Source organism: Pinus tabuliformis, chromosome X (assembly GCF_031772625.1).
Source record: "Pinus tabuliformis cultivar Carrire ecotype Pingquan chromosome X, CPIR1, whole genome shotgun sequence".
Classification (NCBI taxonomy): domain Eukaryota; kingdom Viridiplantae; phylum Streptophyta; class Pinopsida; order Pinales; family Pinaceae; genus Pinus; species Pinus tabuliformis.
Window position 1 is genome coordinate 1318129325 of NC_142308.1, and position 72089 is coordinate 1318201413.

Sequence of the window (72089 nt, forward strand, 5' to 3'; positions counted from 1 at the left end):
CGAATATTATCCTATCTGATATCAATGTGGTGCCTAGTACCCATTTTCCAGTCGAGAAACAAAAGGAAATAGTGGCTAACTTATGTAAAGCTGAGCCAAATAGCAGAGCCTATTTTATTGCCAATACACCCCCCTCGCAGCCAAACTGGGAAATCATGATCATTCAAGTATTTGTGTCTAATAATCATACCCCAGGTGTCTTCCCCAAATATCCCTCTCCATATTGATTTAAGTAATAATGCATAGCCAAATCTTCTCAGATTCAAAATGCCCCAGCCACCTAGGCAGGAGATGGAACTTATTCTTGTTTTTCATACTAGACCAAATGAATTTTGCAATGATCCCATTGAGTTTTTTAATCATGGTGATAGGCAGATGGAATACGTGTGCCCAATACACTTCCATCTGCATGATCATAACTTGTATCAATGTGAGACGACCCCCCATGGAAAGGCATCTGTATTCCTAGCCTGATATTTTCTTATAAAATATATCTACAAGCCACAACTAGTCATGAACCCTATAACTACATGGTTCGATATGAAAACCGAGGTATTTCATACCCCCAGTCAATATCTCAGAAGCCACACCAAACAACGATCGGATGTAATCAATAACCTCACTATCACATTGGTCATGTACAATAGTAGATTTCAATTGATTCATAAGTAAATGAGATACATTCCCAAACTTAGTGAGAATATGAAAGAGGTGTAACAAATCAATCCTATTGAGGATCCCCGTGATGAGCACGTCGTCAACGAAGATGCTATGTGAGATATGTATATTCTTGTCTATGTGAAGAGCAAGAAAATGGCCCTTGGCTGCAACATTTTTGATGTGGAGGCCTAACCCATCCATAGTTAGAATAAATAATAGTGGGGATAATAAGAAACCTTGCCAAAAACCCCTCCCAACCTTGAAGAATGTTGTGCGGTATCCATTAATAATTACAACATATTGTACATGAGAAACATAGACCATAATCCACTCGACGACACTAGTTTGTATACCAAGTTTGTGGAGAACCAATCTGAAATAGCTCCAATCCAAACAGTCAAAAGCTTTTATTAGGTCCACTTTCATGATAGCCGCATTTAAATTTTTTGCCTTAACAATGTGCAAACATTCCTGGGAAATCACCACATCATCGTGTCTGTCAATTTTTTAGGAAATCGAACTGTTGTGGTGAGATAATAATGTGCAAACGTTCCTGGGAAATCACCACATCATCGTGTATCTGTCAATTTTTTAGGAAATCGAACTGTTGTGGGGAGATAAACTTAGAGAGGGAGTGTCTCATTCGGTTTGCAATAGATTTAGATACACAAGATTACAGAGAGAGAGAAATCAAACAGGAATACGAAAAAGTGTGAAAATGTGGCTTCTTCCAAATCCGTGTTATGTATGTGGAATTAAATGAGGATGAATATAACCCTGACCCGTGGTTCCTCGACCATATCAACAAAATCCTGCTTTGGAAGAGCAAATAAATGAGTGAAAAATTCCACGGTCCAACAGTTGCGGCTTAAGTATTTGATATTATTAATGGATAAAAATTTATTAATGTCATTGAAGTCACTTGAATTCAAAAATTAAAGAGTTACATTTTGTTTTTTTTGGTTTTTTAAAACCTCATGTAATTATAGCGGGTAGGGGCTCACTCACAAATGAATAAGATGTGTATAGTGAATATTACTGTGGATGTATATAATTAACAAAATAAATAATAATTCATGTTATTTATATTAATTTTTTATTTATGTTTTTTTCTATAAATTTTATTTGACATCATATAAATTTATTATGGAAAGGTACAATGTATATATATAATTACCAAAATAAATAATAATGCATATTATTTATATAAACTTTTTTGTCACATAATATAAATTTATTTGACATAATATGATACTGACAGTGGTGGGGTTTGTTGAGACCAAATTTTGGTCAATCAGACTTAAAAATACAAATTATTTAGTTTGATTTTCCAAACACACTATAATTTTGACATAACCGCAATTATATAACTGAACAATAGATTTAAACAAAAGCATAACATAATTTTTTATTGTTTATCACATAAAATAAAATCATATCACCCGTTAACCCGACTTGTGCGCTCAACTAAAAATATTTTCTAATGTTAGAAGAAACTTGATTTTATCCAAAACAATAAAATGTTATTGTTTATTCGGGTTGGTTTTAATTGTAGGATTTTAAAAAATATAATATATTTAAAATATGGTTATCTTTAATAGAATTTTCCTAAATTAAAATTATAATAGTAGATTTACGGTTACACATGTATATATAATTGTGAAAATTTATAGTTAATAATTAAAACAAATTATGTACTTTATAAATTTTATCTATTTAACCATTTATATCATAATTATTTCATTTTAAAATTATCATTTTTTATAGAACATATATAAAATTTTATATATTATTAGAATGGCTTTATGGTAAAGATAAATAAATTAAAACTTATTTTTATTTTTCAAATTTACTTGACTAAATTTTTTCATATTATCACAAGCAAAATTATTAATAAATTTAATTAAATGGTTTTTTCAAAGTTTTACTTAAACATCATAGAGTCGAAACCTGCTCTAACACGATATGCAACAATCAAAAATTTAAGTATACAACTAATTACATAAATTACGCGATTTATAATCAACACAACTATTTAACTAATTAACATAGAATTTCTAAAAACACGAGTAGAAACGACTTACTTGTACTGACGATATGACGGTATTTCTTACTTGTGACTTGGGAGTTGAATATTATTTGAATCCTACTAACTGCAACAGATTTTTTGGGGATTAATCTCCAACCAATCGCAGGCTTAGCTACACATAATATTTCTACAAGTAGTCACCCTCGATCCCTCAATTAATAGACCACTAACATAGAATTCTTTGTCTCATAACACTTTTTTCCCAAAAAAATGAATGAAGCAATGGATGAATCTCATCCTCATCATCATCCAATAAACAAAATAAAAAATGGGAAGGGGTTTGCATGCACGCATTCCATGTGTCAACATGCAACTTTTATTTATTTATTTTAAGTTTTATTTGATTTAATATTTCTCTTAATTTAACTCTTTCTTATTTTATTCATTTTTATTTTTTCTTAACATTAATTATTAGAATTATTTTTATAGTTTACTTTTATATATAGTTATTTATAACTCCATTTATTATTATTTTATTCAATATTTATTATTTATTTACTATTATTATCATTTCTTAATTGTTGATTATTTATTTACTTATATTTTAATATTATATTATATTATTTATTTATTATCATCTATTATTCTTATTATTATTAGAGGCATTACACTGAGCCTACTTCTTGGAAACTCTCCCTCCTTGTGGATCCCTGAGCTACAATGGGTGTACAATGGAGGAAGTGCATTAGCTAATATAAGTGAACACTTATTGGCTCAATACTCCTCTCTCTAGATCCCTCTTACACTCTAAACTCAACTATGTCTCATAGCCACTCAAAATCACATAATCTCATCCATGCAGCAATAGGGTAAACAAAAGAACTTTTCTCCCATGGCTTGCCTCTTCTTTTATAGGAGGCTTCATAACCATGGTTGAGGGTGAAGGCTATGATCTGATCTTTTCAAAAGGAAAGGATTTCCTTTGACATATAAACACAAGTCAAGTAAAGAAGATAATGATTCATGTTCAGAATCTCTATAAGATAGAGATACACAATTGTGCTGCTTTGAGTTCAAAAGAAAAAAAAATGTTGAGGCAAGATGTCGGCAAGTTGTGGCACAAACGATTGGGCCACTTGCATCATGGGGCTTTAAAAATATTGTAGCAAATCTCTACTGGTCTTCCCAAAGGTATGCCTGAGCAAGTTGATACATGCAAGGGTTGTAGTTTGGGTTAATGCACCAAGTCTTCCTTTGGAGATAAAGACAATGGAGTAGAGTCTAAACTGGAGAGAGACCATTCAGATGTGTGTGGACCATTCTCGATAGTATCCACTTCCAAGCACATGTATTATGTTATATTTGTATATTACTATTTTTGTAAATGCTGGATATTTTTCATGCAGAGAAATGATCATACATTCACAAAGTTTTGTGAATTCAAAGCATTGGTTGAGAAAGAGTCAGGCAAGAAGGTTAAATCTTTACGTAGTGATAACAGTGGACAATATGTCTCCAATGAGTTTAAGAACTTCTGTGCAGCAGAAGGGATTAAACGAGAGTTGACGAAACCTCATAACCCTCAAAAGAATGGGGTTGCCAAGAGGAAGAACATGAGAATAGTAGGGGAAGCAAGGGTGATGTTGCATGATCAAGGCCTACCACTACACTTGTGGGATGAGGCATGCAGCACAATGATTTATTTTCAGAACCGTAGTCCACATCAGATACTTTAGAGTAAAAAACGAGAGGAATCTTGCTTTGGTAAGAGGTCAGATGTTGGTCAATTCAGAATTTTTGTGTTATAGATTTATTGCCATGTGACCAAAAATGCACGGAAGAATATTGAGCCCAAAATAGAGTTAGGGATCTTTACGGGGTACACTGATACTCTCCACAACTATGGGTGTACATCCAAACCAGTCAGAGGGCAGTGGTTTGCAAGGATATCAAGTTTGATGAAGAGAAGGTCATGTGAGTATCCCTTGAGAGGGAGCTTGAACTACATGTGGAGGAGGAACTTTTACTTCCTAAGGTTGAGGATCCTCAGATTGACATGGAGTAGCCACATGCAGAGGTTTCGAGAGTGGAGACATCCACTCAAGCAGAGTCTTCTAAAGAGGGAAGAAAGTGCATTGGAGAGGCTGACAGATTGTTGAATGATGCATGGGAGAATGTGGTATCACCCTCTTATTAGTGCAGATAGAGGAGTTCACTAAAGATGTACACTGGATACATGGAACTTATGGGTGCATCTTTTGTGACAGATCCATCTTCCTTTTAGGAGCTAGTGCAATAACTAGTTTCGATTGATGCGATGGTGGACGACTATGACTCCATAGTTCGAAACAATGTTTTGGATGTGGTCCCCAGGCTGGAGGACAGGTCAGTTGTGAGCTCTCGTTGGATTTACAAGGTAAAGAAAGATGCAGATGGTAGTTTGAAGAAGCATAAGGCTAGATTTGTGGCCCGTTGTTTTTCATAGGTAGAAGGGATTAACTATGATGAGACCTTTTCTCTTGTTGCAAGGTACTCATGTATTAGATCTATTTTGGCACTATCTGCATAGATGGGTTGGAGTATCCATCAGATGGATGTGAAGATTGCCTTCGTTAATGGCATGATTGAGGAAGAGGTGTACATAGAGGAGCACGACGGTTTTGAAACATTGGACCGTGAGTCGCATGAGTGCCGACTCAAGAGAACATTGTATGGGCTGAAGCAAGCACCTCGTGCTTGGTACACCAGGATAGATAGCTACTTTACTGCGTTGGACTTCTTGAAGAGTGAAGAAAATATGAAATTATATCACATAGTGGTGGAAGGTAAGCTTTGATCATTATACTTTATGTAGATGATCTCATACTAACAAGTGATGAGAAGCTTATCAAATCTTTCAGGGAGGACCTTGCAAGAGTGTTTGAGATGAAGGACATGGGGCTCATGCATAACTTTCTAAACATGGAGGTATGGCAGGGAGATGTGGAGTTGTTTGCTTCTCAATGAAAGTATTACAATGAGATACTCAAGAGATTCTGCATGGAGAGCAGTAAACCCATGCAAACTTCTCTAGCTGGTAACTATAGAAAGGAGGATGGTACTTCAAGAGAAGTAGTGGACACTACTGTTTGCAGGCAGCTTGTGGGTTCACTCATGTATTTGGTGAACAAATTACCAAATATGTGTTAGGCAGTTAACCATCTTAGTTAAGTGATGGTTAGGCCTACCAAGCTATATTGGAAGGCAAAAAAACATGTATTGAGATACCTTAGAGGCACTACTCAGTTTGGGTTGTGGTACAGACGGATAGAGGGAGTGAAGCTTCAAGGCTTCACCAATACAGATTGGGCGGGGAATCTATTTGATAGGAGAGGACATCATGATGGATCTTTAGTATTAGGTTAGTTGCATTTTCTTGATACAACGAGAAACAAAGATCGATTGCACTCAGTTCACCAGAGGTAGAGAACATGGCTGCAAGTCAAGCAACATGTGAAGCTATCTAGATGAGGGAGATCTTGGTTGGTTTGTTTGGTTAGCAGATGGATCCAAAAGTGATTTATTGTGATAACCAGAGTTGTATCAAACTCTCTGAAAATCCAATTTTTCGTGATCAGTCCAAGCATATAGATATCCAGTATCATCATCTCAGAGATTATGTATTGAGGCAAATCATGTTGTTAGTTTACATTCCCATGGAGGAGCAAGATGCTCACATCTTAACAAAGGCATTGCGAAGATGTGAATTCAAGTTTCACAGAGATAGGATTGGGGTAGTAGGTAATCCATTTTTTGTTGATAGGGAGTGTTGAGAAATGGCAGCAAGAAATTCTAGTTTACTTTGTCTTTCAATTAGACTATGAATTAAAATAAAATTCTTTTCTCATAAAAAAATGAAAATAATTAATTAAGTTTAATTGACTTAATTAATTTAGGAAATTCAAATTGGAAGTCTTTTAGAATACATGTATATGTTCTCCCTAACTTATAGGAGTTAAGGATGAGTTGTAATTAGTTAACTGAGTTTATTCAATTAAGTCCAGTTAAATTAGTTCCAATCAATTTCAGGAACTAATAGCGAGTAAACAGTCAGTTGGGACACTAGTGACCTAATTAGTGTTACTTTAGTTAACTGAAGATTCCACCATTAGAAACTCATGCATGTTGATTCTGAGAAAGACCCAGTTGACACCAAAGTGTAATGACAATGTACTATTTCTTTTAGGTTTCAGTGCATGCAATCAAGAACTGATCCTTGAGGGATTGCACTATTTTTAGAAGCTTTATTTCCCTTTAAATACGAGTTATTCTTCATAGGAAGTAAACATTGGAATAAAGACTTGGAGAGCTTATGAAGAGGCTAAGCTTTGGCCTTGAGCTCGCTTATTAGTTGGAGATTGAATTTGTTGTAACTGGGATTGTTCTAGAAAGAACACGCATTGTAATTTCATCTTGACTTTCCAGATTAATACCAAACATATAGAGTTGTGGCTTTCCACAGATATTTAATGTGTTATGTGCCTTTGATTCTCTTCCTCTATTGATTATTGTTTGGTCGATGTTTATGGGCTTCGGGTAAAAAGTAAAAGTAAATTATTGTCTCTTGTTTCAATAGATTACACGAGCTTGTAAATCTACATTTCCAAATGTGCAAAGCATTCATTTGTTCAAAGTTAAAAATTCAGAAACTACAATATGTTGTGATTGGGTTAATATTTTATTATTTTTCTTATCGGAGGAAAATATTGTAGTATTTAATGGACAAGAAGTAGTGAGTTAATTATTGATTTACTACAAAGTATTTAATATTTGCCTAACTTTATTGATTAATTTTAATATCTGTTCGAGAATTTAAACAATTTAATATTTCTCAAATTTTGGTTAAGTAATTTTGATGTCTGTTTGAGAATTTAGACCGGGTATATTAGTTTTCACTTTTGAATTTATCCTACAATCAATTAAGTTACCATCATCATCATGTGAGTTGTAGATTTGGAAATATTTTTAAAATTATATAAAAATCAAGTAAAACAAATTATTTAATTATATTCATTATATTTCCAAAATATATCAAAATCTACAACCAAATAGCACTCAAAATTTCCATTCATAAGTTTCAGTTTTAAAACACCACATTACTCTGTCAATCCTCTGTGTAATCGTAGTGCAGATTCTTTCGAATAAAATTATCCATCACCAAACATTCGACTCTCTCCTAATCGTAAAGGAAAATAAATAAACTAAAAAGTCATTGTGAAATTAGTATCCCTTATCAGTGAGCTTAAGTTGACTGCAGATTCACGGAATATTCCGATATCTAACAGACATGCAATCGATTTAGGATGGCCATCTCTTATTATTAGGTTCTTACGCTGAGTCAATGCAAAAGTTGATTATTTATGAATACATGCCTAACAAAAATCTTCGACAGGTTACTGTTATGCTGAGTTCTTGCCAAATACATGTGATCGTTACCTATACATTTCTCTTATTAGAGTCTAACATAGCCTATTTTTTCCTAAGAGTATAACATAGCATATATTTGTGTGATAAGGAGAAATTAGATCGAGAAAGATGTAGTGCATTTGTACAGAGAGCTGGAATTGAGCGAAATATTCTTCCGCATATTTTATTTCGAAATTTGACTATGAGAGTTTTAAATTTTCCCATATAAATTTATCACTATCAAAAATGTCTATATACCAAGAAAAAAAAAACAAAACAAAAACAAAGGCAATTAAAACTAAACAACCGTAGTCTAAATTTCCAAAAATTTTGACTAGCAAAATTTCTATTATTTTATATTTAAGAATGAATTGTAGCCTATTTAAACTACACGGAATAGCATAATAGCACTTAGTACTAAGTTTGGTGCATGTCATACTGTGATACCCCAGAACATTGTAAATATTCTATTGTAACTATTTTATTTAGCGTATTCGATTACAAACCAAAGAATGATGGTTATTTGAATTAAAGAATACTTTTCTTTGTTATTGACCATGAAAATATTTCTTTCGGTTTAAAAAAAAAAAAAAAGGAAAAAGAAAAAGAAGCTGGAAACTTCCGAGGAGGGAAGTTGGGCAAACAGGCATTTGCTGAAAAGCGACCCTAACTGCCTCCCCTAACTGAAAACACCTCGAGGAAAAGGAGGCGGGGGGAGGAAAAACTGTGCTAAAGGTCAGACAGTAAGACGAGGATGCTATGTCTGGTAATGACCAGATAGCATGCACTTGGTGTGCAGCATACTTGTAGACGTTAGTGACCTTGCAAGAGAGATCGGGGGGAGATACAGTTGAGGAGGACGTATCTCATGGTTGGGCAGACAACAAGCAGATAATAACGAATACAATCCTTGCAAGGTGCACAGATTTGTTTCTAGCAGGAGACAGGCAAGTGTCTATCCTGGAGTTATTTAAGTTGTTGATGAAAGGAAAAGTTTGATGTGTTCGTATCAGTTAAAGAATTGTAGCTTCATTTGGTTATTATCTTTGGAAACTGCGGTAAGAAAGAAAAAGAATCATGAATATATATATAAGAAAAGAAACAGACAGGTACCTATGGGGTTAGGTAGACATTTAGAACTATAAACTCTATCTAGAGGAAGGTTGTAATGTTTAATTGATTTCAAATACCAGGGGAAAGTCTGAGGCACGGGGGTGAAGCGATAAGAAAAACCCCCGAGGTTCACAGTTGTCCCTGAAAATACTCGTGAGAGTAATATATGGGCAAGAACCAGACAATATGTTGGCCCCACTGTGTGGCCACATAAAAAAAAAAAAATTCGACCAGTCCTTAAATAAACTTAATATAATACGGTTATTTGGTGGGCCAATTCTTATCACTTTCAGGAAAAATTCTCAAAGAGCAAGGGTTAGCTTTGCCGACTCGTTTACAGCAAGGGTAGTACCACATGAACCTGTAACAAGCAGGGTGGCCGCACAGTATCCATTGGAGGAACGACTGTGTGTAATGGGTAGGTGCTATAGGTTAATTTCGGCGTATTTCATCTATTTTTTCTTTCCTGGGTTATGGACGCGCACTATCCCGTCTTGGTAACTATTCTAGTAGCTAGGAGTCATCAACTCAGGTTTCGTAATAAAAATAAACCCTTAAGAATGGCGAAAAAGCCTGAGTCATTAATGGAGTCTCGGAAATGAAGCCGCAAGGGAAAAAGGGGCTCGTAACCAGGGGGATTCAGGGTGCTAATAACCCTAGAAGGAGTCTTTTAATTCCTTATCATAGATGGAACAGTCACTCTTAACAGAATCTACTGTGTAGTCGTATCAGGGCTTTGTAATAGAAGTTGTAAACTATAATCAACCGTAAGAATTTTAGGACAAAAAGCAAGAGAAGGTGACGGTCATGGGTGACTGTCGAACTTTCGAAAAACAAACAAACTGTAGGAATAATTGAAACAGAAAAATTCTTGTTAAAAGTATTTAACCTCCAAAAGACGATAGTCGTCCTGATATACAAAATGCGACAGTCATTTTACAGTCTCAGAAGAAATATTAACCAGTATGTAAATATGCCTTACAAGAATGAATACAGAGAAATTAATTGCACATAAGATACGCCAAAGACAATATACACAAGCCTGCAATACTCAATATGGACACAGTGCGAACATTAAGACTATATACTAATAACTGTAACCATAGTAAATGGCCTCGTTGATTATAGGCATATATTACAAGTCATGGACATAATAAATCCCTGAATTTGCGGATCCATAGCCAGAGTTATAAAAGTTACAAGTTCAGGAGCAGCAAGGGGAATTACTCCATCGTGGCGTTAAGCATAAGTCCACAAGGAGCCCTCGGCTCTTTTCCATAAACCCTAGCTAGCATTGGTCAATCTATGTTGTAAAAGTAAAGGAAACAGCAGTATCAACAGATAACTATATCCTCAAAACTGGAGAGAAACCCCAGACATGCCTCGAGAATTATCCTTGTTTCCAACCAAAACTTCTTTAGCATGAAATGCTTACCCAGTTCATAGCGTTCAGCACTAACCATGGAGCAGGCCGTTTGCATGGCAACCTCCAGGCCTGCAACACCATTTTCGATAACATGTAAGATATCAAGAATTCATAGTATGTATTTTAGAACACAACTGTGTAAAAACAATGATAAAAAGAAAACGGACTATAGTCAAGTGACAAAAACCAATACATACTTTGTTATGATGGTGTCAGGGAGGTCTCAGATTACACCCAAAATCCTTGCAGGCTGCCACTGTCAACTCTGAGTATTGTCATTGCAAGTGAAGCAGCATTGTGGGAGCTGAATGCGAAAGGCGGTGCAAGGAATGAAACACATCCATGACAAGGCGGTGGAATAGTTTCCTGAGATGAAGCCAACCATTGGATGAGTCTCGTACCTCCCTCGCCGTTGATAGGGTGAAGTTTCCAAGGTCGCCGGCATCGTGATTTCACCTGCCGTGCCACGTCATTCAGGTCAGTGGAGCGATTAATGCAGGGCAGCGTGCCAACAAAACCAAAATATCAAATGTGAAATCACGACATAAGGACCAGGAAATTCATACTATAGTTTTAGCTGCTAACTAGAAAACGTTCAACATTAATGATCTCGGTATTCCAACCAGTGAGCTGAGTTGAGAACCGATTCCCGTAGCTAATATCAAGGAATGTTACGCCAGCTAATTCATAGATGCGCAGTTAATGGTATCAGATGGGTTTAGTACGTGAGGTGTAATTATTTTTTTTTTTTACCATGGTATGTTTTAGATTAGGGTTGTCACAAATTGGTATCAGAGCCAAGTTTCTGTACTGTGACCTCTAGGACAATACTGGAACAAATAAAAAAAAATGTGTGGCAATAAACACAGCAAAATTATTACAGTTGTTGAAGTCGCAATTTATTTATGTTTTACAAGAAAACAGTTAATATTGCTAACTACTCTTTTGGTTCCATTTTAGGCTAAGACAAAGGAAAACAACAGAGAGACAATAGGCAGTAAGTATGTGAAGCGCTGACAGTGCTCCGCATAGACCTATAGCAGGCCTGGGACCTGCAATAAACCCTGAGGATAACTCAGAGTTATGGGTACAACTCGGCAAGGAGACACGTAGCACGAACCTTGCAATATTAGAGACAGTACAGGAAATGAAGAATGAAATGGCTCGATTACGAGAGGATAATGCACGACTAATGATGGAACAAGAAAGGATTTTAAAAGTTTATCTGACGGACAAAACCTGCCACCAGCTAATCCCAGTGCAGAACAACAGAGGATTTCAGAAGAACAAAACCATCATACAGAGCTTAGAGGGTCAGAAGAAAGGGAGGAACGATCTGATAATGCGTCTGAACAACAGACCTCAAAAATACAACGGATAGAGCTACAGGGAGAATTTTGTAAGATTAAACCTCCACACTTTGACAGGGAACAGGAGGAAGCAACTAAGGCATGGTTAATAAACATGAACAAATATTTTCAGCTGTATGAATATGATCTTAACCTGAAGGCATGATTGGCCATCTTTTAATTATAGGGGAAAGCGACCCTGTGGTGGGAAGAAGTTAAGATCGTAAAGGGGGTAAGAGAATAGACCATAACTTGGGAGAAATTTCAAAGGTACTTCAAAGAAAGATACCTGACCGAGCGTTTCTACGAAAAAAAGGCAAGGGAATTCCACGATTTGTGGTTGGGACAACAGACTATGGACGAATTTATCACCCGTTTCACTTCCCTGCTTTGCTATGTGCCTTACATTAGAGAAGAAAAAGCTAAGGTGCAAAGATTTGTTAGCAGTTTCCCCTATATATACGAGAAAGGATTGAGTTTTACAATCCAAGGACGATGGACGAAGCTATCCGGAAAGCCAAGATCTCCTACTGGTAGAATAAACAGAAAGGAGAAGCTCTGAATAAAAGATGGAATGAGAAAAGAGGCAATAAGACAACTGGGAACAATAAAGGAAATCGCAGCGGTGGAGGCAAGGGAATTGGCAAGGGACAGAATAGCAGAACTATACAGAGAGGCTCGTTCAAATCTAAGCCAACCAGTGAGTTTAGAGTTAGTGAGCAGTCTGCCAGATTGGACGGTGAAGGGGCAGCCAGACCCCCAGTACAGTGTTGCGGTTATGGAGGACCTCACTACGTCAAAAACTGTCTGCAGTGAAAGGGAACCGAACAGATATCCCAAATCCATGAAGCATCGGCAGTCGGTGATGTGGGATGTAGCATGCCAAGAATTAATGCAACCCTGGATGATCGTCAGGTGGAGTTCCAACCAACCATAGTGGAATTCGAAGGTAAAATTTCAGACCTTACTATAGCTGTTTTAATTGATCTGGGAGCCACGTTAAGTTATATTAGTCCAAAGGTAGTAGAGCATTGTAAACTGCAACCTGTTAAATTCAAGAATCCATGGCTAGTACAGCTAGCTACAGGGGCCAAGAGGCAAGTGCTGGCAAAAATTAATAACTGCCCTTTAACAATAGCAGGGCAGCCAGTAGTGGCAGATTTAAACGTGCTTCCCCTTGGTTCATATGATGTTCTGATCGGTATGGGCTGGTTAGAAAAGCATTGGTCATTGGTGAACTGCAAGACAAAGACCATTTATTATAGGAATGAACTTGGTGAGAGGCAAGAGATGCAAGGAATTAAATGGCCAGTGCAGGTTCGGCCAATAACTGCATCCCAGTTGGCAAAATGCATCAGGAATGGATGTCAGATTTATGCCATCCAGGTGGGCTATGCTGATTCAAAGGATAAAATAGCCACGGTTGATAACATCCTTGTAATACAAGAATTTGCGGATGTGGAGGAGATTCTGAGACTACCACCTAAGAGGGATATAGACTTTACCATCGAATTGATAGCAGGGGCAGCACCAGTATCGTGAGCACCCTATAGAATGAGCGTACCTGAGTTAACAGAATTAAAAATGCAGCTACAAGAATTGTTGGACAAAAATTATATTCGTCCCAGTGTATCTTCGTGGGGAGCCCCAGTATTATTCGTCAAGAAAAAAGATGGAACTCTTCGAATGTGTATAGATTATCGTTAGCTGAACAAGCTAACAATCCAAAATAAATATCCTTTACCCCGGATCGATGAAATTTTTGATCAAGTGAAAGGTGCAACAGTGTTTTCCAAGATTGATTTGTGCTCAGGTTACCACCAGACTAGGATTAAGGAAGACATCGCTAAAATAGATTTCAGAACAAGGTGTTGGAGAGGTAAATCCCCTCTGCGGACAGAGGCGATCCCACTAGCCCAAAATGGGTCTAGCAACAATCAATTAACGCTACCATGCAAGTTCCTAGTTGCAAATTCAAAGTGGATTATGGGAACCAACCTGGAGTCCAACGCTAGTGTCGTAGACGAGTTGATACTCTCGTTCCTTTGCTTCGGCAGGTCACGATCCTCACGATCTCCGCAAATGGATACCTGCACATGCAAAGAACGAAGCGAATACAAGCATAAAATCCACTAAATACAACTATATATCGGTCAGAAAAGACATATATCAAACATTATCATAATGAACAATAAGATTGGAACCATAACGATAGTCATTTATTAATGAATAATCAACAGAGAAAAATACAACCAAAGTTCTGACGTTGACTCTCTCCTCTGGCTGGGCGAGTAGCTACATATGTCTTGCAATAGACCTTTCTCTCTCTTTGATTATGAATACACAGCTCAAACTTCTGGCAGCATAACCTCCCTATGCTCCAAGACTCTTACTATCACTCAAGACAAGCGTTATCACTACTAGCACTATCACCACTACCCAAAAACTAGCTTGTCAAATGCATGAGGACAGACTTTTATAGATGGAGAAGGGGAGGAAGATACAATGCATCAAGACACCCATTATGGATTGGCATTATCTCCAAAAAGCTGCTATGGATAGATGATGAATCTCGACATCTAGAAGATTAGCTTTATCCTCAAAAGACTTCATGACTTGAAGGGAAAAAACATCCGGGCGTGCGTTTGTTAAAAATCTTTTCCAAACTTTGTTGGCGCGGGTGTTACTCTAAGACAGAGTGCCAATGGGCGCGCCTTCTTTTGAGGATCTCCCTCATTGGCGCGGGTAGTACACTGTGGACCCGCGCTAATGGAAAAAGGGCACTTTTTAGGGATATTTTGCAGGAGGTGTCTTCAGGGCACATGAAGTCCATACTTAAGGGAACATAATGCAAGTGTTTTTAAGTTATGTCACTGCTCACAGGTCCCGGAATGAGTCCTCCAAAGTACGGGAAAGGGGTAATAGGGACGGTGACCAATGGTGACAAATTACTGTGTAACAGATGCCCCCTAAAGCATGAGGCCCGAGAGAGAGAGAGGGGTGAAATGCTTTACAAGAACACGTGTAGCTGCCGCCGAGAATCTGCATCAAGAGATACAACTGATAGCTCAAGTACATGATATATGTGGTATGGTCGCAACCATCCATAAGAGAGTACATAATAATCTAGATCCATAGTATGGGCGCAGCCATCTGGTTAGGATCAATGAATAGACTCAGGTATGGTCGCAGCCATCAAGTGAATGAGTCATGTAACAAGAATCACGCCTGGATTACAACAGACAAAATCCAGGGTCTTGCGCTCCATCTCGACCCGAACAAAAGTGCAAGTTCAAGCATGCGAATATATGAGCTGAAGTCGAACATGCATGAACATCGTCTGATTACCAGTCAATAATGAAAACTATTAACAGACGCGAGAGGTACCACCAATAATGACAATGGCTCTCAAGGTACTATAGGTACAATCTACGGCGTGTGAATTAGTGATCTGGTGTCAAACACCCGTAGAATCATTCGATCGGAGGCCAATGATGAAAAACTCACGTCGAACACGAAGAACCTGCCATTGAGGCATGCAGGCTCCAAGGCACTAGAAGGGAGTCTCTAGGTCAGCTTCCTGGATAATGAGTTGAAGTCGACAAGAAGTGACCTTGATCGAAGGTGGGCCATAGTGTTTCCCACATCATCAACACGAGATAGAGAAAGTTGTGGTGGATCAAAATTGTGTGAGCTATCAGAAGGAGGTTGTTATTCTGCAGAGGTCAACTTCTCTTGAACATATCGGCGGCACGACAGTGGAATTGGCAGTATTTGACATCAATGGATCAGAGGTCATGGTGATGAGGCAATGAGCAGATGAGAGGTCAAACAGGATTACCCAGATCCACAGAGGCAAGTGAAAAATGAGATGAGATATCCCCACCCAGACACGAAAGCAGACAAGTGCCATGGTCAAGAGCAACATACTGCCGACATGACAATAATTATGGTTCCATTTTTCCCCGCCATTTCTGGCGGGTACCCCAGTTATTTTTAACAAGCTTGATGGGGATAGCATATGCTTGTAACGCCATCTTGACGAACTCCAATGTCATCAAGTTTTAACGAGTCTGACAAAGGAAGAACTCGGCGTCTTTTCATGTTTAGAGAGTTTGAAAAGACAACAGAAAAGGAAACTCCAGGGGTGTCATTTTTCGTAGAGTTGTGTCTCTCGAGCCCGAAACAGTATAAAACAATGCTCGAAAGAACCGCCCGACCATTATGATCGAGGAGTACTTTTCATAAGTAGTGATTTCGACCTGAAAAAGTAAAAAAGCGATCAAAACCACGTTGTTTCGAAACCGTTAACGAACCTGAAACGACAAGGGTCCGAGAATCTTTTCATTTTTACATAGTCGGAAAAGAGTTTAAAGACGACCGCCTCTTATTTACGTTTAACGAGTCAAGAGGGATAACTCGGCAATCTTTTCGTCTTTAAACGGTCGGAAAAGAGCTGAAAGTAGACCTCCATTTTATTCTTTTTAACGAGTCAAAAGGGAAAAAATACTCGGCAATCTTTTCATATTTTACGAGTCAGAAAAGAGCTTAAAGGAGACTCATCCTAGAGGAACGAGTGGTATAACGGGTAGCAACTGGTTCCGGTAATGGCGAAACTGCTCAAAACATATGATGGTCGAGAGGTTGGCTAATAAAACCACTCATCGTTGCGGTTCCTCAGGAAAAGATAAACAACCAAGTGAGAGCATATGATCGGCCAAAGAGATGGTGGCGATGGAATGAAACAACCAAGGCTCATCTAGTAGAACTTAGCGGATAAACGACAATGGGTATGGGTTCATTTTTACACAAGCTTGAACCATGGAGAACTCTGCTTGGATTGGGTTTCATTTTTACACAAGCTTGAAACGAAAAACTATGCTTGTTATAAGTTCGCGTGCCCCCAGCATGATAATGCAAATCGAGGTACATTCCCCCCAAGCTTCATTGCATTCAACGAGGTGGATGGAATGAAGGTTCACTCTCGAGATCTGTGAAAGACTCGACTTGTATTTTACGAGATCTTAATCAAAAGACTCGATTTGGAAAGGGAGTTGTTTCATTTTTTAAGGAGCTTGACATAGGACAATGAACTATGCTCCGACCAAACCTAGTTTCATTTTTTAAGGAGCTTGACACAGGAAAGGAACTATGCTCCAACCGAACTTCATCATAATGAATAGGAAGTCGGGGCTTCCAAGAGTGCCACTCCCAGTGGAAGGACAACATCTCGGAAGTCAGGACCCAATGCCCCCAAGACACTATGCAGGACGGTGGCATCACTGGATACAGGCACAGGATAAGTGGCCACGTAGTTGATCTGTGGTGGGGCAGATGCAACTGGTGGATGAAAACCAGGAGGGGATGACAACTGCGCAGGAGGCACCCGGGGACGAACGAACGATAATTGATCGATAGTCACAATTCTTCCATCGTGTGGAAAACAAACCACACGGAACAGTGAAGAGACAAGGGCCCCCATGGCATAAACATAGTCACGACCAAGGAGAAGACTGAAATCTAAAGCACCTGGGGTAACCGATACGTCTATATAGACGGTTTTGCCTCCCAAAGTAATAGGGAACTTTGGAATAATCCCTAATGGTTGACTAGTTCCTCCGTCAAAAGCCGTCAGATTCGATGCAACTGGCACAAGCTGTGGGGAACCCAAAGCTTGCCAAGTAGTTGCAGGCATAAGACTAACAGATGCACCCTCATCCAAAATAGTGCCAGCTATTGCCTTATCATAGGCATGTACCGTGACCCAGAAAGACACATGGGATGGGAGGCAGAAGGTAGTCAAACGACTCCAGTCGAAGGAAACGACTGAACTACTTGGTGGGGGAATCGTATGATTGCCCCCCTGCTCTAAAGGAACCGAAGCAGGACTCTCGGGAGCAGCTGGGATAGGAGAGTCATTTTCGGACTCAGGAGAATTTGAGGAGACGAGAAGAACATGGGAATGATGCTCTTCTGAAAAAGAGTGGTCAACGGGTGGTGAACTCGAGTCGACACTCTTTCCGACCAATGGTTGGTCTGGAACAGGCTTGGCAGAGCCAAGTTCGGGAAGAGGAGGCTGGACAAGAGAGGAATCTTGGTCGATCTCTTTGTCAGCAGGGGAACGATCTGCGGTTGCAGAGAGACGTTGATAACCAGTGGGAAGTTGGGGTGAGGGAGCTGTAAGACATTCCAAGACAACAGAGGCTTTATCCATGAGCGGACAAAGGTGAAGGGGATGATTGCCTTCACAAAGTCTACAGGGGATTCGAAGCTTCCCTTTTCCCTTACCATTTCCGGCTGATAGGTTAGCATTGTCGTGAGCTCCAGAGGACGATGAGGGGTGAGCCGTATCGCGAGACCATACTTCTAAGACCTTGGGAATACCAGGACAATCGCGAAGAAGATGGTCCTCCTTGCACAACTTACAAGGAAATTTGACCTTCCGCGGAGGAACAGAAGGTGGCTCGACTTGAGTTGTACTTTTAACCTCTCGCTTAGGAGTCTTCTTCTTCTTTGTCTTCTTCTTCTTCTTCTTAGCCACCTGGTTACTTGAATCCAGACTTTCGCCAGGCGAAGTAGAAGATGAGGACGCAGAAATAGGCGAAGAAGGGGATAGGTCCACCTTGGAATCAACATGATGTTGTTCGGGTGGAGGAGACGGTGGAACAGGAGTCATCACACTTGGGACTACCGAGGTCGAAAACAACCATACAGGCAAACCGATGGTTAACCCAGGCAAAGACAAAGTTGCCATATACGGAGCACCGACATTTCCAAAAGAAGGAAATGGACTAGCGCTTCCATCCGGGGGAACACCTTGGCCGGTAGACTCGTGGAAGGATGCCATTGAAAACAAGAAAGAACCTTACTCAAGCTAACGCAAACAAGATCTAACTGGGTAAATGTGAATCGTGGCTGAATAAAGTTTAAGACACACGGACTTAACTTGACCTTTTCATGTTTTAAGAGTCGAGAAAATGACAAAAAGATGACTCTAGTCTCCTTCAAATATTTAGTGAGCCCGAAGTGACAAATGCTCAGGTGAACCTTTTCTTTTAGGGAGTCTGAAAAAGGTCAAAAGTGACTACTCTGGAGAACTAGGCAAAAGGTTTACCAAACAATCCGTAAAACTGCTTATACAGCTTGGCAATTAGATGAAAACCAAGGACTTCCCGTACGGCAGTCAATCTTCCCGAATGCTGTGTTCAGTGCATTACGGCTTGTAAGGCGGCAGACACGGCTTCCTGTGGATAAAGGATGATAACCTAGTGGGGTCTCCACATATACTCGACGGTACGTGGGAGCACAAATCCATACTAGACCACTATCGAGTCACAAAAGGAGGAATCACCCAACCATAATGTGAAACAACAGTGACTAGGTTTAACGACGCCGGAACACGTCTCTAGCCTAGACCTCTAAATATGTGCGTTAAGTTCCAATGCGTTGTTAGATTCATTTAGTTCATTTTATGGTTGATCTTTGATTAGGTTTCGATTTTCAAGCCTTACCGTATGTAATATCTCAAAATTTCCTAGATGCAAACTGTATGCCAAAATATATTATTTCATTCGATGAATGCTAACTACGAGAGAGTTGAGATCTTTCAATCGAACAAAATGATCATAAAACAAATAATGATAACTCTAATGTAGCTAATGGCAATAAAAGAAACTTTTCTTTAAAGTCATTAATCACTAACAACAACGAAAAACTTTAATTTCCATTAACTAATATAACGCAAAAGAGATTGTTCGTTTTTCTTTTATTGGCAAAATGCACTAAGTAAATTTTGAGAAACAATAACAGAGAGCAAAAAAGCAAATTTCACTCAATGGACACAATCAAGTCTTTGAAAAGAAAGGCAATCCTTCAAACTAAGAAAAACTCAAAAATCTCAATGAGCCATGTGATCTAGGCTCAAAACGAAGCCATATGGAAATCAAGCAAAAAGAACTAAATTGCTTGAATAACCCAAAAACAAGCTTCAACAACCACCAAACAGATGCAAAAGAGTATCCAAAAAGTTAACTGGGTCAAGAGAAGACTGAAACAGAAACTGGCAAACACCCAAAGTATGCAAATGTAATCTATGCACACTTTTCATTCATATCCTGAAAATGAGAATTCTAATTATGCAAGTGTGATCTATGCAAGAGAATTTTCAAACACACGATGATTCTAACGTAATCTAAGAACCAATCAAGTGCAAACCAAGAAAAATGGGTGAGATTTCCAAAGATCATAAACTAAAAACACTCAAAGGCGATTAACACTCATACACAATTTAGCCCCCCCCTGGCGAATGAGGGGGAAATTTTTTTGCAAAACCAAAAGCAAAAAGATGCAAAATTGTGAAAAGATCGAGACAAACCTCCAAGTAATGATCAAAGGAAATCAAATTAATAATTTGCCAGAAAAAGACTCAAAACCAATCAAAAAATACTCTGATACATTCAGATGATTGAACAAAACAGGAAACCCAAGCTTGTGAGGCTGTAAACAAGCAAAATGAACAAGTTCACAGGGTTAGCGTGACTGTCAGGAAGAAAAATGCGCTAATTAAGGATTGACGCAGTCTGTCAATGTGCAACATGCGCCAACTGGCGCGACTGTCAGGCCTAAAAATGCGCTAATCAAATTTGCCGACTAAAAAAATAAAAACTAACAGTTCACGGCTTGACTAACAGAAACCAGACAGATAAAATATATAGATAGGCAGACCAGGCATAAAAATCCAGCTCAGAAAACTCATCTAAGCAAGCAAACAAGAGAGATCAAGGTGCATGACAAACTCCAAGTTGTTCGGTTCGTAAACCAAACCGGAGATTGACTAAAGTGACGTTGAATCTCTCCTCTGGCTGGGCGAGCAGCTACATATGTCTTGCAATAGACATTTCTCTCTCTTTGATTATGAATACACAGCTCAGACTTCTGGCAGCATAACCTCCCTATGCTCCAAGACTCTTACTATCACTCAAGACAAGCGTTATCACTACTAGCACTATCACCACTACCCAAAAACTAGCTTGTCAAATGCATGAGGACAGACTTTTATAGATGGAGAAGGGGAGGAAGATACAATGCATCAAGACACCCATTATGGATTGGCATTATCTCCAAAAAGCCGCTGTGGATAGATGTAAGGGATAGATGATGAATCTCGACATCTAGAAGATTAGCTTTATCCTCAAAAGACTTCATGACTTGAAGGGAAGAAACATCCAGGCAAGCGTTTGTTAAAAATCTTTTCCAAACTCGGTTGGCGCGGGTGTTACTCTAAGACAGAGCGCCAATGGGCGCGCCTTCTTTTGAGGATCTCCCTCATTGGCGCGGGTAGTACACTGTGGACCCGCGCTAATGGAAAAAGGGCACTTTTCAGGGATATTTTGCAGGAGGTGTCTTCAGGGCACATGAAGTCCATACTTAGGGGAGCATAATGCAAGTGTTTTTGAGTTATGTCACTGCTCACAGGTCCCGGAATGAGTCCTCCAAAGTACGGGAAAGGGGTAACAGGGACGGTGACCAATGGTGACAAATTACTGTGTAACACAAGGTATGGGCATTACGAGTTTGTGGTGCTACCTTTTGGGTTAACCAACATCCCTGCCACTTTCATGTGCTTAATGAACAACGTGTTTCATCAATTTTTGGACAAATTTGTGCTGATATTCATCGATGATATACTGATATACTCCGGCTCTAGGGAGGAGCATAAGGAGCACCTCAGACTGGTGCTACAAACCCTCCGAGAACACCAATTGTATGGTAAGTTTAGCAAGTGCGATTTCTTCAAGGAGGAAATACAATATTTAGGCCATACAATCACCAAAGAGGGGGTTGTAGTGGATCGTGAAAAGATAAGGACCATAATGGAATGGCTTGTACCAAAATATGTAGTGGACATCGTTCCTTTATGGGATTAGCGGTTATTACAGATGATTTGTGGAAGGTTTTTCAATAGTAGCGTATCCTATCACCTCCTTACAGAAAAAGGGAAGAGCATTCAAATGGACCCCGAAATGTCAAAGAATATTTGAGCAGCTTAAGCATCTGCTCACCACAGCACCCATTTTGAGCATAGCTGATTCTAATAAGGACTATGTGGTGTGCACTGATGCAAGCAAGGAGGGTGTGGGAGGTGTGTTGATGCAAGAAGGAAAAGTGATTGCTTATGAATCAAGGAAGCTAAAGTAGCATGAATAGAAGTATTCTGCTTATGACTTAGAGTTGGCAGCTGTCATACACATGTTGAAGATGTGGCGACATCATCTCATGGGGAGGAAATTTTTATTACTAACAAACCACCACAGTTTGACTAGTTATTTCATCCAGCCCACTCTAAATGCGAGACAAGCACGCTGGGCAGATTTCCTAAGTGGGTTTGACTTTGATATTAAACACTTGAAGGGGAGAGAAAACCGGGTGGCTGACGCCTTAAGTCAGAAGGTGTAATGTTTGTACGAAATCTCCTCCAGTGAATGGAAAAATCCCTTTGAGGAAATGATAAAAAAGGCAGCAGAACAAGATGCTGAATACCAGCAAATAAAACAGTAGGTACAATAGTTTACCAGCGAGAGAAATCAGCAAGGATATGAAGTAGATGATGCTGGAATGCTGCATTATAAAAAGAGGTTGTATGTACCTAGTCAAAATAGACTTAAAAATCTGATTTTAGATGAATTTCACATCAGCCACTATGCTGGACACCTAGGGTATCAGAAAATGATCACTGCGCTTCGAAAAGAGTACCATTGGTTAGGGATGAAGAAGAATGTAGCTGAGTATTTAGTGCGGTGTTTGGAGTGTCAACAAATTAAAGCAGAGCATTAGCATCCAGCAGGGCTATTACAACCCTTACCCATTCCGGAATGGAAATGGGAAACCATTTCTATGGATTTCATAACAGGGCTGCCTCGGACAAAGAAGAACAACGATTCTATTATGGTGGTGGTAGACAAATTGAGTAAAGCAGCACATTTTATACCTGTGCAATCCACCTACAGGGCTGCGCAAATTGCCCACACCTTCATGCAGAATGTGTTAAATTGCATGGACTCCCGAAGAAAATAATTTTTTATCGTGACGTGAAATTCACGTCGGCCTTTTGGAGGAAATTATTTGCAGAATTGGGGACACAACTGAATTTCAGTACAGCTTACCACCCCTAGACCAGCGGTCAAACAGAGCAAGTGAACCAGGTAGTAGAAGACATGTTAAGAGCCTATGTAATGCAGAAACCAACGCAGTGGGAGGAGTATTTACACTTAGTTGAATTTGCATACAACAACGGGTATCATACCTCGTTACAAATGAGTCCCTTTGAGGTTCTGTACGGGAAAAATTGTTGTACACCCTCAAGCTGGGGTGGACCTGAGGACAAATTAAGGTTAGGACCAGAAATGCTCAAGGAAATGGAAGATATGGTGAAAAGGGTACGCGCTAATTTAAAAGCTGCACAGGATAGGCAAAAGAGTTTTGCTGACCGGAAGAGGAGGTTCAAAGAATACCAAGTTGGTGACCATGTTTATGTGAGGATCCAAGCCAGAAAAAGTACATTGCAATGGAGCGGGTGTGCCAAGTTGGCACCCTGATATTATGGACCATTCCAGATCTTAGCAAGAATTGGGCCAGTGGCTTACCGGCTCACCCTGCCAAGTCAAATCCAGGTCCACAATGTCTTCCATGTCTCTGTATTAAAAAAATACGTTTATGACCCTAAACATGTGATCAGATGGCAGGACATACAGGTAAGGATTAATTTCAGTAGACCAGACTAAAAGTTTACTTTAGAAGAAACTAATTGGAATATTAATGGTTGCAGGTCGAGCTGCTGAGCATCCTCGACCGGAGAGAAGTACAGCTACGAAAGCGAGCTATTACCCAAGTTAAATTGCGATGGCAGCACTTTGGGCCTGAAGAGGCCACTTGGGAAGATGAAGAGCTTATAAAAAATGCTTACCCGGAACTGTTCGTAACAAAAGGACATCGGGACGATGTCCAATCTCAGGAGGGGGAGATGTGATACCCCGGAACATTGTAAATATTCTGCTGTAACTATTTTATTTACTGTATTCAATTACAAACCAAATAATGATGGTTATTTGAATTAAAGAATACTTTTCTTAGTTATTGACCATGAAAATATTTCTTTAAGTTTTTTTTTTTTTTAAAGAAAAAGAAGTTGGCAAATTCCGAGGAGGGAAGTTCAGCAAAGAGGCAGTTGCTAAAGAGCGACCCTAACTACCTCCCCTAACTGAAAACACCTCAAGGAAAAGGAGGCGAGGGGAGGAAAAACCGTGTTGAAGGTCAGACAGTAAGAGGAGGATGCTAAGTCTGGTAATGACCAGATAGCATGCACTCGATGTGCAGCATACTTGCAAAGGTTAGTGACCTTGCAAGAGAGCTCGGGGGGAGATACAGTCGAGGAGCACATATCTCATGGTTCGGCGAACAACAGGCAAATAATAACGAATACAATCCTTGCAAGGTGCACAGATTTGTTTCTAGCAGGAGATATGTAAGTGTCTATCTTGGAATTATTTAAGTTTCTGATGAAAGGCAAAGTTTGATGTGTTCATATTAGTTAAAGAACTGTAGCTTCATTTGGTTATTATGTTTGGAAACTGCAATAAGAAAGAAAAAGAATCATGAATATATATATAAGAAAAGAAAACAGACAGGTACCTATGGGGTTAGGTAGACATTTATAACTGTAAACCCTGTCTAGAGGAAGGCTGTAATGTTTAATTGATTTCAGATACCAGGGGAAAGTCTGAGGCACGAGGGTGAAGCGATAAGAAAAACCCTCGAGGTTCACAGCTGTCCATGAAAATACTCGTAAGAGTAATATATGGGCAAGAACCAAACCATATGTTGGCCCCACTGTGTGGCCTCAAAGAAAAACATTCGACCAGTCCTTAAATAAACTTAATATAATAGGGTTATTCAGTGGGCCAATTCTTTTCACTTTCAGGAAAAAATGTCAAAGAGCAAGGGTTAGCTCCGCCGACTCGTTTACAGCAAGGGTTGTACCATATGAACCTGTAACAAGCAGGGTAGCGACATAGTATCCATTGGAGGAACGGCTGTGTGTAATGGGTAGGTGTTGTAGGTTAATTTCGGCGTATTTCATCTAATTTTTCTTTCTTGGGTTATGGATGTGCACTATAACGTCTTGGTAACTATTCCAGTAGCCAGGAGTCATCGACTCAGGTTTCGTAATAAAAATAAACCCTTAAGAATGGAAAAAAAGCCTAAGTCATTAATGGAGTCTCAGAAATGAAGCCGCAAGGGAAAAAGGGGTTCGTAACCAGGGGGATTCAGGGTGTTAATAACCCAAGGAGTCTTTTAATTCCTTATCATAGATTGAACAGTCACTCTATACAGAATCTACTGTGTAGTCATACCAGGGCTTTGTAACAGAAGCCGTAAACTATAATCAACCGTAAGAATTTTAGGACAAAAAGCAAGAGAAGGTGACAGTCATGGGTGACTGCCGAACTTTCGAAAAACAAACAAACTGTAGGAATAATTGAAACAGTAAAATTCTTGTTAAAAGCATTTAACCTTTGAAAGACGATAGTCGTCCTGATATACAAAATGCGACAGTCATTTTACAGTCTCAGAATAAATATTAATCAGTATGTAAATATGCCTTATAAGAATGAATACAGAGTAATTAATTGGATATAAGACACAGGCCTGCAATATTCAATATGGACACAGTGCAAACATTAAGACTAAATAGTAATAACTGTAACCACAGTAAATGGCCTCATTGATTATAGGCGTATATTACAAGCCATGGACATAATAACTCCTTGAATTTGCAGACCCATAGCCAGAGTTATAAAAGTTACAAGTTCAGGAGCAGCGAGGGGAATTACTCCATCGTGGCCTGAAGCATAAGTCCACAAGGAGCCCTCGGCTCTTTTCCGTAAACCCCAGCTAGCATTGGTCAAACCTATGCTGTAAAAGTAAAGGAAACAACAGTATCAATAGATAACTATATTCTAAAAACTGGAGTGAAACACCAGACATGCCTTGAGAATTATCCTTGTTTCCAACCAAAACTTCTTTAGCATGACATGCTTACCCGATGCATAGCGTTCAACACTAACCATGGAGCAGGCCGTCTGCATGACAACCTCCGGGTCTGCAACACCATTTTCCATAACCTGTAAGATATCAAGAATTCATAGTATGTATTTTAGAACACAGCTGTGTAAAAACAATGATAAAAATAAAACACACTACAGTCAAGCGACAAGAACCAATAGATACCTGGTTATGATGGTGTCAGGTAGGTCTCAGATTACACCCAAAATCCTTGCAAGTTGCCACCGTCAACTTTGAGTATTGTCATTGCAGGAGAAGCAGAACTGTGGGAGCCGAATGCGAAAGGCGGTGCAAGGAATGAAACACATCCATGACAAGGCGGTGGAATAGTTTCCCGAGATGAAGCCAACCGTTGGGTGAGTCTCCTACCTCCCTCGCCGTTGATAGGGTGAAGTTTCCAAGGTCGCCGGCATCGAGATTTCACTTGCCGCGCCATGTCATTCAGGACAGTGGAGCGATTAATGCAAGGCAGTGAGCCAACAAAACCAAAATATCAAATGTAAAATCACGGCATAAGGACCAGGAAATTTATACTATAGTTTTAGCAGCTAACTCGAAAACATTCAGCATTAATGATCTCGGTATTCCAACCAGTGAGTTGAGTTGAGAACCGATTCCCATAGCTAATATCAAGGACTGGTACACCAGCTAATTCATAGATTAGGGTTTAGTACATGAGGTGTAATTTTTTTTTTTTTTACCATGGTATGTTTTAGATTAGGGTTGTCACACATACAAACTTACCAAACGGAGGTCGGGAAAATCGTGGGAGGTGAACGTTGCCATAGAGGCTGGCCAAAATGTAATTTGTTTAGACTACTCGGTGTTACATTAACATTTATATTTTATATTTCCATAATATTAATATTAAAAAAATTTATTTTTTTTGTAAGCTAGTGCGGTACTCGATTTCCATTACTATAAAAACATTGGACAAATATATAATATGGGCAGGTCATCGCCCGCCCTTAAGGGAAACCAGGCTAACCATCTGAAATGTTTGAAAGCCATCCAAAAACAAAAGATAACCAGTCTTTCTATCCATGCGATATAAACAGCTAAGCTTACTACTAAGTCAGAGTCCTTGTCTTTCAGCATATATATAAACAAAACAGGAAAGAACCAACCAGATTAAAAAACTGCTGCACTACTGCAAACATGGCTGTTAATACTGGGTCTACTGCAACGGAACCTCTTGCTCCTTCGTCGGCAACCTCTCCTTCTCCAGCTTAACCCCCAAACCGCCCGTCTGTAACAGCGCCACAATGTCATCCATTTTCTTTTCTTGCATCATAAGAATAATCTGAATATTTTTCAACTCTTTCTTCATGGTGGGAATGCCCTGAATCAACTCCGCCATCTCAAGTGCCACCTGCTCCATGGCTTTAGCTAGTAACCTCTTCATCCCCCAGTACACGTGCAACGACTGTTTGTAAAGTGACCGTCTGCCACGGGTATGCCCAGGATCAGGTAAGTATTGTTCCCAATCGCCCATCTCAGGCTCTGAATAACCCTGCAAAGCTTCATCTTCCATTTGTTCAATCATCGTGCGGATATCCGGATGAGTATCTGTGACATACGCAGCTTCTGCCTCCTGCAGTCGATGCCTGATATCCTTCTTGCCCCATTTATATCATCGGCCCTCAGTGGCAGCCCCCTCGCCAAGATCATCCAACTGAGTTGCGCTTCTACGTCCCCCACCACCACGACCTGCTGGGCGACCTCTCCCTCGCTGTGACCCTCTTCCTCGCATTACGCCACGATACCCTCGTTCAACATCACTCCACTCTTGACTGTCATCCTCACTATTCTCCACAGTACACATCGGTGGCCTCCGAATACCCACTTTCCCTTTCCCTCCGCCGCGAGGAGCAGCCTCTGCAGAAACCCTTGGCTTCTCCAATTCCTCATCCGAATCCCCTTGAATATCAATAAACGCCTTCTTCATGGTATCCCCCACAGGGCTTTTTCCCTTCTCCATGAAGTTGGTCGTTTGACTACGCGTAAGCCTACCTCCACGCCCCTGATACTCCATCACCTTAAAGATGCCGGGCTGATAGAATTGAACTATGAAATGGCTATCAGTTATACAATGCAGAGGAAAGTTAAAGAGACTGCATGCAATGGTAGAGGGCCCGAGATCCTGCCACCTTGCTAAACAAGCCCACCACGATCGATCTAAATCATTAATTTCTCTGCCTAAAACACCACCATCAAACAAGGATAATGGGGATACTTCGCCGTCATAATATGCACATCGTCTTGGTACCCTAACCCAATGGCCGCTTGGGAATCGCAATCTCCCTCTTGGTGGCATGCTCTCCTTAGTACTGTCATTAACCATATTAAATCGAAAGGCTGGATAATATGATCTTGTCTTGAATGCTCTGTCCTTCCGTCTACAAATTAACCTGCCCGTATGTGTGATGGCACCTGTGGGAGGTCGTTGTAACATCATATTCGATGGAGAGTCAAATCATTGCGTTGAGCGCCTCTGCCAGGCAACCGCATCAGCATGATCTTGATGCAGGATGTTATGTAAGTCATGCCAGCTGGGGTCATTTTGTACCGATGCCCAGCTGCAATCCATTCGTCTATTTGGCCCTCCACCCCCCCAATTAGCCAATAGGTCGGCTGCGCGGTTGCCATCCCGTAGCACATGAGTAATCAAAAGATATTCAACCCGACGTAGGAGGAGTTCAATATCCTGCAAAATCGCAGCTGTCCGCCAACTCTTTGACACAGAGGCCCAGCTCTTACCATTTCGTAACTTCTTTAACATATCAACAGTAATAAGTGAATCGCCCTCTATCTCTAAACCCATGTAACCCTGTCGAACTGCTATTCGGAGACCATGAAAAACCGCCCAGAGTTCCGCTTCATTGTTTGTCATCTCTCCGCCATCTTCAGCAAAAAGCCATCTTGTATGACCATTATGATCCTTGAACAGACCCCCAAAGCCTGCTTGCCCCAGGTTACCCTTAGACGCGCCATCGAAATTAAGCTTCCATCTTCTTTCACCAGGCATTCGGTAATGGTTGGCACTTAGTACTTCTCGCTTCAATTGGCGGTCAGGCCTGGGATAAAGCATTTGGAAATCCAAATTGAGTTGGAGTATAATCCGCTGTTCCTCCGGAGTCAAACGCCAGTCCTCTTCATCCCAAGCTGCTGCCAAAACCGTTTCTTTCAAAGAGCAGCATATTTGCTCCCAAAGCTGTTGTGGCGGCCAAGAAGTATCCCGAAAAATTCGTCTATTCCTTTCTTTCCAGGTTGCCCAAATGAGAAAACCAGGAGCAAGGTTCCAAAGTCGTCTGACAACAGGGCTTTGGAAATTCCCTTTGCCCCAATGAAAGAGTGTATTTCGTATACTACCAGGATCCCTCCTTGTCCTGCCGAAAAGTACTCGGATCTCCTCCCAAAGACTTAAAGTATACATACAGTGATTCAGCAAATGTTCCTGGGTTTCGAAAGCTGCATTACAGAGATGACAGCGGGATGGACCTATCATACCTCTTTTTTGCATTTGATCCCAGGTGAGGATCCTCCCTCGACACACCAACCAAGCAAAGCAAGTAACCTTGGGCCACCATTTACAGCCCCAAAGTTGTTTCCAGTCAACCTGTTCCACCGGTCTATCCTCCTTCGTAGCCAAATAATATGCTTCCTTAACCGTGAACATTCCAACCATTGCCTTACCCCATCGCAGGATATCAGTGCCTTCTCGAATTTTAATTTTCCTCATTTCTATTATCCGATCAAAAGATTGACGTGCCTCTTGTCCAAGAGTATCCATCCATTCATCCGGTCGCCTCCATTCTTGCCATAGATCTGATTGGTACGTATGTTTCCAATAATCTTTAACGTAATACAACCCTCTTCTTTGCGCTATATCGTGTATATCTTGCAAACATGGTAATCTATTCAAAATGCTCCATTGTTGCCAACTATCCTCCCAAAATCCCCAGTCGCGCAATGGAGGGTGAAATGGGTGAGGGAAAGGAAAATCCAGAAGCATTAACACGAATCATCACGGAGGAGATTAAGGAAGTGGGTGTAGATGAAGAAAGGATATTGAAGAAATTACTTACGGAATGGACAAAATTGGACGAACGATTTATCTCGGAGAAAGAGAAACAATTGTATAAAGAAACCTTTCAACGATATAAGGAGAAGAAAGAAGCAGTGGTTGGATCCAGTAGTGACCAACCCGGAAATCCGGAGATCGAAGCTATTGAAGGAGAGGGTCAAGGCAAAGGAGGTCAGAAAAAAGGTAGAAGGACTTTAAATGAATCCATCCAAGCAGTGGGGGAGTCCTTAGTCAATTCTGGACGGGTGATACCTCTGTCAGAGGTATTCGAACAAATTTCTAAGAAATTTTAATGATTATCACTACCTGGAATATTCGGGGTTTAAATAGTAAAGGCAAGCAGCGGTATCTGAAAGATAGAGTGCAAAAAGATAAACCCAATATTATGTTGCTTCAGGAGACAAAGATGAACAGTCGACAATTAGCTATTATTATTCAACAATTACGAATCGGATATGAGGTCATGGCTTTGGATGCGATTGGAACAGCCGGTGGTTTGGCTATTTTGTGGAATCCGGAAGAGGTTATTTTTGAGCATTGGTATAGTCTTCCTCGTATTCTTTCTGGCTTGTTTTGACCAGTGGGAACCAGTGATCGAGTGCTTCTTACTGCAGTATATGGTCCCCATAATAGAGATAGGCCTGATTTCCTAAAGAATCTTATAAGGGACTACAATATGATTACAGATATCAGTGAGAAGCGCGGGGGTATAAGACGAGATGACCAGCTTATGTTGTTGTTTAAAGATATGATTCGGGACTTGAGATTAGTTGATATTCCAACCACTAATGGAGTTTACACATGGAATAATCGCAGAGGAGGTCATCATCAGATTGCTTGTAGACTGGACCGGTTTTTGTTGTCTGAGAACATTTTGAATCGAGATGTGTTTATTGAGGCGACTATTCTTCCTACTCTTGGCTCAGATCACTGGCCTATCCGTCTAGTTATTGATATCAATATGGTCAAAGGGAGAAAGCCTTTTCGATTTGAGTTGTTTTGGCTGAGAGATCCGAATTTCATGCAAAAAGTGGAAGAGTGGTGGCAGCAGATCACTATTACTGCCAGTGGTGGGAGAATGCATACTATCCAATTGAAATTAAAAGAAATTAAACGCCGTATCAAAGACTGGAATAGGAATGAATTTGGGCATATTATTCAAGAGAAGCAAAGGTTAGAACGTGCAATGAAGGATATCCAGCAACGGATTATTTTGGAGGGACGAGATGAGGCTTTAAGTAGGGAGGAAGGATCCATTATCAGTCAGTTGGAGGAGCGACGAAAGCAGGAGGAGATATTGTGGCGACAAAAGTCACGAATTAAATGGCTGCGGGAAGGAGAGAGTAACACCAGATTTTTTCATCAGGTGATGGTTCAACATCGACAGCAGAATCGCATATATTCAATCAAGAACGCAGAGGGAAACAGAGTAATAGATCAGAAAGATATCTCAAAAGCGCTCATTGACTACTTCCATGGAATTTTGACAGAAACTAATCGGAATAGAGCTGAAGCTATTAATTCTATTTGTCGAGAAATCCCGCTGTTAGTAACTGAAGAACAAAATATGGCTTTAATGCGGGCTGTGACCCTGGAAGAATTAGGAGAAGTTGTTATGGGAATGAGCAAGAATAAGGGTCCAGGACCCGATGGGTTTACTGTGGAATTTTTCCAAGCTGGGTGGAAGTTTATGGGTAATGATATTCTAGCAGCGGTGGAAGAATCTCGAATGAGACAACGCATATGGCCAGGTTTAAACTCCACTTTTCTGACCTTAATTCCAAAAAGCAAAAACTCAGACGAGCCACAGGGTTTTCGTCCTATAGCCCTTTGTAACGTTATTTACAAGATAATTTCTACTTTGCTCGTCAAACGCCTGAAACCTCTTCTGCCTTCCTTAATAGCGCCTGAACAGACGGGGTTTGTAGAGGGTCGGCAGATTCTGGATGGAATAGTAGTATCTCAGGAAGTGATTCATTCCCTAAAACTGACTAAACAAAAAGGGATGCTCATGAAGCTGGATCTTTCAAAGGCTTATGACAGATTAAATTGGGATTATCTCCGCGCTGTTTTGGAAGGTTTTGGTTTTGCAAATAGATGGATAGCATGGATTTTTAGTATGATCTTGACCCCAAGTTTTTCAATCTTGTTGAATGGCATTAGTAAAATTCAATATTTTTTTTTTTTTTAAATTATACCTTTTCCTTTTATAAATTATCTTACAAACTCTAAAAATAAACAAACCCTAACAAAAAATAATAAGTAAAACTCATCCATCTTAAAAATATATTCTATTTTTTCCATTCAAACTTAATACGCAAGACAATGCGACAACCCAAATTATAATTTAGTAACATTTTCCAAACTTGATATAGAGGAATAAAAGTAGGCAATATTATCTTGTGGGAAGGTGCAAGAGGAGAAATAAAATTAAAACCAAAACACACTTGTGGAAGCGTCATTAACCAGAGCCATGGCTGGTTTTTGAAAGTGAATAAGAAAAATGATCAGTATTTTAAATGTAACCCTGCGTAGAAGAGTCATAAGGGTCTGTCAAACTCCATTGAATAGGAAATCCCTTTGAGTGACATGTCAAGCAAATCAAAAGTAAATTGCAGTCTAAACATTCACAACCCTGAAATATATAATTCATGTTGGCAACAGAGTGTCACTTGATTTCGAAGAAATGGAGAAGGGACAGACAAAAACTGAGATCGATGTTCACAGAGAAAAACTCGTTGAGCATACGATCTTATATTATTATTAAAATGTGTTATTGATACTTCTGCATTTTATGATTTTATTGGTTACAGTGTCTTTATTGGTTACGTGACACTGTAAGATTATTATAAATTGATTTTAAACATCATAATTCTAAAGGCTGTAGTTGGCGATGAGACTTATAACGTTTACAATTATATAGTTCCCAACTATATAGGTCCCGTCGTACAGAGAGTCTGGAGACTAGGCGATGTGAATGTGCCGTCAAGAAACAATTTCGATATATGTCCGTAAGTGGCGTCAGTCAAATGAATTCCGTCCCAGTTGAAATACTGTCCAGGATTTGTACACAGAGATGCTCCTGCTGCGCCGCATGTTACGCTCGGATTGTAATTATATTTACCACCCGTTCCACAACAAGCTTGTAACACATTATCCTGCAACCCTGATGCACGCATAGATGCACCAATTATCTATTCCAATCAACTCAACAAAATGGACGGAAAAGGAATGAAGGAAATTAATTAATTTTTTATTTTTTTTAATATGTTTGTTGGGATTTAAAATAATTCGTTTAGATTTATTTTAAATAGAGATCTAATATGAATGTAAAGGTAATTTTTTTTTGATAAATATTATTGGATAATTTTCTTACTGGTGAATATTACTTAAATGTGAATATTACTTAAATATTTTATATAGTTATTTAATTTTGTTTACTTTTAATTTTTTAATTTTAATCTATCTAATAAAATTTCAACTTGAATAATGATCCGCCATCCTTAATCATACTAAACTACACTGAAATGTAAAATAAACTTTCCAAAAAAAATTCATTAACGACCAACAAAATAAATTCTACAAACTAAAATAATTGAGTTCAAAAAATTTCAACTTCAATAACCTACTGACACACTTAATCATACTAAACTATACTAAACTACACTAAGATGTGAAATAAGCCTCCCCTACAAAAAAAAAATCATTAACGTCCAACAAATTAAATACTTCTCCTTACCAAAATCCTGTGGAGAGTTCAAAATTTTGAGGGCTGCCCCGTTAAAGTCTGCAAAAACAAATTTGACTTGCGGATATTGTCCTTGCAGTTTTGTCACTGCGGCTTGCAGAACATCATTCGCCGTTTTGGAGAAACTGTTAAACCTCGGCATGCACCCTATGTTGTCCACTGGTTCTCCAGATGGAGTGTATAGTGTTAAATACGACGGGGAGCAGCCAATGGGCAAGTTGTTTTCCCATAAAATCTTCTTTGCTCCGCCCACAGTAATCAACGTCTGAAACAAATTCTCAATATAATAAGTAGATAATCTAATTTGTGTAATCAATGTCTGTAATAATAAGTAGATAATGTAATTTACGTAATCAATCTAAAAGCTAATTTAAAAACCAATATATGTGGTAATGATGCAGACAAATTCACTCTTTCAACAAATTCATTTCTCTACGCCACGAATCTCTGTGCATTCGCAGTCCAAACCATATATATGTTTGATTTATTCACAATAACAAAAAATTTCAATTTAACTTCATGAGAATCATGGAGGATAAGCAAAACATATTTAATAATATGAATACCCAATTCATATTATTACACCATTGGAATACCCATTTCCTTCAGCGCAGATCCTTGGGCGAAATCCCCATATGCTTCATCAAACTCAGTGGAGACTCACAGTTAGCTTATGACCAGAATCCATTTTACCAAGAGATTAACACTCTAATCCATCTTCACTGCCACATCCACAGAACTAGAATTCATTGAATCCACCGTATATAGAAAACATATTTCATCACACTGTCATATTCACAGAAACAATATAAGCATAAGAATTGTTTCATCAAGTTTCAATCAAACAATGTGTACATACAATTTATACTCGGAATCTATTTCTTATTTACACTTTCTTGTACACCTTTTGGCCTGGTCTTCGTGTAATTGGCCACTCGCTTTCGTTTTCCATTACTTGCAATGTATAAGCAACCCAAAAAGTTCTGGATTAGGTTCAGATCCTAATCTGACTCCTAAAAATCACTAAAATCCTATAATCTTTCCTAGAATCCCATAGATCCTGAAATCTCTCCGAAGATTCGATTACATCCAAATACATTGATTCCATCCATTAATCATTTAGACTAATGTCTCACATTAATTTAAGAAAATATAACTTTTTACATAGAAGATTGAAACCCATTCATTATTCTAGACTAATGACTCATTAATTTAAGAAAATATAACTATTTACATAGAAGATTTAATTTCTCCTCTAATCCATAACTAAATTCTCGATTTAGGATCATATATCGAGCGAAATACCCTTCAACGCAATTACTTCACTACTTCACATGGAGAAATGCATTTAACATAACCCTCCAAATATGTTGAATAAAATCTTTGTATTTATGTTGAATAAACTCTTGTAGGATACAAAAGGAAACGAAAATATTAATACCCATACTCACCTGCAGCGCATCTTCGATCTTGGCCACAACTGAAGGGACGAAGGTAGACACTTCGTCCATTGACCGATTCTGAAAGAATGGATAGTTGTAGTCGTTTCCTCCGATTTCCCCCATCAGAAATAATGCATTCTCAAAATGCTGGTTACAGTCTACATTACAAAATTTGTTCATTTCATGAGAGCAGGGAAAACAAGCAACAACTCTCAATCCAGCGATTCAGTTGATTGAGAACTATTCAGAGCTTTAATAAACATAAACAAAAGAGATTAAACAAAAGAGATTATTAAATCCAAAAACAAAACAGATATGGTAAATTTGATGGAAAGACAGGAGAGGTAAGCCACAAAATTTAACACACAGAAACAGTAGGATAAAGCTAATTCTGGTTTTTCAGTTCATCACACAAAATTGATTAAATTTTTGCTAAAATATTACTTAACTCCATCATTTCGCTAAAATATTACTTAACTCCATCAACATACTTAACTCAGTTAACCCACCCTCTAAATCTGAATTATCTCTTAATGCCGCAGTAATTACTATTTCCAACATTAAATCCGAAAACAAAACAGCGAAGAATTAGAATGAAGCAGCAGCACCTCCTTTGAAGTTCGCGCAAAACATTGGTTTGTACGATTGAAACCACTGAATCTGAGTGTCGAGTGAAAAGGGAGTCGGAATCGGCCATATATTCCTCGCTTTGAAGAAATCAGGGTCCAAGGCTGTGGCTCCAGCCACTGCGAAGTTGACACCCGCGTCGGGGAAGGTTGAAGTGTTTGCAATATCGAGATACGGATCCAAGAACGTCAGACCTGCATCTTGTGCTGGCCAACCAACAAAATTTACAAGATCAAAAAGAAAGAAACTAACCCCATGAATGAGAAGTCATGAATATCTCTATTTCTAAAAACAAATAAGAAAGATCTCTATATCTCTCTATATAGGTTTTGAGTTGCATACCGATATAATCAACTATCAGTCGTCCGTCCGAGTAACGGCCCGTTGCTTTCCCAAAATATGTTTCGCCATAAGGCAGCTTACCTGCAGTAACATTAGCAGCAGCCCCAGAAGCAATAGCTGCTGCTAACAAATTCCCCGTATCCGCCAGGGAATCTCCAAAACTATAAATGGTACTGTAACAAGCTGTCGCAGCAGCGACATAACCTTTGCCTGAATGCTGCAGAAACAACAACATTACTAGAAATGTGACAACATTAAGATTTATAAACCTCATTCTGGATTTACACTCTACGTTTTCAAGAACACAGTGAGAAGATGAAAAACTAAATCACTGAGTCTCACACTAAAGAAAAACGTTAAGCAATGTAAATGCAAATGTGTCTCTCGAGTCCAATATATAGGGCCGCACTGGACCCGCAATGATGAATATTTTCTTCGATCAAAATTTGAACTATGTTTTTCCTTTTTAACTGTGTACCATAGTTACCAAATTCGCCCGAATCGGGCTAAAAAATTCGAAAATTCGCCCATTCGATACGAATACCGTATTATTCGATGAAATTCGATTCGGTTTTCAACGATGGTTAAATGAAAAATTAAACGCGTCAAAATCTGTGGTGGGTGGTTTACGTAGACGGAGCAGAGTGTTCATTCACTACGAGAGAATGTGAATGGTGGAACAAATAGTGGTAGGATGGCATCCGGGCCAAGGAAAGACACTGGAAAATCAGAAAATCAGAGTGGAATAGGAAAGTTTATAATTTCTAATTTTATTATTGTTTTTATGGGTTAAAAAACTATTAAATAAGAAAAGAAGTATGTGTTACATTGAATTTGTAAGAGTTTGTTAATTTGCAATAGATGTTAATTTTGAGATGACGATTTTTAAAAATGTTTATATTTATTACTAAGGATTTTTGATAAATCAATTTTAAAATTAGAAAAATATTTTAGATTTAAATTTAGAAATAAAGAAGTATTAAAGGAAATTTTTTTTGGTGAATTGTATTTGTAAAGTTATTATATTATCTAATTTATTGGATTTTATTCAAAATTCAAAATTAATTTAAAAAAAATTGACTGAAAATATCATGTTACGACAAGAAATTTTTTAAAATGATAATTTTTAAAATGTTAATGTTTTTCGAATTAAAAATTTTCTATTCTAATTTTTATTGTATCATATGGAATTCGGATTCGAATTCGAACTTGATAACTATGTTGTGTACTTAGTTTGAGTTAGTTATCAAATTAATTAGCTGTTGAATATAGGCCGGAAACATATTATTTTTGAAATTTTCACGTCTTTCGTCTAGGGCAAACCATGGAAAGAGTCAAATGAATTTGATGTAAAGTTGCTTGGCCATATGTGATTCCGCCAAAATTTTCAGAATGAAAAATTATCTTTAAGTTTAAAAAAATTTGGTCAAATTCACTAGTACTTAAGATGCAAACTATAAAATATTTATTGATGTATTTGTAAAATTATTCACATTTATAATGATTTTATATACACTCTCTGTATTTGTAAAATTATTCACATTTATAATGATTTTATATACACTCTCTATACCATGTTAGTGAAATTTAAAATAAAATAATTGTATATTATAAAATTTGGGCGAATATTTTTATAAAAAAATAGAAATTAGAAAATATTGTTTTTTAAAAAATCATAGAAAATTAACCCAATGTGAATATTAACCCTTGGAATTTTTCATAATATAATTGGTAATTAGTGTTATTAATTTATGATATTAAACTATTATTTTATAATAAAATCTTTTTACAATGTAGTAATCATTATACAAAAGCAAATAAATGTGTAGATCTATGTACTTCAATTTATTCATCAAATAAATCTCTGGCCTTTTCCTATTCTAATCACTAAATTTTCCACCTTTAATTTAATCTTCACATTCTATACATTTTGATCCTTCTCTTCTGTTTTGCATTTTATTTATTTTTAAATTTCTTTGGATTCTTCTCCTGTTTTATTATTAGCACTAGTTTCCTTCCATCAATTTCACTACACCTCAAAGTGAAAGGTCAACCATGCTTTCATCTTATCCAGTAAGTAAATCCCTTCAAACTCACTGTTTTTCAACATGGGTGCATCACAATGTACAACCGTTTTAAACTTATTGCAGCTCTGATATCAACGTGCCCAGCCTGTTGACATTGTAACTAAACTCAAACTAAAGTCAAACTCTCTGCCGCAAAGTTAAGCTAAGGTCAAACTTCTGTTTTCCATAAAAGAGGTATATGGCATTTTCATTTAAAAAGGCAGATATGGCGTAGGGTTGGCTCATTTCAGCTGAGAATCTAAATCGTCACCATTTTCACGGAAATTAAGTTTGACCAACGTTTATTTAGGGATAATGGGTTATTATAGGTTTTGTTTTCTTTCATTATCAACTTTAGCTATAATTTAGAGATATTTATAATTTTAATAATCAGTTATTATAGGTTTTGTTTTCTTTGATTATCAACTTTAGCTATAATTTAGAGATATTTATAATTTTAATAATCGGTTATTATAGGTTTTTTTTCTTTGATTATCAACTTTAGCTATAATTTAGAGATATTTATAATTTTAATAATGTGTAATGTATGACTAGAATGTTTCGATGTCTATCATATATTTATATTTATCGTTATTTATTAATTAAATTAATTTACATAATTAAACTAATTTATTAATAATTGTTTTTTAAAAATGATTAAATAATTATAAATTTTATTATTTTATTTAATTAATTTATTAATAATTAAAATAGATGATTTTTTTTATGATTTGAATTAGCCGAACTAAACAATTAAAGTTAAACTTAAAAATAAAACCTTAATCACGTTCATTAAATAAAGGATTAATTGCGTTTATCAAATAAATCTTACAAAAGTAGAAAACTTAATAATGCTTACATGTTGGAGTCGTTGATGGGTTTTTTCCAAGGGAATTTTAAATTCTAAATATTATATAATGATGGAGTGATCTAATCAGCTTTATGATTAATTAAAACATTTTAACATTTTATTTATATGTGAAATAAATATTTTAAATATTTAGTAATTTAAAAATTTTGAAAATTTATTAATAATTAAAATAAAAGAATGATTTATATATCACAAATCAAGTTCAATTAATCAAACAAAATTTGAAAAAATTCGAAATGGAAAAATCCAACGGTGTTGTTTGGTTAAGTTGTTTGATAATTTCATTTTGATGCGGGTTTTCAAATTTTAATTAAAAAAAGTGAACAAAATACGAATTTTTGACAGGCATTTTTATAAATTATGTAGCTACACAAATTTAGTATTTAAGTCTGATGGTATATGTATAGTTTAATTGATACATGAAATAGTTTTTCCACGGGCCTTTTTTCGAGTTATTTTTAATAAAAGTTTGGTATATATTTTTAAAATTTTAAGTTAAATTTAATTTGGTATTTTTTTTTTCTAGTGGTGTTCTTACAATAAACAGTTGAAAATAATTAATATTATTTTGTATTAATGGAGAAATGGTTACATAAGTTGTAACGTATCTCCTTAGTTTAGGATTTGTTCCTAGAGTTTAGGAGTTTGTTTGCAACTACCTGATTTCTAGTGATGTACTTAATAATGTAATCATTCATTTGATGAATAGTAGAGTGAACGGAGAGAGTCTCTTTGTTTGAGTGCAGTCTCCAGGTGCAGTACTCACCTGTGAGCTGCAACTCCTTTTTCAATTCAAGTCTGATTTTTATCTTGGTATCAGAGCACAGAGTAGGGATAGCCTTAATTTTTTTTTTATGATGCATAGTTGATTACAGAACTGTAGTGGCGGCATTTGTAGAATCACGTGGACTGCAGTAACACCTGAAGACAGGTCTCAGATGATTGATCATCTCTAAGCGCAAGAAAGTGTTGGCGCGGTTTCATCGCGAACAGTCGTGCCATTTTTGTGTGGAAGGAAGAGCTGGCGCTATTTTTTAGTAACAGACGCGCCAGTTGGCGCGGTCTTGAGGGTGATAAGCGCGCCAGCACACCAGAAAGTACAATTGGTGCGGAAAATCAAGGATTAATCGCGTCAATTTCGGGAGACATGTAGATTTTGTTTCTGGAGCGGGCATTTCGCTCTCGAACGAGCGCCAACCTCTTTCTCTTTGAAAAATATGCAATTTTTGCAAATCGGAGCTGCCCGGTGGTGGCACTTTGAATTTCTGGTTCTGTTCGGTGGCAGCAGAGCGGAGTAGCCCGCTTGGTGGCGTATTGGAGTCCCTGATCTACTCGGTGGAAGCAGATCAGACTTGCCCGGTGGTAGCGCATTGGAGCTCTTTGATCTTCTCGGCGGCAACAGATCAGACCTGCTCGGTGGTGGCGCATTGGAGCTCTTTGATCTGTTTGGTGGGGGCAGATCGGATTTGCTCGGTGGTGGCGCATTGGAGCTGTTTTGATCTGTTCAGTGGCAGCAGATCAGATTTGCCCGGTGGTGGCACATTGGAGTTCCTGATCTATTCAGTGGCAGCAGATCGGACTTGCCCAGTGGTGGCTCATTGAAGTGTTCAATTGGATAGAAATTTTATCAGTCCAATATGAATAACAGTATAGAATCATATCTCCATGAGTCTGGCAAACTCGATGGATTGAATTTCTCCAACTAGAAATTCAAGATGCAGACTTTGCTTGAAAGTGCAAATGCGTGGTCGATCGTTACAAGAAATGAGCTGAGATCAGGAACAACTACACAAGAACAAGATTGGGATAAAAGGGAGACAAAAGAAAAGGTTATATTGAAGATGTCCATCAAGGCCAATGTTATCCCACATATTAGAGACTGTAAATCGGCCGCTGATATTTGGATGACGATAAAAAACCTATACGAGATGCAAAATACAAACCGTGTCTTGTCATTCAAAGGCAAGTTGTTTGCATTAAAGATGGAGGAGAATGAGTCCGTTGTTGGATTCATTGCTAGAGTCAAAGACCTGAGTGACAGATTGGGAGCTATCGGAGAGAAATTTTCCGATTCAGATTTGGTCACACTCACGTTGAATAGAATGACTGATGGATACCAGACGTTCATCACAGGGCTGTTAGCAACAGAGAAAGCCCCTGCATTTGAAGAGCTGACAGGGATTCTGCTACAGGAAGAAGAGCGACGTCAAAATTTGAAAACTCAGAGCAATGAGCTTGCTCTGATTGCAAAAAGGAGACAGTATAGAGGGAAGTAGCACTAGCAACCGCAGCAGCAACAACAGAAAGGAGCCAACACATTTCAGAAGAGACCATTTAAAGATATGACTGGTAATAATTTTAAAAAATGTTTTTACTGTGGAAAACCTGGTCATCAGATTAAAGATTGTTATAAGAGGCAGGCAGACGAAGGGAGAAACAAACAGAGAAAACATAAGGGTTACTTTGTTGGGGAAGAAGAGGACCACAGCCACGAAATTCGACTATTTACAGTCAATTGTGCTCTTTCAGCTTCAGAGGGAGATCAGGACGACATATGGTATGTCGACTCTGGCGCATCCTCACATATGACTCGTACGAAGGAATGGTTTGAATTTCTTGAAGAAACTTCATGTGGGTTGAAAATCCATTTAGGAGATGATAGTGGATATGAGATCAAAGGACATGGTGACATTCCTGCAAAGTTACCTAGCGGTGACATTAGACACCTTAAAAATGTATTGTATGTTCCAGGAATTAAGAGAAATTTGGTCTTTGTCTCAATGATTACTCATGAGGACATGAAAGTTCAATTCTTTAAGAATAATTGTGTCATTAAGGATAGCCATATAGAAACAGTTGCAACAGGAGTGCGCGTGGGGAGCCTGTACAGACTTGATGCAAAGAGTATGCCACAACAAGCAATGGTTGCAGTTGGATCAACAATCGAAGATCTATCACAGGTTACGCATTCAGCATTGGATCCAGGGTCATAGCATGGAGAAGAAAAAAGAAGAGCACTGTAGCTCTATCTTCATGTGAATATGAGTACCAAGCATTGTGTGTAGCCACATGTGAAGCTATCTGGTTGAGAAGACTTCTCAAAGATTTAGGAGAAGAACAGAAAGAATCAACTAGTATCAAAACTGACAACCAGAGTACCATCAAGCTTGCATACAATCCAGTCTTTCATAAAAATACCAAGCATATCGACACTCAGTTTCATTTTGTTCGAGAGAAAATACAGTCAAAAGAAATATGTGTGGAATATTGTAAAACTTGTGATAACATGGCTGATATTTTTACTAAGCCTCTTGGGCGTGTAAAGTTTGAATTGTTTAGAGGGATGCTAGGAGTTCAGGATAATCCTTTCTCCATTAAGGGGGGGAGTTGAAAATAATTAATATTATTTTGTATTAATGGAGAAATGGTTACATAAGTTGTAATGTATCTCCTTAGTTTAGGATTTGTTCCTAGAGTTTAGGAGTTTGTTTGCAACTACCTGATTTCTAGTGATGTACTTAATAATGTAATCATTCATTTGATGAATAGTAGAGTGAACGGAGAGAGTCTCTTTGTTTGAGTGCGGTCTCCAGGTGGAGTACTCACCTGTGAGCTGCAACTCCTTCTTTTCCAATTCAATTCTGATTTATATCTTAAACATATAGCTTGTGGTGCTCTTCTTGTTATCTCTATCACTTTCCATATCTGCATCAACATATCCATGTAGAGCAATGTTTGAACTACCAGAGCATAATGCTTTATTTGTGGTACCTCTCAAATACCTAAGAATCCACTTCACTGCCATCCAATTCTCTTTCCGTGGATTTTTCATAGACTTGCTTACAACTCCCACTACATGCACAATATTAGGCCTTGTGCAAACCATTTGGTACATTAAGCTTCCAATTGTTGATGCATATGGAACTTTACACATATAATCCATATCTTCTTGAGCCTTCGGACACATCTAATTATTTAGTTTGACATGGATAGCCAATGGTGTACTAACCGGTTTTTCATTATGCATATTAAATATTTTCCACACGTTTTCTATGTACTCACTTTAAGGCAATGTTAATTAGTGTTTTTTCCTATCTCTAGTTATTCTCATACGAAGGATTTTTTTTGCAGCAACCAAATCCTTCATTGCAAATGAATTCACCAATTTTCCTTTGAGTGCATTTATTTATTGCATGTTAGGCCCTACAATAAGTATGTCATCTACATACAATAGAAATATAATATAGTTTCCATCATTTTGTTTCTTAAGATAAACATAGTGATCAAAATGATATCTAGTATAACCTTGTTTAGACATAAACCTATCAAATTTTTGATGCCATTGCCTTGGAGCTTGTTTTATGTCATACAAACTCTTCTTCAACCAACATAAAAATTTATTCTTCCCCTTGACTTTATATCTTTGTGGCTCCTACATTTATATTTCTTCCTCCAAATATCCATGGAGAAAGCTTGTCTTTACATCTAGCTGTGCAAGATGCAAATATTTTGTTACCACTAGACTTAAAATAGTTCTAATTGAACTCATTTTAAAAATAGGAGAAACAATTTCATCAAATTCTATACCTTTATTTTGTGTAAACCCCTTCACCACAAGTCTATCCTTATACCATTGTTTACCTCCATCTTCTTCCTTAAACCTGAAAACCCATTTATTCTACACTGTTGTTTTACCTACAAGAAAATTGTCTAAGTCCCAAGTCTAGTTATGAATCAAGGATTCCATCTCTTATTCAATTGCTTCCTCCTACATCTTCCTAGTTTCTACCTACATTGCTTCTTCATATCTTTCTCGTTCACTAAAATTAGTTAACGACACATAATATAATGAATGAGAGTATCGTTCACGAGGTCTACTTATCCTGGTAAATATTCTAAGACCACTTTCATGTGTTTGAGGTGCATGTTGTTGTTGTGTCTGATGATCATTATGATTTCCAAAAACCTTTACTTTTTTCTATGATCTCATCAAGTACTATGTCTTCTTCGTTTTCTTTTTCTCATTTCCTTCCCTCCATCTTATATTATACAAGGCCTTTTCATTGAATATGACATCTCTACTCCTAATGATTTTTTAATTTTCATAATTGTATAAGTGATAACCAAAATCATTAACACCATATCCAATAAAGGTACATTTCTTTGATTTTTCCTCAAGTTTTTTTCTATTTTCTTTATTAATGTGAACAAAGGCATCACAATTGAATGTCTTTAAAAATGAGTAGTTTATCTTTCTACCTGTCCATGCCTTCGCTGGAATACCACCGTCCAATTAACTTGAAGGCCATTTGTTTATTAGATAAACGACAGTATATACAACATATGATAGTATATACACACCGTTTTCCTATGGTGTTCCTAGAACTATCTTCTCCTACGAATCCCATGCTCTGAAAAATACTTATCAAACTCTTTGCTACAATATTTACCTGCATTATCTGATCTAAGACACTTCAACTAGTTTCTTTTCTCTTTCTCAATCAAATCTTTCCATTTCTTGAAAGTATAAAATACATCAGATTTATTATGTATTCATAAATCTAGGTTTTTCTACTTGCATCATCAATAAAATTTACATAATAGCGACAGCCAATGAGAGATGATAGCTGATAAGGTCCCCATACATATGTATGCACAAGCTCAAATTTTTCGATCTTCTTTTCCTTCCCAACTCTAATAAATCTGACTCTCTTTTGTTTTATGTAAACACAATTTTCACAGAAATCCAAATCAACGTGCTTCAAACCTAAAAAGAAATTTCTTGAGTGAAGTATATGCATCCCTTTCTCACTCATGTGTTTGAACCTATGATGCCACAATGTTGTAACTTCTCCTTTGGAGGTAGAAGCATTAAAAGAATAAGAAATACCATTGCACAAATATAATTTACCAAACTTTTCTCCTTTTGTTATTACCAAGACTCCTTTAGTGACCTTCCAGGTTTTCTGTGAATGTAGTTACACAACCTTCACCACCTAACTGCCTTGTTGAAATTAGATTTTTCTTATGATTTGGAACATGCATTACCTCCTTCAATATACATTGGTTTATATTTATTTTCTTTATAAAAACCTCACCCATTCCAATGATTTTATAGTGTTTATCATCACCCAAACGAACATGTCCAAATTCTCCTTGAACATAGTCATGAAAATGTTTCCTATAAGTTGTAGCATGGATTAAAGCCCAAAAATCAACCACCCAGACATCAATAATATTTTCTAATGAAAGAATCAAAGCATCACCTATCACATTCGCTTCATGATTGCTCTTTTGTTGTCCATTTCCTTCTTTACCTTTTTGATGTCTGTAGTCTTTCTTCAGGTGTGCTTTCTTCCCACATTTCCAACACTCTATCCCTGATCTGGATTTGGATTTACCTTTCCTTGACTTATTGTGATTTCCTGGGCTCCTTCCTCTTTCCATTTTTCTTCCCCTAGTCTCTGCGTTCAAATCATTCCTAATGTCTCATCAGAGCTTTTCGTCGCATTTTCTCACTAAGGATGACACCAACAACATCATCAAAATTTAAAGTACTAGATCAAGAGACCTAGTTATTAATACCCATAACTAAGACATTCCAACTTTCTCAAAGTGTGCACATAAATAATAGAGCCCTAACTTCATCATAAAATTTTACCCGTATAGTAATTAACTAACTGGTAACTGTGTTAAATTCATTTAAATGATCAACAACAGATCTGCCTTCTAACATCTTCATACTAAATAGATGCTTCATAAGAAATGCCTTCTTTGAGGCTGAGGGTTCGTCATATAGTTTGGCCAATGGTGTCATTAAACCTTATGTTACTGTTTCCTTTGAAATGTTAAATTTCACCTACACTGCAAGACATAGTCACATTATTCCTAGCGCCTTTCTGTCAAGAATATCCCATTTTTAGTGCATCATACTTGTCGACATCTTTGATTTTCTGCTCAATGGTAGGTAAATATATTTCTGATACAGATAATATTCCATATGCATTTTCTATAACTGGCAGTTTTGGCTGTTAAATTTCTCGACCCTAAAAGTACCATCTTCCAACATGGCTCCCACTCAAACTAGGAATCCTTCTTTCTTGTGATTTTATCAGCCAAAAAGACCTTCGAATCTAATACTAGTTGTTAGAAATTAATTAATGGAGCAATGAAATATTTAAAATATTTCCGAAACACAAATAAAAAATTGTATGAAACAAGAGAGCCATAGATATACGTGGTTCACCCAATTTGTGCTACATCCACGGAGAAATAGATAGTCCTTCCTTTTATATTATCCATAAAAATGAATAGATACAACCTACAAGAAATTCGTTGTAATTTCCCCCCCTCTCTCACACAGTCTCCTCTCTCCCTCTCGCTCACAATAATAATCCACAACCTCAATACAATTCCCTCATATAAACCGAGAAGGTGTCATATAGGGAAAAATCCCTGAATTAACATAACTTCTACCGTCAGATCATTTTCCTAATGAATGGCCCAGTTTGACTGCAAAATTACAGTATTTTACAAGGTATTTTTTCATATATTTTTAGCTTTGAGGGTGTTTCTCCTGAACCCCCATTAGGGGGGGTCTCATAAAAGTCATTCTCGACCCCTCTGGACTCCCTTGGAAGATATTAAATAGGTGGCATTTCCACCCCACCAGAAACATGGATCCAACTTGACTGAAACAAAAAACTTTGAACACTTGGGAAGATAATCATGTTCCACACCTAACATTTCTCCTTTAACAAGAAGAATTGAGCCTTTGTCCCATCATAGAGTGTCTCCACCTAGCCTATATTTTCATCACCTTAAACTGTAAAACTTAGAATATCATTATAGTTGAGTATTGGGAAGCCCCTTGTGGTGAAATTCCACTAAAGATAAGGAAGAATATTGTTGAGGTTATAGTGGGAATCTCCCTAATTGTTTCTACAGGGTCTGGGCCTTGTCTTGTGAGTACCATCAGAAGGCCTACTATATTTTGTGACAATGAGGATGTTACATAAATGTAATTGATAAGTGAGGTTGAAAAATTATGACCATTTTTGGATTTTCAAGAGGCGCTTCTATTGTAATAAAAAATACCTTCTAGTCATGTAGAAAATTTCTAAAAATTTAAGGAACCAACAAAATATTTCTAATTTTGATTATGTCATAGATGTTTATTTCTACATATGTACAGTGTGTATGTAGACTTCCAAATGGAAAGTTAGTGATTTTTCCCCTCTTCACTTGAATACATAAATGGAGCATGGATCAACCACTGGCCACAATAGTGACTCATTTCCCTCAGGGACTTGACCATATTTGAAACTGTGACCTATGGCCTCTCCATTGGCAACATACCTTAGGATGGCAAGTTTTCTAATTGAGATAACTCTTGGAGCTAATTTTAGACTAAGTGTATATCAATTTACTATTCAAATAATCTAGACATACATTGTTGAATATGTTGCAACCTACCATAAAAGGACATTTTCTGCCTCTCCATCTAGGATGCACAACATTGCAACACTATCTTTAGAGAATATTTCATTGTTTTTGTCAATTACAAGACATATCTATCACTTCTTTGTTTCAAAAAAATGGCTACTATAGCAACTACAAATAGAAACATTATGTGGTTAGTGGTCTCGTTTTACAACTATTTCATGCCTTTATGTGGCATTTTTTCACACTGGTTTCATGCCTTCTTGTATTGGTTTAATGCCTTCCTATGGTCTATAGTTTGTCAATTATATATTTTGATGGGTTCAAGACTTAAGTCTATGGTCCCTGAGTTTGACCATTTGGCAGGTTCAAGTATGTGGTCACTAGTTGGTTGTGCCCTAGAGGGCATATATTTAGGTTTCCCTTATGGAAATCAAAGCAAAAGTCCACTTTTCTTAAGATAAACTTGATTCATACCGTTAAAAAGAAATTTTCAATGTTTTATGTCTTTCAAGCTCTCTCCCTTTCTCTATATGGACTCTTGAATCTTCCAAAGTTGGCCACACATGGTTCTTTGATCAATCATGACATGCCTAAGGATTTGTATTACTTTGATGCCATTGTTGGCTTTTGGAGGCACAAAACCATAAAAGTGTTTGAGAGAGATATAGAGAATGAATTTTTTTCATTAATGGAAGAGTGACAAGTCATTGAATACTTCACCACTTCTTTTCATACATTAGTTAAGTTATTTAACTACCTCCTCAACTAACTTATAACTTGTTTGGTTATTAACTTTTATTGTGACCTTCAAACATTAGGACACTTGACAACACTTTATTAGGTATTTCGATTAACAGCCAACATAAGAGGAAACATTTTAGTGAGATACTAGATCAACCTCTGTTTCTCAGGCTTGTAGGGACCACCCAATTGTTTTAACAATAGTTGATGTTGAATACTTCCAACATTTTGATTGCAATCCTCAAGTTCAAAATTGAGTTTCCTTAATCATGTTGGTAATTATCAATGGTCATCTATAAACCTACTTTAAATTTTACTTCATCATTTGTTTTTTCCCCTCAAAATACTGTGAAAACCTTGAAGCACTTCTCCTCGTTCCAAGGATGGTACCCAGGGTAAACTGATTTGTTCTAGTTTTTCCAACCTAACTTGTTGGGGACAACGAGGCTCAGAACTTTTACAAAGGAATCTAGCTTGGGGACTTGACACTAAGACCTTTTGTTTGTAAATCATAACACTCAACCACTCAAGCTAACCCACTGGGCTACTTCCCTCTATGCATTTCTTAATTTTTAATTCTTTGCAATAAGTTCTTTTTCATCAAAACCTTGAAAATTTAAATTTTCTTAAACATGACTAGTTTCAATTTTGTATTTAGTATTTACTAAGTGTCTAGCATTTCTATGTGTTTACCAATTTGCTGCAATAAATGTTTTATTATTTAAAGTAGTTGATCTAGATTATATTTAAGTCAATCATTTCCATCGTTGGTTTTACACTTTAGTGCCATCAACTTTCTTGAGTTCTCATATTTTAAAATGTCATTTACTTCATTGTTTTGAAATGCATTAATAGTATTTCTATGACCTTCGGTATTTTCATGAAGATGTGGGAAATATTGGTTGTAAAATGGACCATTGTCATTTACTTCATTGTTTTGAAATACATTAATAGTATTTCTATGACCTTCGGTATTTTCATGAAGATGTGGGAAATATTGGTTGTAAAATGGACCATCATAGGAAAATTTTTTGAGGTTATATAGAAATGTTGGTCATAATCAAACCTTATAGAGGAAAAGGAATTGGTGAGTTATTTACTTTGTGTATTCTTTAATGCCATTAGTTTTCAATTTTTTTGGTAGTTAATTGTGTTCATGTATGATGGAAATATTTCTAATCAATAGTGGACTCATCACTATTCATCCAAACCACTTTGAACTGGAAAGTTACTAGTGTAACGTTTTTAGGATATTCATTTTTTCCTAATCTTGTATCTTTCCATTTAGATTGCCAAAGAAAGATATGGTTAATGTGGATCTCAAATTTAAAATGCACATCCATAGGTACAACTTACAATCACGGTAGTCAATATTGTTCATAAATTTACAATGTGCATTCAAAAGTACACCTTACAGTCATGGTAGTCAATGGTGTTCATGCATGCCCCTTTCTTGCCAATAATTTACACTGGTTTTCGATTTAAGTGAAAGAAACATTACCACATGTGCAAGAATTTAATAACTATGTGTATTTGCTTGACTTGTGAGTTTCATAATATTTTATATCTTTTCTTGTTATAATTTTAGTAACTAGTATCTCATGTACTTTAAATTGTAAGAAATCATGTTCATGAACATTTTTCCGCTTTCTAGTTCAACATTTTGAATTTTCAACTTAATGGTTGTCATTGTTTGTGTCATGCAGCAAAAAAACTTGTAACTAGAGCCATTCAAATGATGCAAGAATCTAGTTGCGAGGTAGTATGGCTTTGAGATTTCTTATGTTCATGTATCTGTCCATGTTGTGTGATATCATCATTTCTGTCTGACAACTGATTGAAAATTTAATATTAGCCACCATATTTCTCATAAATAAATTGTATTTTAATTTTTTTCTTTCATTCCACTTAAGATAAAATAAAATAAACAAATAAAAAAACAAAAAATATTGCAGTATCTACTCGTCAATAATGTAGAGAATTACAAGTGGCATATTGAAGAAAATTGAAAGAAACCTCAAGGTTCAAATATATGGGAGCATGTCATACAACTTACTTGGATGCATATCAAATGATGGTACACCTCAATGAGTTGGGTATTTTTCTCACTGTTTGATATGCACCCATTCAAGATGGGTTTTTTGTTGCGAAACATATAAAATAATTGATTTATGGTAGGTGTACCTCTAATCATTAGCACAGAGGAAATTACAACAATGAAATAAAAGAATGGAAGAAAACATGAGGCTTTTAACACAAAGTTGTAAAAATATATATTATTGTGGAGTACATAATCATCGTCTTTGTCCTGAATAGTTGTCATGTGGTATCACTTGGAATATTGAAATGGTATGGGTTCCAAAAACGTTGCTAATTTTTGGAATGACATTTTTGAAATTTAAGGAAGCATGGAATTGTTTTATATAGATTTTAAATTGTTAAATATTCTTAAAATCGCATTTCGTGTATGGATGTAATGTTTTTAATAGTATGGAGTTTTTTTTGGTTTTTTTAAGATTTTCACAGTTTATTGTTTCTTTTAGCCTCTAAATTGTAGAGTACATTGCACAACCACGATTTATCTTTTCAAGAGTGTACAAAAAGAAACCACTTTAGATTGTGGATGACAAACAACTTTAACAGTAAAAATGGTTGTAAAATAGTGTGGATCTGTAGTAAATGATAGAAACAAAACCTACCAAAGTCCTGATCTATGCAACATAAATAGTTAAACAGTAGGATGAAATAAGGAATTCACCACAAATAACTCCAATAACTCAATGGAACCCAAATATAAAGAATAGATTTTATTATATGACACCTATGAAGGGAACAAATGATGTTACCATCCCCCCTCTGTGGGACGGGCTCTTGGTTATCCTCAATATCTTCAACTCTGTAGAGTTTCTCTTCTCTTCAATGTGCAAACTCAACAAAAAATGTTTGAGCTCAATGGGAACTCAAATGGAAAAAGAAAATGGTAAGTGACTTTATAATTAAAGTTACAATAGTAAGTGAAAAAATGAAAATGATCGAAAGTGAAGAATGGATGTAAAACCCTCCAATTTATAACAAAATATTATGTTATTCTTGAATAATGGAAAAAAATAAAATATTGTTAACCAAATTCTAGAATTAAGTGTTTGGAATATTTTATTATATTTGGTTGGAGGGAAAAAGTATTTAAATTGGTTAAATACTTTTATTTAGAAATAATAAATAAATAAACGATTTATTTATCATCTCAAGGAATGTGGTTAAGGAATAATAAACAAATAATGATGTGTTTAAGTATTCCTAGAGGATTTAGTCAAACTTGATAAGGAATAATAACTAAATAATGAATAATTAATTATTCTTAGAGAAAAATAAGATAAATAATGATTTATCTCATTGGGTCCAATATGACAAGGAATATTAATTAAACCATGGTTTAGTTAATTATTCCTTGAAGAGAATTAAATAAATATGATTTATTTAATTATTCTTCATGGGTTTAACCATAAATAACTTAACAAATGTGATTTATTAAGTAATTTCTTAGAGTGAAAGCAATTTTACAATGGTAAAATTTTCCATACATGGTGTACTTCGATCCATGTAGTAAGTTATGGCTAAATAATTAATTTTTGATGATAACATTACATAACCACAATCCACCTTAATTTGAAGGAAAAAAACACTACAGAAATGACATTTTTGTATTGCACTTGATGGAAAAATTTAAAAAACGTTCTCTCTGTGTTTCCACATAGTTCCCATATTAGAATGTTGTCTATATATATAAGGAGAAGCAAAGACAATAAGGGGAAGGAAATATACTTTGGTTACATAGATGACATGTGGTAAATAAACTACATATAACGTAAGCTAAAGTATTTATTAAAATGAAATGCTGGAATAAAGCATGGTTTTGTCCATTTTTTAGAGTGAGCTTCCTTCCTCTAATTAATTAGGTTGGGTTACTATCCAAGTTAAACTTCTATGTAAAAAGTTGGGGCATACCACACACATGATTGTTTTTTTAACCACGTGGGTTCTTTGATTCATATCCAATGCACTTTACATCATTGTTCCTCTTGATTTAGTTATCCAAGTAGGTGTAATTTATAACTGAGATATAGATGTGAAAAATAATTATTGTAAATTTTTGAGCGAAGAGGCATTTTATAGTCCAATATGGAGGATATTTGAAGGCGTTAGGTGTAATGTAAAAAATATGATATCTCAACATTTTTTAAATATTTTATTTTAGTTTAATTTTCTAACATTTGTAAATTAAATCTAAAAAAGGGTATGACAGACATATAGTGGTATAAAATAATGATTCCATAACCATATTTGAATTTAATTAATAAGCACATAAAAATCTAAAACTTACAATATAACAAGATTCATAACCATGGATATTCACTCCCATTTTACCATTTATATTATTAACTTATAAATAGGCTTTGTCACAATGCCATGGGCCAATACCAAGACTTATCAATACCACATACCCAAAAATCGTAACTCATTTAAAAATCATTTTTTTAATTTGTTTTTAAATTTTTTTTTTATAATTTTTTTAAAATTAAATATAAAAACAAAAAAGGACTGTGGAGATGTAGTGGTATAAAATGATGATTTTGTAGCTATATTTAAATTTAATTAATACGCACTTAAAACTTTAATACTTACAATATAACGAGATTCATAATCATGGATATTCACCTCTATTTTACCATGAATATTATTAACTTGTAAATAGGTTTTGTTACAATGCCATGAGCCAATATATTGCCTTATTAATATCACATGCCCAAAAACCATTACTCATTTCAAAATCAAAATATTTTATAAATATTTTTGTTTTATTTTATAACATTTTAAATTAAATCCAGAAGCAAAAAGTATGGGGAGTGGTTGTAATGTCTTGTAAATATTTTGACTTGGTCAAATTAAATAAAACTAAAAATAAATTAAAATAATAATAATAATAATCAATGATAATAATAAAACCAACCTAGATCCATCTTAACTCAAGATCTACAAAGCGCTGAGAGGGATCAAATCTGTTGAGATGCAAGCCTCTTTTAGAGTGAAAAGAAATTTGATCTCATCTCGCGTCGAGAGGGATCAAATCTGTTGAGATGCAAGCCTCTTTTAGAGTGAAAAGAAATTTGATCTCGATCTGCGCTTGGTAGATCTGGAGTTAGGATGGATCTTGGCTAGTCTAATACTTTTAGGTGTGTGATGGTCTTAATAGAATTGACATCCAATATCTTCCAAAAAGGCCTTCAAGGTATTTTTACTATTATGGGTCATTGTTAGGTTTATTGTAAATTTCATAATATTATACAAATTTGATAGTTCATTTTGGAATATTCTCAAAAAATGCAACGGGAATATTGCATCTAGTAGATTTTCAAAGTAGATGTAGAAAACATAAGAGTGAAATATCTAATGTATTCAACCTTGTTTGTTTGAATTAAGCTTTGTAGATGAATAGTGGAGTTTTGCGCAATTCAAGAGCCCATCCCATGCCCATATCTTTGATTTTCGTTGCAAAAACAAAAATAAAGCCATGATCTAACCTACATTAAAACATGCGTAGATTTAATTTTGGAATCCATCAAATACTCTTGTATTAAAGGAATTATTATATTACATTATTTTTGACATTTTGACTTCCCAATTTTGATTCTTTCTAATAAAGATAATTCATTTGTTTAAAGGGTGCGAGCTCAATAGAAAAGCACTTGCCTTGCGAGCATGAACTTAGTGGTTCGATTCCATCACTTCCTAATATGAATTAATCGCTAAAGAAGCACAAAGATTCATATTCCATATTTTGTTTCTAAAGATTTTTTTTATTGTCTCGAGACAATATGTCTTTTATTTTGTCCCTGTAGTCTCCTGACAGACAAAAATGAATAGTCTCTTAAGAGATGATAACACTTGTGTTCTATATAGATTTTTATAGAGACAATTTTTTAAGAAAATAGTTTGAGACACTCGCTTAAATACAATATTTAAGACAATTTGAAACTTTTTTTGATCTTGAATTGAGACAATTTACTCAAAATTTATCTTAAAACCCTCTTTGATAATTATCAATTAAAAAATCATTTTTAAAAATTTACCCTTTTTAATCCCAAATTGAGACAATTTACTCAAAATTCCGATAATTTTCGATTGAAAAAAATAATTAAAACTTTAGCTAAACCTCTTCATAATTATGAATTGAAAAAACATAATTAAAACTTTAGCTAAACTATATCGAAAATACACTAGGTAGACGGTAATACGAAAAAAAAAAGGGCCCATCTTAAGCGTCCACAAAGTTCACATGGATCCAGGCTTTCGAGGCTGCGCCGTTGGATCAAAGTTCATGCTAGCACTCGGTATTTATAATAAATGCGAAAAATCATTTGTAAGACTTTAATGAATATAAAGCCGTAGTTCTTACAATAACCCTCGATTACTCGAGTGGATATCGGGCGGGCGTGCTGACGTTATTTAAAATTTATATACAGAACAACGGTTAACTATATAAAACTTCAAAACATTTTTTTGGTACGATCAAACTAATCCATTGCCACCGACGCTAGATGTCAGAATAATGACATAATAATTTGATCAATAAAATTTATAAAAAAGCATATAAGATAAACCTTTTAAATTAATTATTAACATTAGTTTTAAAAAATTAAAAACTATAAATAGCATATTTTAGATAATAAACTAAAATAATGTAAATAAAAAATTATTATCAAAAATAATTTAAATGCATCTTTCTTCTTTTCCATTTGAAAGTGTACTTTATCCATTGAAATCCATTTCGGACTTGAGTGCAAGTGTAAATTATGGTGCTGATTTCAAAGTATTGGAAATAATTAATGTTAATATTTTAGAATGATAATGAATTTAATATTAATAGTATTAATATTTTATATAATATATAATAATTGGTTAATTTTTTCATTTCATGTAATGAGTGTTAAATGAATTATTCAAAAATCATGAGAAAGTAGTCTATTACTATTATCTTTAATGGAAATGGTCATAAATGAATGAATTACTTAACCCATTTGAATCTCAAACATTAATATTTAATATAATGCACCACAAAAATCCTTCAATACTTAATGATAAATATTACTAATTAAAATAATTAATGTTTAAACATATTAATAAAACTAATTTAGATTAACAATAAATATAAATATAAAAAATTCTTAATTAATTAAAATTATATTTCTAAATTTTAAAAATATATAAAAACTAATTTTAATTTTTAAAATTAACTAATTTATTAATTAAAAAATTTATATAAATTTCTTTACAAATGATTTTATTGTATTTGCATTTTTTTATGATCTAAAATGTTTTCATGTTACATATTTTATTTATGATTTTTTTAATAATAGATGGATTTAGGTTTGTTTTATTATTATTATTATTTATTGTTAATTTATTTTATTTTATTTTTAGTTTTATCTAATTTGACCAAGTCAAAATATTTATGCGACATTACGACATCCCCTAAAATATTTTGGTTTTGAAATGACTTATGGGTTTCTGGAATGTGATATTAATAAGTCATGATATTGTAACAAAAACTATTTAGAAGTTAATAATATTTACGGTAAAATGAGAGTGAATATACATGGCTATGAATCATGTTATATTGTAACTATTAAATATTTATGTACTTATTAATTAAATTTAAATATTCTTACACAATCATTATTATATACTACTACATCTCCCCCCAACTTTTTTTTGCCTCAATTAGGAGATTGCAACCCTACATAGAAGAGCCATATCCATAAAGGTTCATCATTTTGAATGGGCATGCTTGAGGTTTCCAAAATGAAGTCTGATCTAGCATTCCTCAAACAAAATGAAGTTGATCTGACATTCCTGAAACGATGTAGAGAATGAGCCATTGAAATTAACTCTTTCTACATCATTCTCATTATTTATTCTCTGGCTGTGATCATACTCCACATCCTAGTCATGAAGATGAACCACATTGGATGGTTCAAAATAGGTGGATACATAAATTCTCATGTTCTTTTTACCTAAATTTTTCAATATGCACAATATGGATCACAAAATATTTTTTCAATATACACAATTTGGATCACACAAAATTCAATTCAGAGATGACAATGTTCATAAATGGGCAATAGCTATAAAGGTTTTGCAGATTTCCAAGATAACAAGCCTGCATAGAAGGGACATAGCTATAAAGGTTCATCATAGGGACATAGCTATAAAGGTTCATCATTTTTAACAGGCACGATTGTAGATGATCTGGTATTGGTGAAAGAATATAAAAATTCTTCGTTAACAATGTAAAAATTAACACTTTCTACATCATTCTCATTATTTATTCTCTATCATGATGAGACTCCCCATCTTAAACCTGATTATAAATCACACTACATAGTTCAAAATGCATCGACATAGAAGATTTTTATCAAAAACTTTTCAATATACACAATAAGGATGGCATTAACCTCAATTCAAAGATTACATAAAAGATATTTTGTTTTTAAAATGAGTTATGATTTTTGGGTATGTGGTATTGATAAGTCTTGGTATTGGCCCATGGTGTTGTAACAAACCTTGTTTATAAGTTAATAATATCTATGGTAAAATGAGGGTGATTATCATGGTTATGAATCTTGTTATAATGTAAGTTTATTATAAGTTTAAAAATTTTATGAGTTTATTAATTAAATTTAAATATAGTTATAGAATCATTTTTTTATACCACTATATTTCCACCATACCGTTTTGTTAAATTAAATTTAAAAATGTTATGAAATCAAATCAACATAAAATATTTAAAAATATATAAAATCTTTCTTACATTACACCTAAAGTCTTCACATTTGTTGTAAAGGACCTCTTAACACAATTAATTCTAGTTTAATATTATTGAATAAAACTTTATAGATTATTTTTAAAATACAAAATATTTAAATATTACATAGTTCTATTAAGGAAATCTCTACTAACAATTGAATCAGAGTGGAAGTCTCCAATCACTTATATTTAAAAGTGTTTTATAATATATATATGTTAAAAATAATTTAGAAATGGATGAACAATATAGTTATAGTGAGACGTTAGTAAGTTATTACTAGAATGGTGTGAAATTAAGTAAAACCTAAATTCTCTATAAAAATAGTTTAGTTCCCAAAATCACTTCAATCCTCAACTTTTCCAATAAAATTTAAACTTAAAATATAATAAAATAAACCCACTCAAAACACCCCAAAAAAATATTATTACATATATTTAATGACTTTCATTTACAACCCATTATATGAAATTTAAACTTAAAAATTAAAAGTAAACCTCACTCAAACCACTTTAAAAAATTTATTATTACTTGACAAAAAAATTAATTATACTTTGATCTACTAAAAAATTAATTATACTTTGATCTACTAAAAAATAAAATGACATTTTTAACAATTTTACGAAATTATTAACATGTCACTTTTAACAATTTTACATATAATTTGACGAAATTATGCATATATAAAGTGAAGCGGACTTCCAGCTGGAAAATCCTGGAAGCCAAAGCCCCGTGTGTTTCCTCCGCTCTTGCTTAGGTATCGAAGAGTATTTCGCATTCAAGCATTGCATTCAATTATGCAGTTGTTTCTTCTACAGCCACTCTCCTTTAAATTCCTGTAAGCAATTTGGTTATTTCTACAGGGAAAAGAATTCCGCAATTTGAAGTCACTAATTAAATATATTTTGAGGAAAGGACATTTCTTATATTTGAAAAAATGAATTTTTTAATTTGCATGCTCGGGATGGTAAATGCAGTGGGCTCTGAACAGAAAATAGATGGTAATGGAATTCAGATAGGAAATTGAAACTAATTGTGAGTGGGAAAATGTCTTGGCTTTTAAAAAGAATGAGACAGAAAAAAAGGTCATAATATGAACCTGAACTTCAACCAAAAGGTGATTTATTTTTTAAGAAGTAACTCATTTCTTAAAAAATGTTTATATTTGGGAAACCTTTTATAAAGTTAATAATTTCTGAATATTTAATTTTATAATAAATACTAAATATTTAATTTTTAATTATGTATAATTAGAAAGTATTTTAGATAACATTTGTTTTAAGTTATGAATATTTAATTTTTAAATATATATTAATTAGAAAAGAATTTTGGATAAGATTTGAAAATAAAGAGTATATAGTTTTGAGTTTTAAAAAGCAAAGGGATTTTGAAGATAAAAGAAAATATAGTTGTAATTTAGCTCAATGACTTGTAGTATTAAAATTATTTATATTGCCTAAAACTATTTAAATTCTAAATTAAATAGAAATAAAATGAGTAAAGGGCATTTTTGTAAAAAAAATTATATATATTTAAATGTTTAATATGTATCATGTTAATTTTTTTCAAAATTAGAAAATTTCTCCTACAAATTTTTATGGTATTGGAGTCTGGTAACTACGCTTCAAGTTCTCTCATTTGTAGAAGACAATCTTGTTTGTTTTTGTGGATTTATTGTCGAAGAGGCATACCGACTTATTTTTTTCTAACTAGAATGAATTTGCTTCACTCTAAAACTAAAATGTAGCCTCTCTCTAAAACTGAAATGTTTTTCATGGAGCTCCTCCTCCTTGCAACATTTGGGAGTCTTTTCCTGCTAGCTTTGTTGATGGGGCTTCCTCCTTTGGCATATGTGGATGTGGCATAGCCATCTACATCGATGTTGCTCGTTCTTACCGATTCCATTGGCATGTTGGATCTGGATCTAATACTCATGTTGAGTTCCTTGCCCTCTGGGGTGTTCTTCACTATGCTATCTGGCTGGGGCTGCATACTATAAACATTTTCGGATATTCCAAATTTGTCATTGAATAGGAAAATGAGCAAGACACAGTGAACTTTGTGTCCCTCACTAACTAGAAATTCACAACTAAATCCTTAATTAAAGAGTTCAATTCCATTTCCATTTCCCACATCTACGGGAGACAAAATGGTGTAGAAAATCATTTGTCCAATGATGGTTACATTTTGGATCCCAACCGAATCTTCTTCCAATTTTTTGAAAATAACAGTTTGCATGGCTTGAGCCATCTTGAGATTTAATTTTTTTTCTGGGTAGGGGGCTTTATTCAATATTTATATTAATTGCAGTATGCGCCTATGCACCCTAAGTCTCTACATCTCTTCTTTCCCTCATGATTATTTTTAGTCCTTGTCATTTGTTTTTACTTGTAACTTCACATGAGGAAGGTTTTTTTGTATTGGTCACTCTTTATAGAGTATGTGAACATCTCCGTTGTTTCCACATGGTTATATTAGGCCCTGTCCTCTATTTTTATTTGTAACATCACATGAGGAAGGTCTTTTGAACTGGTCACTCTAGTATGTTTTGTGGTTAACATTCTTTTCATCCTATTTGAGATTAGATGGTTACCTGGATCCACCTTTCTAGGTGATGTTTGGAGAGTTGTCTTCTCTCACAAGTGAACTATGTAATTTCTTTGCACCACTGTAATAAAAATATTCTTTTTTGATTTGAAAAACAAAAAAATTATGGTTGAGATAAGCCAAGAAAAATTCGACCAAGTTCCCTACAAGATTTAGCATCATGTCACACCCACAAATATGTTCAAGCGGAAATTTTGTTAGCAGAAGTTCACTCAATAAGAATTTATAATCATGAAATTTAACCCCAAGGGAAATTTCTCAACATACAAGGTTATCCAGTAACTTATGACTCATGCTTACACAAGATAACATAATTCACTAATTTGAACTCAAAGTTCAAGAAATTGACTTCCTACAGAGCTCGACAACATAATTAAATTCTACTACTAATTTCATTCTCTGAAGAATCACGACACTTACTAGGGATGAGGTAGATCCCATATTCAATTTAATATTTGCGTTCGTATGATTACCAGGTTCATTATCAATTTTGCAGGTTGAATTTCTCAGTTCCATTTAAGTGGGTTTGTTTTCAAATTTTCCTATCTCTGTATTAGGTTATATTTTTTGAATTTTGATTAAAAAATTAACATGTTCATAACAGGTTACATTATCCAGGTCCGTGCTCAAAGAATCAAAGCACAAAAATAATACATTAAACTATAGTTACAACGGTTAAATTACCCTTGCTCCGCCTGCGGTCATGCATCATGTTACCGTTGTAGGTCCTTTTACGAAATGGGGTATTGATTTCATGACATGTAACCATCTCTCACTCTGGGGGCATGGCCATATCAGCGTAGAATTTGATTACCTTACCAATTGGGCTAAGGAACTGCCTACATTTAACATTACCAGCGAAACAAGTGCATATTTCTTTTTCAACCACATCATTGCAAGGTCTAGTGTTCTGTAAGCCAGAGTTGCAGATCATGAAAATCATATGAAGACCAAACTAACTACTAACCTGGGACCTTCCCATGAGAATTCCACCCCCTACTATCCACAGGTGAATGGAAAATTTGAGGCTATAAATAAGTTTCTTAAAACTATGCTTCAACACATGATAGGGGTCCATAAATGAGACTGGAATTTGCTTCTTTTTGCTGCCTTGTGGGCATATTGAACCTCTATTAGCACTGCTACTAGATTTATACCGTTTCAGTTGGTTTATGGTCTGGATTCTATCGTTCTAATAGAATGTGAGATTCTGTGATTCAAACTGGCAATAGAACTTCTCTTTGCCACCTCTGCAGAAGATCAACATCTTTTACATCTCACTCGCTTAGATGAGACACAACGTGAGTATTGCGTGTGATCAAACTACTATCCAATGTTATTTCACATGGTATTTGGTGTATATTCATCATATTGGACTCACACCTTGTAGTACTACAGTTGGCTAATGTCTACTCAGCTAGAAGTCTAACTATGCTTCACATGTTCTTAAGTTTCACCTTCTAGAAAGACACTTTGATTACACCCAATATCAACACATTTATAGATATCTATATAGATTAACAAGTGCATTTGCTAATCATGTTTTAGATAGACATTTGCGACACATGTAAATAATTTCAATACAAACCACATCAATTAAAAACGATAATAGAAACATAGGAAATACTGAATATCTCTCTCTCTCTATCTCTCTCTCTCTCTCTCCCTCTCTATCTATCTATCTATCTATCTATCTACCTATATATATATATATATATATATATATATATATATATATATATAATGTTTGGTTTTACAAAATTTGTGCCTAAGACACATATGGCCACACGGCCTCTCATATCCATGATATGCATGAAAATATGGCAGTATGCCTCCTAGTACACTAATCATAATGCTCATGATAACATGCCACTGCATGAGATATCTTTCACAGTAGCTAAACATTACACCCTAACACTCCAATTATACGTCGTTGTAAATGCATAAGAAGTTGGTCGACCATTGTCTTAGCTATACCATGTGTCAACTCCTCCATATGAAACTTTACCTTTGTGAGGATCTTTGATATGTTGAGATCCTATAGTACTTCCTATCCTACTGCAACAACTTGTACTGGTGCTGGTGCTAGCTATGGGTCTCCTATTCATTGGGGATATGACATAGCCGCAGGTCGAATAGGTCCAATATCTACATTTACAAATCAATGGTTTAATCTCAGAAACATTAACAAAAACAAAAAAGTTGTAAAAATTAAAATAAAAAATGGTCAAAAAATCTTATATATAGCACCCCATTGCTCTCCCTCAGGAAACGTGAGCTCTAGCTCTCTACGGAAATCCACCTGTGCGTATGGATAATCATCCATTATGATAAACTACATGATGAACTTGTCCTTATGATGAACCACTGGTTGGTTCGAAACGCGTTGACAAATGATTTTCAATGTGATTTTGCCGAAATCATTCTCTCATACATGCACAACCATCTGAAGAAAATTGGTATAAAGCTCATGGGCGATGGACCTACATTGCGGGCCATGAGATCTATCCACCTCCTCATTTGTGGAACTCTCACATCAATGGGCTTGAGTGAGATATGTTAAGGCCGTAGTAATGGAATCCTGTCTATATAAAAGGAGACCAAGATTGCTCCATAGCCAAATTTATTTAGCCTCCCATCTTTGCTTTAGTTAGATGTTATTTAGAGTTGACTAACACTCCCTCACTCCATTTGAAGACGGTTGGATCTATAAATTGCAGAGAATACTACACGATCCAAACTTAGGTAGGAACGCAAAAAATAAGAAAATACACATATCCATAGATATGCAGTAGAAATAAAACTTCACTTCATTAATATCAAAGAACTGAAATATGCTTACATACAGAAATAGAAATAAACTGGCTTGGGTGATGGTAACTTATCTATGAGAAAGGATGTGGTAGCTACATCCTTTGAACTATGTTAAAATGAGGCTCGAAGGAATATTTATTATTGAGAAATAATGAAAACCATAAACATATAAAAACCTAACCCTAGGAGATGAAGTGCCAAAACTATGGGCCCCATTTGGGTAAATTGGTACATCAACTTCTCGGGGTCATAACCTTAGCATACGATCTTCGTTTATTGTGCACAATACTTCATTAGAAATATTTGTTCGAGGAATACAAATTTCAGCAACAAACTTGAGTCTAACACTCATGTTTTCTCATTTTCCAAAAAATCGTCATTTAGGGCCTCAAACTGGCTCCAAAAGTTTAGGACATGAAAAACTACCAAAAATAGTAAATTGTGATATAATTAAGGAAAATGAAAGACTGAAAGAAACAATGGTGGTTCTCCAGGCATAATAGGCAGGTGGCCACCAATATCAACCTGGATCAGTCCTCCCCCCTTAGGAAGAAATAGTACCCATTGTGTTAAGTGCCTCCATGAGATGGGGAAACTTTTGCTGAACTTGGTCCTTAGTGAGCCACTTCCCTTGGTGTAGGAGTTGGCTAGCTTTGAAAACCTAATAAATTTTTCTCTTCAGTTGGTGAGAATTCTTGATCTGTGTGTCCATGATCTGATCAGTTGTGGCATGTTCCATGTAGTCTGGGTTTAACTCTATTGGTGTGGGTTGTTCTACAACGTCTGATGTGTCTAGTAATGGTGGAAAGTATGGTTGAAGGTGGTCCATATTGAACAATGGGTGCAGGCCAAGGAATGCTAGAATGCTGAGCTCGAAATTTTTGTCCCATGTAACCTTAGTGATGGTGTAAGGCCTATATCAGAGTGGGAGAAGCTTGCGGTGGGGCCCAGTGAGGCGCTCCTTCTAAAAATGTAACCAAACATTGTCACCCACTAGAACTTATGTGGCATCAGATGCTGCTAATGACACTACTTATACTTATCATTGTCTTTTTCCAATATGTCATGGACCTACTAGTAGATGTGTTGAATGTGCTCAATGAAGTTGTTAGCCCTGTCAGGTTCAGAATGGACATGATCCGAATTTGTCGAAGTAGTTGCAAATGGTATGACCACATCAATGGGACATAGTGGATGGAATCACAATCGCACCTCAAAAGGGATGTGGCCATTTCAACTATGGAGATCTCTATTGTAGATGTGTTATACATAGGGGAGGCTTTCATCCCATGTGCATGGATGCTTTGAGTTGTACATGCGCATAATGTGTACAATCATCTTGTTGATGACCTTTCTTTAGCCATTAGTTTGGGGGTGGAGAGTCATGGACTTAGTGAGCTTGGTATCCAACATCGACCAGAGATTTGACCAAAATTTACTTAGGAACATGCTATCCCAATTTGACATAATGGACTATGGGATCCCAAAGTGTACCCACACTCGTTCAAACAAGAGCTTAGCAGTGGCTTCTCCTATGATACTCTTCTTCTAGGCTGAAAATACAGTCATTGCCCTGCTTAGTAGAAGGAAGGCCCGTCATCTAATCCATGGAGATGGGTTCCCAAGGTCAAATAGGACTAGGCAAAGGAGTATATACGAATTTCTTCTTGATGGTTGGTATGGAATGATGCAGACAGTGCAAGATCTGATGTACTTCCCAAGATCATATTGAAGGTTTAGCCAACAAAAATACTTTTGCAACACTGCCACTATTTTCCCTACCTTGAAATAACCAGTGACCTGAATTTAGTGCGACTACCAAATAATCTTGGCATGGTCGCTTGAAGGAACATAGAGGTGTCCTAGGTGGCATAATAGTGCATTTGTTAGGTCCCTATAATACTAGTTATTCCCCTATTACTATTGTCTTTGTATCCCTTATTGTTATTGTTGTGCCCCTATTGTCCCCATATTCTTATTTTTGTGCCCCATACAAGCCCACTATTGTTATTTTTGTGCCATTATATTATTATTTTTATGTCGGCTTTGATTATATTGTGACCCCTTAGACTCCTATATATAGAAAGGAGGCTTTGTCATTTGTAGCATTCGAGAATTGTTCATTTGTGTAATGTAAAGGAGGTTCCCCCTCGAAGAGGGTGATTTCTAAGTCGTTGATAGATCCAGGTGGATGTTGGTGACCACCCACTTATCCCACTTGGACCCCCATAACCATCTCTTTTAGTTTTTTCAGTTTCCTCAATTGTAGCAGAATTTACTATTTTTGGTATTTTTCGGGTCCTAAACATCCAGAGCCGTTTTGAGGCCCTAAACAAAGATTTTTTTGGAAAACCACGAGCAACATGTGCCATTGTTTGTTGTTGCTCACTCAAAAGTTGTATTCCTCAGATAGATATTTCTAACGAGGTATTGTGCGTGCAAACAGAGATCGTATGCCAAATTTACGACCCTCGGAAGTTGATGCACCAATTTACCCAAATGGGGCGCACATTTTGGTGTTTCATCTCCTAGGGTTAGGTTTTTGGATGTTCAGGTTTTTCCATTATTTATCAACAATAAATAGGCCTTCAGGCCTCATTTTAACACAGTTCATAGGCATGTAGCTGCCACATCCCTTCTCAGAGATAAGCTACCATCACTCTAGTTGGTTTATTTCCATTTCTGTCTGTAAGAATATTTCAGTATTAATGAAATGAAGCATTATTTCTACTGCATATCTGTATTTATGGTTATATATGTAATTTGTTGCGTTCTTGTCTAAATCTGCATCAGTGGTATCAGAGCGGTCAACTCTTTCTCTGTTTTTCTTTGCATGCCCCCAATGAGGTCAGGATATAAGGAGTTAGGGCTTGAACTGGTCAAACCATTGCAAGACTAGCCTCGCAAATCTCGACGGCCTCCCATGGCTAATGAAAAGAAAGACGAGGGGGCAAGAGATCCTATCAAAATCTTGCTTGAAGAAGTCCTAGAGCAACAAAAGAATGCGATGATGGAAAACTTTGCTTAGATCCTTTAGCGGCTACCCATGGGCAACACATCTACTTCTTGCAGCTACTCTAGAAATGCCACACCCTTTAAGGTACAGGTTAACTTTGAAATCCCCATATTCGAGGGTCAGATAGATGTAGATGTCATAGGTAAAGGTTAAATATGCTAGAAGGGTATTTTTTTTTCATGATTTTTCCAGCCGGGAAAAGATTACTTTCGATCTTCTCAAACTAGCCCGTCACGTCAAAGACCATTGGGAAACCTACTGTGAGCAGAAGGATGAAAGTATGGGCTCACTATTTTCAGCCGCACCCACTTGAAATTCATTCCGAGAAGCCATCAAGGAGTAGTACTACCCTTTCAAGAGCTATGAGGACAAATACATAAAGCGGAGCATGTTGTGGCAGGAAGGGGACCAAGATGTGTTGGAGTTCACAGATATTTTTCATAGCCTTCACACAAAGTTGGGTATCAAGGATTTTGAGTTGCATTTGGTACTAAAATTCCATAGTTGCCTGCACAGGTACATCTAGGATGAGATGGAGTTCCTAAACATCTCCTCACTCGTCACAACATACCAATATGCTATCAAGATCAAGCAGAAGTTTAAACAAAAGAAGCGAGACTTTGGATCTTGAAACCGAAGAACAATGGACAAAGCGAAGGCAGGTTGACCCAAGATAATCTATTGAAGCAGCAAGAAAAGAATGACACCACGAATTCAAAGAAGGACACAGCAAAGTGGTGTGAGTTCCATAAGAACCCCACTCATAACAAAAGTGAGTATCGGACCAAGCAGTCGCTGATGGCCAAGTTGAAGTCTTCAGAACCAGATGCATGTTCCGACCCTGAGTCAAAACACGACAAAGGGAATGGAAAAGTGAAGAAAATAATTGATGCAGAGCCTAGTGCCACTATTTCCACTGCCAAGGTCCAGAAGAATGAGCCCGAAGATCTAGAGGAGGGAGAGTGTGAAGGGTTGATCGCTGTAATTCATTTTTTATAGTGGGAGCCAAAAGGACCTCATTTTAGTAAAGGTCATGAAGCGGTTAGGACTACCAACCATACCACACCCACAACCATACAACATCGGGTGGCTTCACCAAGGACAAGATCTTCGAGTCCCTTAGTAGTGTCGCCTTCCCTACAACATCAAGCCCTTCATAGATGAGGTATTGTGTGATGTTGCATTTCTTGATGTTTGCGATGTATTATTAGGCCGACCATACTTGTGGAAGTGACATGTTGTGCATGAGTCAAGGCCTCATGTTGTTATTATTTCTTTGTGTAATAAATTATATAGGATACTGGAGGTAGCCCCACCTACCGCCACTTCTTTGATCTCTGCTAAGAAAGGCAGTAAGATCATCTCCCAGACTAGAAAATTTATTTTTTATCTAGTTCACCCTCAATGTAAGGGGAAGATCGTAGCCACATCCCTGGCCTCCCGGAAGCGTTCCTCCACGTAGCATAAGCACGTGGATATGGTCATGTAAGAAGACAGGGACATCTTCCCCTCACCCACTAGGGTACCACTACTCTGTCAGGTCAAGCATTCATCTGATCTGACTTCTAGAGCACCTCTACGCAATAGGCCGATATATCGCCGCTTCATTCTAGAAAATTCCAAGTACAGGAAGCAACATCGTGTGCCACACAAGTTTCTGGTGGGCGACAAAATCTTACTACATTTGAAAAAAGAATGCCTTATAAGAGCCCATCAGAAGCTCAGACCACTCTGATATGGTCCTTACACCATTATCAAGGTTGTGGGAAACATTGCTTTGGAGAATAGCATTCCCCCATTCTTTTGCTCGCATCGAGTGTTCAATGTGGACCATCATCGACCATGCTTCCCACAATTATTGGACACATCAGAGGTTGCAGAACAGCTCACCAGGGACCAAGTTCAGCAGAAGTTTCCTCATCTCATGGAGGAACTCAAAGCAATGGGGACCATTACTTCCTAAGGTGGGAGCAATGAGCTAGGTGGATGTAATTGGCAACCTGCCTATCCCACATTGACCCCCACAACAGTCTCTTTCAGTTTTTTCAGTTTCCTCAATTGTAGCACAATTTAATATTTTTCATAGATTTTCGAGTCCTAAACCTCTGGAGCCCTTTTGAGGCCCTAAATGACGTTTTTTTGGAAAATCGGGAGAAATACGTGCTATAAATAGTTGTTTCTCACTCAGAATTTGTAACCCTCGGATAGATCTTTCTAACGAGGTATTTTGCATGTCAAATGGAGATCATATGCCAAAGATACGACCCTAGGAAGTTGATACACCAATTTAACCAAACAGGGCCCACAATTTGGTGTTTCATCTCCTAGGGTTAGGTTCTTGGATGTTTAGGGTTTTCCATTGTTTCTCAACAATAAATAGGCCTTCAGGCCTCATTATAACAAAGTTCAAAGGAATGTAGCCGCCACATCGCTTCTCAAAGATAAGCTACCATCACCCTAGCTGGTTTATTTCCATTTCTGTCTTTAAACATATTTCAATATTAATGAAATAAAGCATTATTTCTGCTGCATCTATGTATTTCTGGTTATATCTATAATTTGTTGCATTCAGTTTTAAATTTGATTCATGGATCTATCTTTTCTATCTTTTTGTGAGTTGGTTTCATAACATTTGGTATCAGAGCTTTGGATTCTAGGGTTTCACTGCTCCAAAGTAGGTCATCGTGGAATTTTCCCTATCACTTTTTTTGTGCGATGTTCCAAGAGCTAAAAATAACCATTTGAGCTGAAATCCCAATCATCCTCGGGTCCAAATTTCAGATCTTGTGCTACTATATGTTCAGATATATGATCCAAGGAATTTAGGGTTTTTGCAGTCCCCTGAATTACATCCCAAATAGGTGACTTGGGAAAATCATCATAACCTTCTCCCTGAGTATCAGATTGAAATTTCATAAGACGTTACAGAAACAGGATGGACTGTAGTTTTCTATGCATCGTTTTTAGGTCCGAAGGTTGAAACAGTGACTCGTGGCACTTCGCACAAGTTCGCTATATTGAAAAAGTGTATAATCAGGTCATCTTGGGAGATAGGGCATAACACTTTCTTGGATAATCCAATTTCAATCTACCTAGTGGCATTGGAAAGAGGACTGAAAAGGATAACACAGTTCACAATTTCAGACCTAGGTGATCCGAAATTTTAGAGATACATCAGATACAATATCGAGCTTGTACAAAGTGAAAAAAAGGTGTGTAGTTTTTTTTAAATTTTTGCATAAGTTTGGTTTGAAAAATTAGTTTGAAGGAATTCAAAGGGAATAGTGAAGAATGATTACCATTAATTGATGCCCTGAAGAAAGAAAATGGAAACACCTAATAAGAAACCTGAAAGCTCTATCATGACTCATGAAGAAGACGAAGAAATGCAACATGATATATCAAAATTACGAGACCAAGTGCAACAAAATTCACTCTCGTAAAAGTAATAGAAGATAAGGTGGATGGTTTAAAGAAAGGCATGGAAGCTAATATGGATGGTTTAGAAGAAAAACTTAAAGGAAACATGGAAGATTTGAAGACGAATTTGACAAAGTTTCTATAAGAAATTCTAATCAAAAGAAATTTTAATCATGATTTCATAGACTCTAATGTTAGATCGAAAACCCACAATGTTCCAAAGATCGATATGAGTATGTTTGATGGAAAGGATCCCATAACATGGATACTATAGATGGAGAAATATTTCGATCTCCATAATGTGCAAAACACACAAAAGGTACGCATTGCAACTTTATATTTGGAACCAAATCAGTTTGTATGGTATCAATGGCTTTTCTCTCATAAACAAATTGTCACTTGGGAAATTGTTAGGGATGAAATTATAGCACATTATGATAATACGAAAAGAAACACTTTTTTCATCCAATTGATAAATCTCAAACAAAAGAGTTCAATGATGGAGCACATTGAGAAGTTCCAAAAATTGAATATAAGGGTAAAATATATTCTAAAGGAGCATAGAATTGATGTGTTCATAGGGACTTTAGAGGATAACATCAAACATGAGGTTCACCTTTGGGAACCTGATTCATTGGAGAAGGCATTCAGGTTGGCAAGAAAAATGGAAAGAAAAATTATGGCAACAAGGAACACTACCACTCACAATTATAAACATGGAAGTGTTGTTGTCACTAGCCTTCCACAACCTACAAGGTTGACACCACAACAATTGGAAGAAAAAAAAGAAAAGCGGCTTTGTTAGAGTTGTGATAGAAAATACACTAAAGGTCATAAGTGTGCTGAGAAGAAATTATTTTAAATAGATTGTGAGGAGGAGGAAGAAAAGAAACAAGAAATGTTGAAGAAGAGGATATACATTAGGAAGAATCCCTAGAGAAAGAAGAAATGAATCCAACCATATCTTGTAATTCATTGGACGGAATTACCATTCCTCAAACTATCAAGATCGAAGGACATATCGAGAAGAGAAAGGTAATAGTGTTGATTTATTGAGGCATTACCCATAACTTTGTTCATTGTAATGTAGCCAAGGAATTAAATTTCTTCCTATATCTAGCACCAAAGTGTCAAGTGATGGTTGCAAGTGGAGGAACCATAAATTTCTCTGGAAAGCACCATAATATCAAGCTATCAATGGGTGAATATGTATTGAATATCCCAATGCTTTCCATTCCAATGGGTTGTGTTGATGTTGTATTAGGAGTCCAATGGCTACAAACCTTGGGTACAATAGCTTTTAATTTTCAAGAGATTTTCATGAAATTTTCTTCAGAAGGAATGGAAGTTGAATTAAGGGGTATCGCAGGGAAATCAAGAGATATAATCAACTATAACGAAATGACAAGTCTTCTAAATAAAGAACAATGAGGCATAATTGCACAATTATGTTCGCTAGAGGTTCCCACATCGAAATCATCTATTTCTCCATATCTCCAAAAAGTCTTGGACAATCATTCCAAGGTATTTGAGACTCCCAAAGGCCTCCCACCTATTCATGATCATCATCATGCAATTAATTTGATTCCAGGAAGTGTTCCTCCAAACATTAGGCCTCATAGATATCCCTATTCCCAAAAGAGTGAAATTGAATGTATGGTTGTAGAAATGCTAGAGGCTGGTATAATTCAACCTAGTAAAAGTTCTTTATCTGCTCTAATAGTTTTGGTTCACAAGAAGGATGGATCATGAAGCATGCATCCGGATTGTATGGAGATCAACAAACTCACTATTAAAGATAAATTTCCCATTCCTATCATTGATGAATGATTGGATGAATTGCATGGATTAATTTACATCACTAAGTTGGATCTTCATTCAAGTTATCATCAAATCAGAATGAAGACTGAAGGAATTCCAAAAACAACATTTAGAACTCATGAGGGTCATTATGAATTTTTGGTCATGCCTTTTGGCCTTACCAATGCACCTTCTACATTTTACATTTTGATGAATTCCATTTTCAAACCCTTCCTTAGAAAATTTGTGTGTCATATTTTTTGATAATATACTCATCTATAGCAAATCTTGGAAGGATTATGCTCAAGATATTGACAGGGTTCTCAAACTATTGTGGAGAAACAATTATATGTAAAATGTTTGAAATGTTTCTTTGGAGTACAAGAGGTGGAATATCTAGGTCATATTGTATGTCATGAAGGTGTGAAGGTAGACCCTAGCAAAATTAAAGCCATTAATGATTGGAAAATCCTCACTTCCATAAAGCATCTGCGACGATTTCTTGGGTTTATATGGTATTATCACAAATTTGTTAACCATTATGGGAGAATAGTAGCACCTATAACAACATTACTGAAGAAAGATGCATTTTCACGGAATCTAGAAGAAACGAAGGCCTTTGAACATCTTATAGAGGCAATGTGCCAAGCACCGGTCTTATCTATGCTGGACTTCACAAAAACCTTTGTTGTGGAATGCGATGCTTTAGGAAATGGAATTGGTGTTGTTTAAATGAAAGAAGTAAGACTGGTTTCTTTCGAAATTTGTCCAATCAAAGGAAAGTATTTACGCAAAGCTATTTATAAGAAGGAAATGTTGGCAATACTACATGCACTTAAGGAATGACGACCCTACCGAATGGGAAGACATTTCAAGGTAAAAATGGATCATGATAGTCTTGAATAATTTTTAGAACAAATATTATCTTCAGAAGAGCAACAAAAATGGGTCACAAATATGTTGGGTTATGACTTTGAAATCATCTTCAAAAAGGGAAGCAAAATGTTGTGGAAAAGACACTGTCAATAAAGGATGAGGATGTGGAAGCATTTCTTTG

General features: G+C 36.3%; 1 protein-coding gene across 1 annotated transcript; it reads right to left on the reverse strand.

The window, feature by feature from the left end:
* Positions 1-33160: 33160 nt before the first annotated feature.
* LOC149144940 (GDSL esterase/lipase At5g45910-like) lies at positions 33161-36624 on the reverse strand. The gene is made up of 5 exons (XM_089452315.1): positions 36390-36624; positions 36041-36253; positions 35430-35587; positions 33970-34243; positions 33161-33396 (listed from the first exon to the last, which is right to left on the reverse strand). Exons 1-5 carry the CDS (start codon positions 36622-36624, stop codon positions 33161-33163), a joined length of 1116 nt encoding a protein of 371 aa, XP_089308441.1.
* Positions 36625-72089: the final 35465 nt, after the last annotated feature.

Excerpts from the sequence above, each read along its gene's own strand:
- LOC149144940 (XM_089452315.1), bottom strand. The coding sequence starts at position 36,624 with ATGTTGTTGTTTCTGCAGCATTCAGGCAAAGGTTATGTCGCTGCTGCG. Across the intron at positions 36,254-36,389 it reads ACTGATAGTTGATTATATCG|CACAAGATGCAGGTCTGACG; the intron begins GTATGCAACTCA and ends TTGGTTGGCCAG. Across the intron at positions 35,588-36,040 it reads CAAACCAATGTTTTGCGCGA|GTAATGTAGACTGTAACCAG; the intron begins ACTTCAAAGGAG and ends TGAACAAATTTT.